Raw genomic sequence first — 72,089 nt, 5'->3', positions numbered from 1 at the left:
TTTCGCCGGTGCATAAAACCCACCATTAGCCTCCCTCAAAACAACCACCATACCTGCCTACTATGGATTTTTCAAAGCCATTCCGAGATATATTGCCATGCAACTACCACCATGACATGTTCCACCACTTCTACATTGCCATTGCATGATCATAAGATAGCTAGCATGATGTTTCCATTGATGTCTATGCCATGCTAGATCATTGTCACGGTACACTACCGAAGGCATTTCATATAGAGTCATCATTGGTCTAAGTTTTGAGTTGTAAGTGTGGTGATCATCATTGATGGAGCATTGTCCCATGTGAGGAAATAAAAGAGGCCAAATATGCCCACAAATATATATATATATATATATATATATATATATATATATATATATATATATATATAAAGAGGCCAAAGAGCCCACCAAAAAAATGAGAGAAAAAGAGAGAAGGGACAGTGCTACTATCTTACCACACTTGTGCTTATTAAGCACCATGATCTTCATGATTGAGAGTCTCTCATTTTGTCACCACCATATAGATAGTGGGAAATTTTCATTATATAACTTGGCTTGTATATTCCAATGATAGGCTTCCTCAAAATTGCCTTAGGTCTTCGTGAGCAAGCAAGTTGGATGCACACCCACTAGTTTTCTTTAAGAGCTTTCACATACTCTTAGCTCTAGTGCATCATTTGTATGGCAATCCCTACTCATTCACGTTGATATCTATTGATGAGCATCTCCATAGCTCGTTGATATGCCTAGTCAATGTGACCATCTTCTCCATGTTTGCCTTGCAACCTCCACCACACTCCATTCCACTTACAGTGCTAAAACCATGGCTCACGCTCATGTATTGCGTGAGAGTTGAAAAGGTTTGAGAAAGTAAAGGTGTGAAAACAATTACTTGGCCAATACCGAGGTTGTGCATGATTTAAATTCGTTATGCAAGGATGATAGAGCATAGCGAGACTATATGATTTTGTAGGGATAACTTTCTTTTGGCCTTGTTATTTTGAAAGTTCATGATTACCTTGCTAGTTTGCTTGAAGTATTATTGTCTCCACGTCAATAGCAAACTATTGTTTTGAATCTAATGGATCTAAACATTCAGAACACATAAGAGGAGTTACAGAGGACATCTATGCTAGGTAGCATGAAAGCATCAAAAATTCATTCTTTATCACTTCCCTACTCGAGGACGAGCAGGAGTTAAGCTTGGGGATGCTTGATACGTCTCAAACGTATCTATAATTTTGATGGTTTCACGTTGTTATCTTGTCAACTTTGGATGTTTTATATACCTTTTATATCTTTTATGGACTAACTTATTAATTCAGTGCGAAGTGCGAGTTCCTGTTTTTTCTGTGTTTTTGACTCTTTTCAGATCTGATTTTGGAATGGAGTCCAAACGGAATAAAATCCCCGAAATAAATTTTTCCAGAACAGAAGAAGATCGGGGGACTTGAGGGCCAAGGCAGGAGGCCCATAGGGAGCCCACAAGCCCTGACACCGCGGCCAGGGGGGCCCGCAGCAACCAGGCTTGTGGCCCCCCTGGCGCTCCCCTGCCCTAGCTCTTTCGCCTATATATTCCCTAAAATCCTAGAAAAACTCAGGGCGTCCACGAAACTACTTTCCAATGACTCATCTGGAGACCTCATCTGGAGACCATTCCCAGTGCCCTGCCGGAGGGGACTTTGGAGTTGGAGGGCTTCGACATCAACATCATTGCCTCTCCAATGACTCGTGAGTAGTCCACTTCAGACCTACGGGTCCGTAGTTAGTAGCTAGATGGCTTCTTCTCTCTCTTGGATCTTCAATACAAAGTTCTCCATGATCTTCGTGGAGATCTATCCGTTGTAATCCTCTTTGGCGGTGTGTTTGTCGAGATCCGATGAATTGTGGATTTGTGATCAGATTATCTATGAATTATATTTGAGTCTTTGCTGATTTCTTATATGCATGATTTGATATCCTTGTAAGTCTCTCCGAGTCTTGGGTTTTGTTTGGCCAACTAGATCTATGATTCTTGCAATGGGAGAAGTGCTTGGTTTTGGGTACATACCGTGCGGTGACCTTTCCAAGTGACAGAAGGGGCAGCAAGGCACGCATCATGTTGTTGCCATCAAGGGTAACAAGATGGGCTTTCATCATAGATTTGAGATTGTCCATCTACGTCATGTCATCTTGCTTAAGGCGTTACTCTGTTCTTATGAACTCAATACACTAGATGCATGCTGGATAGCGGTCGACATGTGGAGTAATAGTAGTAGATGCAGAAAGTATCGGTCTACTTGTTTTGGACGTGATGCCTATAGATATGATCATTGCCTTAGATAACGTCATGACTTTGCACGGTTCTATCAATTGCTCGAAAGTAATTCGTTCACCCACCGTCTACTTGCTTTCATGAGAGAAGCCACTAGTGAACACTACGGCCCCTGGGTCTATTCGCAACTATCGTCTCCACTTTCACTGTTACTTTTCTTTGTTTAATTTTTGCTTTCAGTTCTCACTTTGCAAACAATCTATAAGGGATTGACAACCCTTCATAGCGTTGGGTGCAAGCTCTTTGTGTTTGTGCAGGTACTTGTGACTTGACGCGATCCTCCTACTGGATTGATACCTTGGTTCTCAAACTGAAGGAAATACTTACCGCCACTGTGCTACATCACCCTTTCCTCTTCAAGGGAACACCAACGCAAGGCTCCAAGGTCGCGGGGGAATCCTTTGCATATTTGCCAAGGAAGTCCCTATAGGCGTAGCCCGTAGCAGAAGGATTCCTGGCGCCGTTGCCAGGGAAGGTCTTTTGTTGCCGTAGCAAGCTCCACTATTCAAAAAGAAGAAGCTATCACGAGTTCAAGCAAAAGTGGACAAATAACATCTGCTGAATCAAATCTCCGGTGACATACAAACCAGGAGAATAACTCGCTCTAAATATCGTTTAGGCAACTTTTGCAAGCATTATTCATTTATCTCTAGCATTGGGCCTATGAAGGTAGAAGAAGGTCTTCAAGACCCGGATTAGGTGAATGCCATGCACGAAGAGCAACACAACTCTGAGAGGAATCATGTGTGGAGACATGTTGAAAAACCCTAAGATGAGCAAAATATCATTGGTACAAAATGTGTGCTTTGGTCAAGTTGTACGCAACAAGGCACGTCTCATAGCCAGAGGATACATGCAAGTCGAAGGTATGGATTACAGTGAGACCTATGTCCCCGTTGCTTGACTTGAAGCCATTCACATTCTTCTCGCTTATTCAAATTACCATGATATTAAAGTTCTTTTGTAAATGGTGAAATTGAGGAGGAGGTTTATGTAAAACAATCTCCCTACTTTGTGAACCCTAAGAAACCTAATCATGTTTACAAACTTTGTAAACCTTTATATGGTCTTAAACAAGCCCCTAGAGCTTGGTACACATGACTAACAAAGTTTCTCATTGAAAAGGGTTTTGAGATTTGTAAATTGACGCAACCTTATTAACTAAAAGAGTTAATGGAGAACTATTTGTGTGCCAAATATATGTGGATGATATTATCTTTGGTTCTACTAACCCACATTTTAGTGAGAAATTTGGAAGGTTCATGTGAGAGAAGTATGAGATGTCTATGATGTGCGAGCTGGAATTCTTCCTTGGATTGCAAATCAAACAATCAAGAGAAGGTACGTTTGTCTCTCAAACCAAGTACACCAACGACTTAATCAGGAAGTTGAACATGCAAGAATGCAAAGGTATGAGATCCCCCATGCCTACTAGTGGACATGTTGACGTCACTAAGGAGGACAAACCAGTTGATCAAAGGGTTTATCGATCAATGATTGGTTCATTGCTATATCTTTGTTCCTCCCATCATCATATCATGTTGAGTGTTTGCATGTGTGCCTGATATCAAGTGACACCTAAAGAGTGTTATCTATTGGCTGTGAAAAGAACCGTGAGATACCTGACACATACACCAAACTTTGGCATATGGTATCACAAGGGATCTTGTTTTAATCTTGTTGGCTATTTCGACTCGAACTATGCGGGAGACAAGGTTGATAGAAAATCCACCTCGAGTACATGTAAATTTCTTTGGAGATCTCTTGTGTGCTGGTCATCCAAGAAACAAAATTCCGTATCTCTACCCACTGTCGAAGCGGAATAAATTGCCGCCGGATCATGTTGTGCGCAATTAATATGGATGGCTCAAACTCTTCAGGATTATGGTATTCATGTTAAAAATGGTCCATTATTGTGTGACAATGCAAGTGCTATTAAAACGGCCTATAATCTTGTGCAACATTCTCAAACAAAACGTATTCAGGTGTGGCATCATTTCATTCGTGATCATCTTGCTAAAGGCGATATAGATCTTAAGCGTGTTCGCACCAACAAACAGTTAGCTGATATCTTTACCAAACCACTTGATGAGCAAATGTTTTGTCATTTGAGGAGTGAGTTGAACATCATTGATGCTTCAAACCTGAGCTAGACTCACTGAGATGCATGCAAGGTCATGAGCTTGATTGTCTATTCCTTGATGCCATTTATATGATACTATCTTATATCTTGGAAAACTATGCTCCCTTGTATCGCATCTACCCTTTTGTAGGTATTTGGAAGGACAACACTCCACAACATTGCCATCAACTCACATCAAAAGCAATCCCCTTCTTCGGAGATGGAGAAAGAAGATAACAAAATCCTATCCTTCATGTAGTCTAGTGTCAATAATCCCCTTCTTCAGAGATGGAGGAACAAGACAACAAAATCATATCCTTGACAATTATATGATGATGAAATTCACTCATGTCATTTGGATATATTATGTTCTTCCTTGCATGACTAACCATTGTAGGTCAAAAGTGAACAAAAACAACAAGGATAGATCCCAACTCAAGTTGATCTTCATCAACTTTGAGCATCCGCAATAAGTTCACCTACATGCCATGTCATCAACATCATTCGAAGGTATGTACTCGTATCCTTGATAAAGCTTTGCACCAAGTCATACGGTAAAGAAACTCAAGTGTATAAAGACATTAAAAAGCTTAATCGAAACATGGTAACCCCCCATTTTTGCGCTTAACAATGAGTATGACTTATGATTAACCATTCTTGCTTGACTCCTCAAGTCGATATACTCTAATATAGGTGACCTAGTCATCGCCCTACATCTAGATGGAGATTCATGTATGGTTCACATTTCTCTTTGCATACTTTCTTGGAACCATTCAACTCTCATCTATATGTATGTATATTTTTTCAAAAACAAAACAAAACAAAAAAATCAAAAAAGAAAAAAATGTTTGTCTTATGTCCTTTTAGTTTGTGGACAATTTCTGTCTATTTGAAGGAGTTGATTTTCAATGCAACCTAGTTTCATCGATCTGGGAAACTCGGTCCAACCGATCTCTCCATGAGGCATGCTATAATTATTGGTTCTACCGAACCATATTGCCTCGATAGCTCCGACAATGATCACTACCTATGATTTTATGATGTTTCTAGACTTTTTCCTAAGGGGGAGAAAGCTTGTCAATGATTCCATGTTTTATTACCTCCTAAGATATTATTGCACATTTCCATTTTTGCCAAAGGAGGATATAATATTGTTTCCCATAACTTTCGAGGGGAAAAACTTCTCTATGGGGAGAAAACCTCAGTTATCCCATACAATATAAGAGGGAGAAACATCTGGGATCCCAAACATAGGGGGAGATAGTTCAATGAACTCTTATCTATTCTTAAGGAGGGGAAAAGTCAAATTCAAGGAACCCTTATCAAGAGAGAAGAATCAAGGATCCCTTTATCTCAATGAGCCCTTACCCTCTGACCTTTTTGGAAATTAATGCCAAAGGCGGAGAAATATCAAAGCTTCCAATAAGCTTACATAGAGTGGGAGAAATATCAAAGAGGGACATATATGTTCCTAAAGGAAGGTCTACTTAAGGGGAGATCTGCCAAAGGGAGATATATCAAACTTTACATACCAAGGGGGAGAGATACCATTAAGACAGAGTAAGATAACAGTAAAACAACATCAACATACTATCACTATTTTTGAATTGAACTTATCTTACCCTACCTACTCCCAATATCTACGCCTTATGATTCTAGGGGAGAGGAAATTCTTACATATTCATCCTTAGGGGAGAAAGTTCTAAAATTCTCTTGGATACATATTTATCATCAAATCAGATTTCTCATATGTTCTCCATATTTTGGTACTTTTGAAGCTCTTTGCATATTTACAATAGAGTACTCTTGTGTTATCTAACATTTGTTTTCCCAAGTGTACTCCTGCTCCTAAGATGCTCAAGTACTCCTGCTCCTAAGATGCTCAAGAACCTCAAGGTAAGTATATGCATCATATCCTTCTTCAAGATGATCTCTTGTCTCTTGCACATATTTCTTGCAAGAGTGAGTCTTGAACATGGAAGTTCTTCATACAGATATGTTTGATGTATATAGCCAAGATTTATATGACTTGTCTTGTCCTTTCTACCATGTGTGTGCCCATGTAGTCCAAAGAAACTATCCTTTAAAAGGGATTGCACACATTTAGGGGGAGTTTGTACTAGTCATGTATCACTCAAAACTTCCATATTCTAATGCCTATCTTTATTTGAAGCTTTGATTGTATGTTGTCATCAATTACCAAAAAGGGGGAGATTGAAAGCACATATGCTCCCTCGGTGGTTTTGATAATTGATGACAACATACATTGTCTCTTTGACTAACACTTTTACCTAGTATATTTCGGGTATAGTCCACATAGAGCATTGGCTAAAGGATTGTGAGAAGAAGCCCCTTGATGCAAGGAATGGATAGGATTGGCTCAAGCTTCAAGCAAGAAGACTCTACATTTTACATTTGTGAGAAATCACTTAGAGTTCATAGGAAAGCCAATACTATTAAAAGGGGGTGAGGTATTATTCTGAACCGGTTGCTCAAGTGCTTAGAGGTAGCCACCAAAAATACTCATCCATTCTCTCACAAAATATCTCTATCCAAAGAAACACCAGCAAATCGGTCCCACCAACTATTTCCATTCGGCCCTACCGATTTTACACTTGACATATCCTATGCCAAAACCTACCATATCGGTACTACCGACTTTCACATTGGTGCCACTGAGATTCAGTGACCAACTTTGTGTTGAGAAGATTTCAAGAATCGGAATTTCCAAGTTTGAAATCGGTCTCACCAAGATTTGGAACTGGTCTAGGTCATCGTATTTGAAAGGATCGATATGGTTGACTAGAGGGGTGAATAGGAAACTAATAAATTTTAAACGTCTATTTAAACAAATTAAGTTTAGAAACAAATAGGTTGTATAGATATGCAACTAAGAGATTAACCTATATGATGCCAACAATAACAACATTAAAGAATAAGTAAATACAAGTAAAATAAGAAATAACTAGAAGTGGAACCGATGAAGATGAGGATGTGTTTCCGAAGTTCCTTCCCTTTTGATGGGAAGTACGTCTCCGTTGGAGCGGTGTGGAGGCACAATGCTTCCCAAGATGCCACTAAAGCCACCTTATTCTCCTCATGCCCTCACATGATGTGTGGTGTCGTGATTCCACTAAGTGGTGCCCTTGAAGGCGACGAATAAACCTTTATGAACAAGGTTTGGGCAATCTCCACAACTTAATTGGAGGCTCCCAACAAGACCACAAAGCTTTACCATAATGGAATATGGCTTCGAGGTGACCACAATCCTCTAGGGTTCTCAAACACCCATGAGTAAGAAGATCTACGAGGGATTAGTGGGGGGAATCAAATTTACCTTGGTCGAAGTGTATATCAAGGCCCTCTCAACCCAACCCTAGAATATCAAAAAAAAATGTTTGCTAGGGAGAGATCAGGCTAAATGGAGCTTGGAGCAACAATGGAGCTTGGGGATGAAAAGGTGAAGTTCTGAGGGAAGAAGAACCCCTTTATATAGTGGGGGAAAGAATCTTCCCGTTACCCACCACCTCTGCCCAAGGCAGAGCGGTACTGTGTACCGCTCCTCGGAGCGGTACTACCGATGATAAGAGGTAGTACCACTCCAGAGTCAGCGGTACTACCGCTCTAGCAGAGGGAGGCCAAACAGAGAGGGGTCAGGGCTGATAGTACTGCCAGGAGCGATAGTAACAAGCGGTAGTACCGCTCAGCACTACCACAAAGTCCAAGTAAGAAAGGTGTCAAACTTATGGGCAGCGGTACTGGCCAGCAGTACCGGCAGGACCACTACCTCCATGGAGCGGTACTCCCGCTGGCCTGGGCTATACTACTGATGATAAGAGGTAGTACCGCTCCAGGGAGCGGTACTATCACTTGGGATTTCTGGGAAGAGATTTTGGCAGTGAAGAAAGCTCCACTGAAGCGGAAAAGAGGGTGAGAGGAAAGTGTATGTGATGATTCGACCCAGACTTTTCCGAAGCGGATCCCCTCTTAATAATATGACTTTTCCTACGACTCAAGGCCACCGACAACGAAACGTAAGAGAGAAAACGTCTTCATGTCAATACACCGATGGGCATGAATCGTATTTGTGCGAACAGAGGAAGTACCTAAAAGGCATATTGCACACGATTAGTCTGCAAATGTATTATCATTAATCATGAAAACCAATGGGGTAGAAATATTCCCTTACAATCTCCTCCTTTTTGGTGGAATAATGACAACACGTGATTTGCATATAGGATAAAAACGAGATAGAATGCAACCCCACTCTCTACAAAATATAGACATGCTCTCCCTAAGTTTTGCACTATTTAAGTATGATTTTGGAATACAAAGTGCACACAATAGGATCAACACTCCTCCTATATTTTATAGAGAGAGAATACTTGCACAAAGGGAACAACTAAGAGTAATATAACTGCAAGAAGTGAAGTGAGCATTATCATTAGGGCACAATATAAGCATCTCTGGAAATTTAAGACATATGATAAAACTACGGTAGCATATGTCTCACACGATATGACATAGTCTGGAGTCTCACACACATAAAACGCAAAGCAACATAAGTTTCACACAACATGATGTAGTCTTTAACTAAAGCTAATGATAAATGTGTTTACAGGAGAAAAGATGGGCCACGAAAGAACACTCGTGACTCGCAAAGCGAAACATTCTCCCCTTTTGTAGCAAGACGCCAAAAATGATAGAGAAAACAGTGAGGATCCGGGAGGGGTGGTAATGTTTACACATCAATATTCGCTAGACTCAGAGCTGTGGTGAACGGTGCCAGGAGGAGCAGGAGAGCCAGGCAACTCAGCATCAAAATCCCATGGGCAGTGGCGAGCAATCCAGGTGTCCTCATCAGTGAGTCTGTCCTTAGAACCACTCTCACTAATTAAGCCAACGTGACTTCGAAGAGCCTTGTGACGAGTGATAGCCGCCTTCTCAGCCGCGGGAGCCCTATACTAACCCTTAACCTCTAGACAAAATAGCTTCTTCATCTTGTCCTTGAGATTCTTAGCCCAAGAAGGTTCTCAAGTGGAGGACACAACAGGTGAGGGAGTGTCCTCGTTAGCCACAAAATCCTCATCAACCTCTTCATCAGCAGAATCCTCATCCATGTCTTCACACACATCTTGTTCAGGGGCAATGTCAGTAGCCCACTTTTCCTTCTGCCTAAGGTGCACAACCTTGTGGGGTACCAGTTCCCAAGCTTCAAAAAACTCTCCACGAAAGGTGTTTACCCAAGTCTTCTCAATCAGAAGCATAAGAAATGGGCCATATATGGGGAACTTACGCTCAGACACCATAGAACGGAGGTCAGACCACATAACATGAGAAATTCCAGAGGCTTCACCTGAACCTTGAATTTATGAAACTCACAGAAAAGAAGCATGTCTACCAGTTAAGAGTGGACCTGATCCAGATTACCCACATGGGGGAACAAGGTGTGGCGGAAGATGTGGTGCATTATATCTAAAAAAGGTTCCAGAACTCAAGTGGACTTTTCGGTAGTAAAGGAGATCTTCTCAGTGTTGTACTTGTACATGGCTTGCTTGTGAGTAGCAACAATATCACGGTGGTGACGGTAACCCACAGGGGTCTCGAGTTAGTGATCCTCAATGCTAAGCATCTGCATAAAAGGCTTCTAGCGAGCAGAAAGTAACCTGCCATTGGTCATCCATGATAGAGTCATGTCCTCATCATTTCCCAGGTGAGCTGTGGCAAATAAGACAACAATAATCTTGCCATCAAAGTCTTTGTTGAACTCCATAATGTCGAGAATGCCCAGCTTCTCACAAAGGGAGAGAGTAGTCTCGAAGTACCTTTCATTGCACTGCAAGTATTCAACATCAATAGATTTGACATGAGGAACAAACAGGTTCTCCCTTGGCTTCAGAATATCATTATAGATGGACAGTTGCTTCCAGTTCCAGAAAGGACGGTTGCACATCGATGGCTCGTGAGGTTCCACATAGGGATCGATCTTGCAGGACATCTAAACGTACTTATCCTTCAGAGAGGCCATGCTTTGGGACTTCGAGAGCTTGACAGCAAGGCACTTACGCTTGGATTTGGAAGACACTGACTGACCTTCCCGGCGGGAACATGCTCCTCTGGTTGACTTGAGCTATCGACCTTAGATGAACGACACCTCTTTGTGCTGCCACATCTGGGATTCATTCTACGCTCCTGAGGAGCAGAGCTTCGACTTCCCAAGATCCAAAAATACAACCACAAGAAAGCACGAGAGAAAAACAATGAGTACGAGATAGCAAGACATCTAGATGGGAGAGAAAGAGGTGATGAACAAGGAGGAATATCGTGCAAAGGCCAGCACAGAGTGGTAGTATTGCCGGCAAGGGCGGTACTACCTCTTATGAGATGTAGTACCGCTCGGACGAGCAGTAGTACGGCTCAGGGCAGGGACCGTGGGGTGAAGACCACCACCGGTCAGATCTGGTACTACTGGGGATGCCTTGACCATGAAATTCCTAAAAGAACATCATGTCTAAACTCTAGCCATCATCCACTCCCTTCACGTGCTGCAAATCGGAACCAAAAATACCTAGATACATCTCATATTATCCAACACCTAGATCTGAAAAAGAGACCTGTCAGCGTTCTAGGATTGGGGGTACCCGGACCTGCATGCCTATGGCCCAGGGCGGGCCCGCCTCACCGCATCAAACCAATGAGCCCGGCACAACTTAAGGAAAGGCCCTTGATAACCCACAAGTATATGGGACCGCAACAGTTTTCGAGGGTAGAGTATTCAACCCAAATTTATTGACTCGACTCAAGGGGAAGCCAAAGAATATTCTCAAGTATTAGCAGTTGAGTTGTCAATTTAACCACACCTGAAAGATTTAGTATCTGCTACAAAGTATCAGTAGCAGAGTAGTGTGATAGCAATAGTAGAAACAGAGTAACAATAGCAGCAGCAGAGTAATAGTAGCAGAAGTGACAGCAGTAGCAACAGAGTAACATAGCAAGGACCAGTAGGAAAAACTCGTAGGCATTGGATCGGTGATGGATGATTATGTCGGATGCTATTCATCATGCAACAGTTATAACACGGAGAGATATGTAACTAGCTCCAGTTCGTCAATGTAATGTAGGCATGTATTCCGTATGTAGTCATACGTGCTTAGGGAAAAGAACTTGCATGGCATCTATTGTCCATCCCTCCCGTGGCAGCGGGGTCCTAAAGGAAACTACGGGATATTAAGGTTCTCCTTTTAGTAAAGAACCGGACCAACGCATTAACACTTGGTGGATACATTAACTCCTCATACTATGGTCATCTCTGGGAGTGGATCCGGCTATTTTCACTTCGGGGTTGCCGGGTGATAACACATAGTAGGTGACTACAACTTGCAAGATAGGATCAAGAACACACATATATTGGTGACAACGTAATAGGTCCAGATCTGAAATCATGGCACTCGGGCCCTAGTGACAAGCATTAAGCATGGAAAAGTAGTAGCAACATCAATCTCAGAACATAGTGGATGCTAGAGACTAATCCTCGTCAAAACTAACTCGATTACATGATAGATCTCATCCAACCCATCACGGTCCAGCAAGCCTACGATGAGATTACTCACGAACGGTGAAGAGCATCATGGAATTGGCGATAAAGGAAGGTTGATGATGATGATGGCGACGATCTCCCCTCTCCGGAGCCCAAAACGGACTCCAGATCTGCCCTCCAGATGAAGAACAGGAGGTGGCGGCGCCTCCGTATCATAAAACGCGATGAACTCTTCTCCTTGATTTTTTTCCAGGAAAGACAGACTAAATAGAGCTGAGATTGGAGGCGGTGGAGCGTTGTGGGCCCCACAAGCCTGCCAGGCGCGGCCGGGGGGGCCATGCCTGGTGGGCTTGTGGGCTCCACGCTCCACTTCCTCCGCTGATTCTTGCGCCAGTATGTTTTTATATATTCCAGAAAAATTATCCGTAAATTTTCAGGTCATTCCGAGAAGTTTTATTTCTGCGCAAAAACAACACCATGGCAATTCTGCTGAAAACAGCGTTAGTCCGGGTTAGTTCCATTCAAATCATGCAAATTAGAGTCCAAAACAATGGCAAAAGAGTTCGGAAAAGTAGATACGACGGAGACGTATCAACTCCCCCAAGCTTAAAGCCTTACTTGTCCTCAAGCAATTCAGTTGACAAACTGAAAGAGACAAAAGAGGATACCATCGTATCATACTACATCATAGTCATCTCAAAATTCATGTTGGCATCCAAGACAAACCATTATAAGTTCCTAGCTAATTAAGCATGGCATGAGAAACTATGATCTCTAAGTTGTCATTGCAAACATGTTTCTCTCACAACAAAGCTGAATCAGGAACGATGAGCTAGTCATATTTACAAAAACAAAATAGATCGAGTTCATACCAGCTTTTCTATGCTCAGTCACTTCATGATATATCGTCATTATTGCCTTTCACTTGCACGACCGAATGATGTGAACAGTAATAAGAGTGCTCGTGCATTGGACTAAGCTGGAATCTGCAAGCAAACACAAAGGAGAAGACAAAGCAATATGGCTCTTTAACAGCTAAACATGTATGCATGCGAGAACCACTAAACATTGTAACCATTGTCTTCTACCTTGACCCAAAGAAAAAGAAAACTATTTACACGGGAAAGCTCCCAACAAGCAAAAGAAGAAAAGAAAATCTTTTTGGGTTTTCTCAAACTAGACAGACACACAAAAAGAAAAGGAGAAAAAGAAAATAAACTAGCATGGACGATACAGTGGCAAAGTGTGAACACCGACGAACAAAGTGAAAGCATAAGCAAGAATGTACAGTCGGTGAGAAACACGTACTCCCCCAAGCTTAGGCTTTTGGCCTAAGTTGGTCTACTCCCATGGATGGTCCGGGCGATACCCAAAATCATAATGGGGGTTGTACGGGAGCGCTGCAGCCACTGCCTGAATAGCTGCCTCACGGAGACGAGCAGCCTTTGCCTCCCTCTCATACTCCTCTGCCTCTCCTCTGGTGATGTAATATCTCTGTTTTACCTGAAAGTCAAAGAAGGCAGGAGCAGGAAGGGTACTATGGAAAACACGTTGCCGGTTAAATATTCAAGGTATAGGAGGGATTCATCATCCCTCTCAAGGAACTGATTGTGTGTCAAAGTGGTGCGATCAAGGAAAGCTGTATGGAGCGGGGGATCTCCTTCTCGGATGGGTACTCCAAGAAAATTTGCTATGCGAGTGGCATAGATCCCACCAAAGAAATCCCCTTCATTAGCATTATTATTCAGACTACTTGCTATTATAGCTCCCATGTTAAAACTTCTATCACCCGTTACTGCGCTCTTAAGAATACTAAGGTCGGGTGCGCAGAGGTGACAATGCGCAATCTTGCCATTAATGTATCTGCCTATGAAGAGTGCAAAATAATGCAAGGCAGGAAAATGAATGCTCCCCATGGTAGCCTGTGTAATATCTCTAGTTTCTTCGACAGTTATACGAGAGACAAAATCTATAACCGAAGATTTAGGAGGATCATTGAGACTACCCCAAATAGGTATCTTGCAAATTCTATTGAGATCCTATAAATCCATGGTATACAATTTATCATAGAGGTCAAACAGTACAAATGTATCACGGCCAACTGAAAATTTGAATCTACGAACAAAAGAGGCAGTGAGAGCAACATACTGTTCACATTTATTGGAGATGAATTCTTCGAGTCCGACGTTGTGAACAAGTGTATCAAACTCGTCTTTGGAACCTGCCTCAATCATGAATTCATCAGAAGGCCATTCACATGGTTGTACATGTGCGTTCCTCGGTTGGTAAGGATCGGGCCCCCGAATCGCAAGATGGGGTCCTCTCTTGCTTGAGGAACCACCATGATAGTTTCTCCTGAACATCTTCCTTTTCTGAAATTTTCAGTGACCCAAAGGAAAAGTGAACAAGGCTCAACAAAACTCATAGCAACTACTCCCACAAGTGCCTAGAGGCCATATTACGCATCAAAACTACTTGGGACCAGCTAAAATTAGCATGCAAAGCTCTAGAACAAGGTCACAAAGATAGCAAAAATACGCAAAGTATAAGGCAGTAGAGCAAAAACTAATTGGACCAATGGAGGAGTCACTTACCAAGGAGTAATTTCCCCAAAACAGTTTGGAGAATGGTTCTTTGAGCAAGGGGATCGGAAATCCTAGCAAGAAGAGCAAGAACACGGGTTTGAGCTGCGAAACGATTTTTTCTAGAGGTAGGAGAAGCAGATGGGAGCTAGAATGAGTGGAGGGGGTGCACGTGGGCCCCACAAGCCAGGTAGGTGTGGCCAGGGGGGTGCCCGCGCCTCCAGGGCTTGTGGCCCACTGGTGGAGCCCCCTGACTAGCTCTCTGTCTCAGTATTTTTCAAAAATTCCAAAAAAATCATACTTGATTTTTAGGATGTTCGGAGAACTTTTATTTTTGGAGTACTTTTCTACGGGACGCTAGAAGCAGAAAACAGGGAAAACTTAACTAAATCTATCATTTTTCTTCTAAGCAACCGAAGGTGAAAGCTTGGAACACAGGTTTGTGACTCCTCGATTCATCCATCTCATGGTCATCGAAAGAAATCCGTCAATGAGGTTGATCAAGCCTCCTTGACAAACTTTTCGAATCGCAAAAGAAGACGGAGAATTTTCGAATAGTCACTAGGTTACCTCAATGGGGATGTGTATCTCCCCAACAAGCAAATCATACTTCATCTTAATAGGTGTTATAGGGCATTCAAAGCTCCCAATAAGAATCAATGAAGTATTTTCGATAGCATTGATGCAATGTACTCGATATTGTTTATTTGGAAAATGCAGCGTATGCAATATACTCCAGTTATCAAATTCATCCAGGCATAAGCTAGCAGGCTTATCAAAAGGAATATCACTCTCATTGAATATATGAAGAGAATTTACTTCTACTACCTGTATCGGGTTATCAAGAACATGGATCTCTTCGATATGTGGTAGATTTTTGACATCTTCAGATTTAATGCCTTTCTCTTTCATAGATTTCTTAGCTTCTTGCATATCTTCAGGACTGAGGAATAGAATACCTCTTTTCTTCAGAGTTGGCTTAGGAGGTGGTTCGGGAATAGTCCAAGCATTCTCATTGCGCAAGATATTATTCAATAGAATCTCAGCTTGTTCTACAGTTCGTTCCCTAAAAACACAACCAGTACAACTATCTAGCTGGTCTCTAGAAGCATCGGTAAGTCCATTATAGAAGATATCAAGTATTTCATTCTTCTCAAGAGGGTGATCAGGCAAAGCATTCAGCAGCTAGACGAGCCTTCCCCAATCTTGTGGGAGACTCTCTTCTTCAACTTGTGCAAAGTTGTATATTTCCTGCAAGGCAGCTTGCTTCTTATGGGTAGGGAAATATTTTTCAGAGAAGTAGTAGACCATATCCTGGGGGCTACGCACAGAACCAGAAGCAAGAGAAGTGAACCAGGTCTTAGCATCATCGTTTAGCGAGAAAGGAAACAACTTGAGGATATAGTAGTGGCAGATCTTTTCCTCACTAGTGAATAGGGTGGCTATATCGTGCAGTTTGGTAAGATGGGCTACAACCGTTTCAGACTCATAACCGTGAAAAGGATCAGATTCGACCAGAGTGATTAACTCAGGGTCGACAGAGAATTCATAATCCTTATCGGTCACAAAGATAGGCGAAGTAGCAAACTTCGGGTCGTATTTCATCCTAGCGTTCAGAGATTTTCTTTCCACTTGCACAGTAAATACTCAACATCATAACTATCGTTACATGCAAGAAAATCCTCATCTATCTCTCCCTCCATAACATAACACTCATGCATATCAGGCAATTCATGTCTAGGAGAGCTAGTTCTAGCAGGCAAAATAGCAGGTTCTACTTCAATAGTATCAGCAGTTTCAGAAGTATCATCACATCTAGAAGCAAGTCTAGCAATTTGTGCATAAAGGAATGCACCTAGTGGCAAAGCAGTATCAAGCATAGCATCATCAGGCAAAGAAGTATCAAGCATAGCATCATCATAAGCATCATGGGCAGCAGAAGTAGCATCATCAAGCACAGGCGACATATCAAGATTTCTAGAAGGAGGTGGTGTCACAAACTTACTCATAACTGAAGGTGAATCAAGTGCAGAGCTAGATGGCAGTTCCTTACATATCCTCGTAGTGGAGGGCAAGACTTTAGTTCTTGGATCTATCGGATTCCTCATAGTGACCGGCAGACGTGAATCCCAAGTGACTCGTATAATATTGCTGTGCTTCCCCGGCAACGGCGCCAGAAAAAGGCACGTTGACGGGAGAATATTCTTGACTTGGCTTTCCCGGCAACGGTCCCAGAAAAAGGTCTTGATAACCCACAAGTATAGGGGATCGCAACAGTTTTCGAGGGTAGAGTATTCAACCCAAATTTATTGATTCAACTCAAGGGGAAGCCAAAGAATATTCTCAAGTATTAGCAGTTGAGTTGTCAATTCAACCACACCTGAAAGATTTAGTATCTGCAGCAAAGTATCAGTAGAAGAGTAGTGTGATAGCAACAGTAGCAAAAGAGTAACAGTAGCAATAGCAGAGTAACAGTAGAAGAAGTGACAGCAGTAGCAACAGAGTAACATAGCAAGGACCAGTAGGAAAAACTCGCACGCATTGGACCGGTGATGGATGATTATGCCGGATGGTATTCATCATGCAACAGTTATAACACAGAGAGATATGTAACTAGCTCCAGTTCGTCAATGTAATGTAGGCATGTATTCCGTATGTAGTCATACGTGCTTAGGGAAAAGAACTTGCATGACATCTATTGTCCATCCCTCCCGTGGCAGCGGGGTCCTAATGGAAACTACGGGATATTAAGGTTCTCCTTCTAATAAAGAACCGGACCAACGCATTAACACTTGGTGAATACATGAACTCCTCATACTATGGTCATCTCCGGGAGTGGTTCCGACTATTGTGTATCCGGGGTTGCCGGGTGATAACACATAGTAGGTGACTACAACTTGCAAGATAGGATCAAAAACACACATATATTGGCGACAATGATACGTTTCAAACGTATCTATAATTTTTGATGGTTTCACGCTGTTATCTAGTCAACTTTGGATGTTTTGTTTACCTTTTATATCTTTTTTGGGACTAACTTATTAACTCAGTGCCAAGTGCCAGTTCCTTTTTTTCTGTGTTTTTGACTCTTTTGAGATCTGATTTTGGAACGGAGTCCAAACGGAATAAAATCCGTGAAGTATTTTTTTCCAGAACGGAAGAAGATCGGGAGGCTTGAGGGCCAAGCAAGTGGGTCCGCAGGGGGCCCACAAGCCCTGTTGCAACCAAGCTTGTGGCCCCCCTGGCACTCCCCTGTCCTAGGTCTTTGGCCTATAAATTCCCTAAAAATCCAGAAAAAATCTGGGCATCCACGAGAACACTTTTCCGCCGCCGCAAGCTTCCCTTTCCGCGAGATCTGATCTGGAGACCCTTCCCGGTGCCCTGCCGGAGGGGGCTTTGGAGCTGGAGGGCTTCTACATCAACATCATCGCCCCTCCAATGACTCGTGAGTAGTTCACTTCAGACCTACGGGTCCATAGTTAGATGGCTTCTTCTCTCTCTTGGATCTTCAATACAAATTTCTCCATGATCTTCATGGAGATCTATCCGATGTAATCCTCATTGGCGGTGTGTGTGTCGAGATCCGATGAATTGTGGATTTGTTATCAAATTATCTATGATATATATTTGAGTCTTTGCTAATTTCTTATATGCATGATTTGATATCCTTGTAAGTCTCTTCGAGTCTTGGGTTTTATTTGGCCAACTAGATCTATGATTCTTGCAATGGGAGAAGTGCTTGGTTTTGGGTTCATACCGTGTGGTGACCTTTCCGAGTGACAGAAGGGGCAGCAAGGCACGCATCGTGTTGTTGCCATCAAGGGTAATAAGATGGGCTTTTATCATAGATATGAGATTGTCCATCTACATCATGTCATCTTGCATAAGGCGTTACTCTGTTATTTTGGACATAATACACTAGATGCATGCTGGATAGCGGTCAACGTGTGGAGTAATAGTAGTAGATGTAGAAAGTATCGGTCTACTTGTTTTGGACATGATGCCTATAGATATAATCATTTCCATAGATAATGTCACGACTTTGCGCGGTTCTATCAATTGCTCGACAGTAATTCGTTCACCCACCGTCTACTTGCTTTCATGAGAGAAGCCACTAGTGAACACTGCGGCCCCTGGGTCTATTCACACCTATAGTTTCCACTTTCGCTTTTACTTTGCTTTGTTACTTTGTTGCTTTCAGTTCTCACTTGGCAAACAATCCATAAGGGATTGACAACCCCTTCATAGCGTTGGGTGCAAGCTCTTTGTGTTTGTGCAAGTACTTGTGATAATCCTTCACTCGATCGATACCTTGGTTCTCAAACCTGAGGGAAATACTTATCGCCTGCTGTGCTACATCACCCTTTCCGCTTCGAGCGAACACCAACGCAAGGCTCCAAGGCCACTGGGGAATCCTTTGCATATTTGCTAAGGAAGTCCCTAAAGGCGTAGCCGTAGCAGAAGGATTCCTGGTGCCGTTGCTGAGGAGTAACAAGACAAGAATAGTCTCCCATCAGCACGCTTGTTTCTGGTGCCGTTGGAAGGTCTTTTGTTGCAGTAGCAGACAACATAATAGGTTCAGATATGAAATCATGGCACTCGGGCCCTAGTGACAAGCATTAAGCATGGCAAAGTAGTAGCAACATCAATCTCAGAACATAGTGGATACTAGGGATCAATCCCCATCAAAACTAACTCGGTTACATGATAGATCTCATCCAACCCATCACGGTCCAGCAAGCCTACGATGAGATTACTCACGAACGGTGAAGTGCATCATGGAATTGGCGATGAAGGAAGGTTCATGATGACGATGGCGACGATCTCCCCTCTCCGGAGCCCAAAATGGACTCTAGATCTGCCCTCCAAATGAAGAACATGAGGTGGCGGTGCCTCCGTATCCTAAAACGCGATGAACTCTTCTCCTTGATTTTTTTCCAGGAAAGACAGACTAAATAGAGCTGAGATTGGAGGCGGTGGAGCGTTGTGGGCCCCACAAGCCTGCCAGGCGCGGCCGGGGGGGCCATGCCTGGTGGGCTTGTGGGCTCCATGCTCCACTTCCTCCGCTGATTCTTGCGCCAGTATTTTTTATATATTCCACAAAAAGTCTCTGTAAATTTTCAGGTCATTCCGAGAACTTCTATTTCTGCGCAAAAACAACACCATGGCAATTCTGCTGAAAACAACGTTAGTCCGGGTTAGTTCCATTCAAATCATGCAAATTAGAGTCCAAAACAAGGGCCAAAGAGTTCGGAAAAGTAGATACGACGGAGACGTATCAGCCCTCGTGAGGGTCCAAGCCTAACGAGGAGGAGCAGCGTCAAGACCTGCAGGGGGCATCCTTAGGACCCCTCTGGAGCGGCGGATATTCTGAGGCAAGGCCGGGCCTCAGGAGTCAAGGGTGACGCAAGGAAAGGACATGCGAGCAGCAGATGGCAGGACAGGACAGTTTCACCTTTGGTGCAAAGGAGGCGGGAGCATACAGGTTTCCCAAAGGCATCTTCCAAAGGTTTCCCTTCTGGTGCACAAAGCCGAACTCTCCCACCAGTAGGGCGAACGTCATCCACGGGCCCGTCCTAGTGGCACGAACAGTTACTTTGCAGGCGAAGACCATCTTTGGACAGGGGAGCATGTTCCCCTGTTCCCCTTCAAAATTGGCCGTTGTGGGATCCCTTCCCGCCAAAGCTATGAGGGAAGAGGACACGAGGCCTCCGCTATAAATTGATAGGGTAGGATACTTCAAAGGGGGATAGTTCATTCGTACGGTAGACCACCACACGTAGTCGCTCAACCTCCGGAGGCGCAAGAACACTGTACTAATTCATCCACCACCTCCGTGAGAGGCAATCCACCAAAAGTAGGAGTAGGGTTTTACGCTTCGCAGCGGCCCGAACCTGGGTAAACTGTTGTGTTCTGTGTTCCCCATGCCATCGAGTGAGGCCTTCATCGTTTCCATCGAATAGTGGTTAGGCGAGGCGAGGCAGTGAGAGACCTTCGTACACGCCCCAGTGTTCGAATCCTTAGGGTTTTGCGGAGCTTGAAATTCGACAACACCAAATTAGGACACTATTGGTATCCATGGCAAGAGGAGGGGTGGAGAATGATTGCACCGGTTGAAATCGCGAACGAGTGGCCGAAAATGGAGATCGGCGGTGGCCACCGAAGCCATGGGGTCGCGTGGAGAGAGACACCTATGAGGAGGAGTGGGGATGAATGGGTATGGGGAGAGAAAACTACTCCTGACCGACCCCATAACCCGCTCATCAAGGAATCTACGCGGTAGTACAACTCTCTGGCGGTAGTACCGCTGCAACGAGCGGTACTACCTCTTATCATCGGTACTACAACCATGGCAGCGGTAGTACCGCCTCAGATGACAAAAAAATGCGCGAAAATAAGAAAAACTTCTAACCACCAAGAGGTAAAAGACATAAAGACACGTCATGGGGATGAGACCACTCCAAGTTGTGGAAAAAACATAAGTAGAGAGGGGACGACTTGGAGTGACACAAATAAAAATAGGATATTGTCATGAGACAAGTGCCATAAGGAGGAAGGAAGTGGCCGAAGCCACCTATGTTTGAGTGAGTAGGTATGGCACTGAGAAGATTTTAACCTTGGGCCCAAGACCATAACTCGTCGTTAAAGCACAAGTGTCATCAATGATGACTAATGTGAACAACCGATCATTTTATGCATAATAGGGGGAGGGAGAGTTCATTGAGTTAAAAACACTCCCCCTAAATCCATGCCTATATCTAAACAAGATAATATGATGAGAGTGGGGTGTGCCTGGTTTCAATTCATATTGCTCAAATCAATGAAATTTAGCTCATGCCCTAACTAGCTAAATCTTGCTTCATTCAATGGCTTCGTTAAAATATCTGCAAGTAATCATTAGTGTTGAGGTAAATGAGATTAATCTCCCCAAGCTTGATATGACCCCGGATGAAGTGGTGACGAATACTAATGTGCTTCGTCTTGTAGTGTTGTACCGGGTTGTTGGAGATTGAGATAGCACTTATATTATCATGGTAAAGAGGCAATTTGTCATATGTGACACCGTAATCCTTTAAATTTTGCCTCATCCAAAGCAATCGAGCAGAGCAACTTCTAGCAGCGATGTACTCTGCCTCGGTGGATGAGAGAGAAACACAATTTTGTTTCTTGGAAGACCAACTTACCAGAGAGCGACCAAGAAAGTGGCAACCTCCGGACATTGACTTCCTCTCCACACGACCTCCTGCCCAATCCGAATCCTAGGAGACTATAAGATCAAATGATGCACCCTTGTGGTACCATAAGCCAAAGTTTGGGGTATGAGCCAAATATCAAAAGATTCACTTGACAACCACATAGTAACATTACTTAGGTGCGTATTGAAATCATGCACAAATTCCCACACTCAACACAATATCATGTCTAGATGCACAAAGGTAAAGAAAGGATCCAATCATAGAGCTATATACCTTTTGATCCACAACTTTACCATTAGGATCGAGATCAAGATGGTAGTTGAGAGGCATGGAGTGTTTGCCTTGTCTGGTTTTAGATCATCCATCTTGAACTTGTTGAGCATGTCTTGAGTATATTTGGTTTGATTGGTGAAGTTTCCTTGACTTCATTGCTTGACTCTGAATCCAATGAAAAACTTTAACTCTCCCATCATAGACATCTCAAACTCTTGAGTCATTATTGCGGCAATTTCTTCATTAAAAGCTTTGTTCGGAGAATGAAAGATAATATCAGCAACATATAGTTGGCATATGAACAAACTCCCCTTGACCTTCTTAGTAAAAAGAGTGGGGTCAATTTTCTCAACTTAAAACCCACGGTCATGTAACATCTCAATAAGGTGCTCATACCACGCATGTGGGACTTGTTTAAGGCCATAGAGTGCCTTACCGAGAACATAAAAATCATTAGGGATCTTGGGATCCTCGAACCAGGGGGTTACTTGACATAAACCAACTCCTTAAGGGGACCATTATGAAATGCACTCTTCACGTCCATTTGGTATAATCTGAAGTTCTGATGAGAAGCAAATGCAAGCAACATGCATTAGATTCAAGGCAAGCAACATGAGCAAAGGTTTCACCGTAGTCGATACCCTCGATTTAGGAGTAGCCTTGTGCTACCAGTATTTCCTTGTTACGAGTGACAACACCATTTGCATCTTGTTTATTCTTAAAGATCCCCTTTGTTCCAATGACATTGTGGTTCTCCTTCGGTATTGGCACCAATCGCCACATTTTGTTGCACTTGAAGTTATTGAGTTCTTCATGCATGGATGCCACCCAGTCCATGTCTTCGAGAGCCTCTTGTACCTTTAGGGGCTCAGTGCAAGAAACAAAAGAATGATGGGCAGTAAAGTTTGTTAATTGACGATGAGTGGTTACCCCTCTATTTAAGATGTCGTAGACATTGTCCAACACATGAGAATTCTTGATGAGCTTGGCAGCATCCTTAGCGTCATATATTTCTCAAATCTCCTCAGGTATAAGCTGAGGAGGAACCGTTTTGTGACCTTTACTACCTTTGCGAGCTTGCCCTTGATCTTGAGCTTGATCCTGATCTTCAGCTTGGTCTTGTCTTGAGTTTGCTCTTAATCATAAACTTGGTCTTGATCTTTATTTTTCTCTTGATCTTGAGAATCCTTAGAGGGGTCAGAATGATCAAGGACATCACTTGGTGCAGCACCATCATGTGGTTTATCTTCTCCTTGATCATCATCACATGGTTGAGGGACTTCAGATTGTTCTACGAAAGCGTGTGGGTCTTGCGTTGGTGATGGTTCCACTTGCACGGAACATTGTCCTTCTCCTTCTGCCACAAGGGGTTCCTCAATGGGAAGGAAGTGTCCCACACCCATTCTTCTTATGGCTTGGGGAGGAATTTCATTACTTGCATCACAAACACCACTTTGCTCCACTTGGATCAAACACCAAAGCTATCCCACATCAACTTTAGTCATTAGGCATGTCATGGTCTTAGTGGGTCACTCCAAAAAGTTAACCACATAGAGACTGTTCTCGACATGCCCAACAAAAGCTACTTTAGGAATCTTGCTCCACAAAAGGGCCACAGAGTTGATGCCAAAAAAGGTACTAAAACCCATAAGCGCAAGTTGATCTACAAAAAGTAAATTGTATGCGAGGGTCTCAACAAGCATAACCTTTTCAATGGTAAGTTCTAGAGAAATTACCACCTTGCCAAGACCCAATACCTTTGAAATTGCATCATCACCAAAGGAGACTTGGGTGGAAATGTATGTGTCGGGATGAATGTCCACCACCAAGTCCTTGCTTCCGGTTATAAGATTTGTTGCTCCACTAGCAAGCAACCATGACACCCCACCGGAAGCAAACTCGTGCATAAGATCAATGCTTGGATTTAGGTACCCATTCTTTAATGGGTCCTTTTAGGTTAGTAACAAGGGTCTTAGGAACCTAAATAGGCTATTCAATATACTCATTAGCAGAACCAACAAACTTAGGAAAAACATTTCGATCACTGGCGCGACATAAAGCATAAGAGGGGTTAAAGTCACTGGCTGTGTTGGGAAGAAGGGTTTTGCCGTTATTGGCATTACCACCCTTAGCTTGGTCCTTCTTCACATGAGTACCATACCCAGTTAACAAAGGTTTCCATAAGCTAGGGAGGTTGCTTGGTTTTCCTCTTCTTATTCTTCTTGGACTTCGGTGCAAACCCAACTCCTTCCTTTGCAACAACTTCCTTTTGATTTCTCAAATGGTCATTAAGATTGTTTTCACCTTGGATGAATGTCACAAGGCATGGACACTTTTCAAGGCCTTGTGACCCTTGTCAAGTGTTGCAAGCTCTTCCTTGAGTCTAACATGGTTAAGCCCTGGTGCAACCTTTTTGGATTGGAACATACGAGTAAGAACAGGAGCATGATCAAGATCTTTCTTTAATTTAGCAAGGTCATTATTGTGTGACTCCTCAAGAGTTAAACGAAGTTGTTGCTCTTCTTCAAGTGTAATAAAAAGATACTCTATCATCAGCATAGTCACGACTATGTCCTTGTAACGTAGAGATAGTTTCTTCTTGAGATTCAGTGAGGTCATTAGACTTTCCTAGTTGTTCCAAGAGAGCAACAAAATGTTTCTTGGATTTATCCTTGATCATTCTCATGAATTTATCAAACGAGTTTTCCTCATCCTCTACCTCTTCCTTTTCATCACCACTAACGGGGGTAGTGGAAATGGTAGCATTGAGGTTGGAAGTTTTAATGTTGGATGTTATCTTGTTGGATGCCTTGGCCATAATGCACTTGGCAATGCAGTTCTCATTGGGGGCGTTGAAGAGGGACACCTTGCTTGGAGAAGAGGATGTAATTACCACACTGGGCATTCCCATCACTTCACCACTTGCATCATCATCCTCATCATCATTGGAGAGGTACTCCTCTTGAGCCACCAACACCTTTTGGGGCTTGTTCTTGAAGAAGTTGTTCTTGTTGGGGAAGGGCTTGGCCTTGTCTTTCCTAATATGTTTGCCACCATTGTCTTCCCTCTTCTCATAAGGACAATCAGCCACAAAGTGACTCACATTGCCATAGTTGTAGCAAGTCCTCATACGTTGCTTTCCTTCGGGCCCATTTGAGTTGTTCTTGGAGAAATTGGGCTTTTCAATTTCTTTTGTTGCCCCAAAACTGTGTTGATGCAAGAGCCATATGCTCGTGATAAGCATGCTTGGTGTCTTCGGGGCACAATTCCTCTTCTTCTTCATCATTTCCCTCCAATACAGACTTGTCCTTCGAAGCAGGGTTTGGAGAGTCTTTTATTGACTGTTGAACATGAGCTAGAGCATTGTCAGCGGTCTTGTTCGATATGTTCATGGTAATAAACTCATCAAATACATCACTTGAGGATATGGAGTGAAAGTCTGGCCTATGACGAATGATGGAGGACATGGATTTGTTGAAGGGCATAATAGCCTTGATAAACTTACACTTGATCCAATTGTCACCAACATCCTTGCTTCCATGTTCTTGAAGAGCAACAACAAGAGTTGTCACCCTTCAGTATAGCTCACGATGATCTTCATACTCAATCACAACAAATTCATCGGCCTCATCAAGTATCAGTTCATAGTTCGACCGTTGAATACTAGAACTTCCCTTGTACATGGAAATGATGTGCTCCCAACAATCTTTGGCACGAGTGAAGGGATGCAGATGAGCAAGATCTTCAATAGGAACGACCGCTTGAAGGATGAATAAGGTTGAATGGTTGAGCAGATTGTCAACCTCTTCTCTTGGAGTGAGGTTTATTGGACCATGTGCGTAGAAGCCTTGCTTGATGATTCTCCATAGTTGTGTTGAGTTGTGGTTCAAATGAGCTTTTATACAAAAAAACCAGTTAGCAAAATCATTCTTAACAAGCTTAGTTGGAGGACCGAGGTTAGTAATATGCGGTGGGTGAACCGGTCCCCCATAGACCATGGGAGGAGGGGCCGAGAAAAAGGTATTTGCTCCATTCGTTCCTTGAGGCAATTTATCTCTATCACTAATTGCATTTTCCTTTTAAGAATTGGTCCCCATATTCGAAGTGGTGGGATTAACCACATGCAACGGGTCAATAGACAATTTTAAACTATCAAGGAAATCTTTAAGCATGTTCTTGACCTTGATAGCCTCTCAGGATCTAAATGTGGACATGGTCTCATTAGTCCTCTCGGGAGACCTAGTTCGCAACAACTGCCTCAGGCAACTCCCCCGGACTAACCTCGTCGTCAACCATATTCTTTGGGTGGTGAAACCCTTAATAAATAGACGAGGTTCTGATACCAATTGAAAGGATTGATATGGTTGATTAGAGGAGGGGTGAATAGGCAACTAACAAATTTTAAACTTTTGTTTAAACAAATTAAGTTTAGCAACACATAGGTTGTTTAGATATGCAACTAAGAGATCAACCTATATGATGCTAACAACAACAACAGTAAGTAAGAAGTAAATACCATTAAAGGTAAGAAATAAGCACAAGTGGAACTGATGAAGATGAGGATGTGTTTATGAAGTTCCTTCCCTTTGAGGGGAAGTACGGCTTCGTTGGAGCGATGTGGAGGCACAATGCTCCCCAAGATGCCAATAAGCTACCGTATTATCCTCACGCCCTCACACGATGCGAGGTGCCGTGATTCCACTAAGTGGTGACCTTCAAGGCGGCGACCGGATCTTTACAAACAAGGTTGGGGCAATCTCCACAACTTAATTGGCGGCTCCCAACAAGACCACGAAGCTTCAGCACAATGGACCTCAACCATCTAGTGTGCTCAAACACCTAAGAGTAACAAGATCCGCAAGAGATTAGTCGGGGGAATCAAATTTCTCTTGGTGGAAGTGTAGATCAAGGCCCTCTCAACCAAACCCTAGAATATCAACAACTTTGTTGTCTAGGGAGAGAGATCGGGGGGAAATGGAGCTTGGAGAAACAATGGAGCTTGGGGACAAAAAGGTGAAGTTCTCACGAAAGAACCCCTTTATATAGTGGGGGAAAGAATCTGCCCATTACCCACCACCTCTGCACGAGCCAGAGCGTTACTACCGCTCCTAGGAGCGGTAGTACCGATGATAAGATGTAGTATCCCTCTAGAGTGAGTGGTACTATCGCTTAGGCAGAGGGAGGCCGAACAGAGAGGGGGCATGGCTGATAGTACCGCCACGAGCGGTAGTAACAAGCGGTAGTACTGCCCTACGGGCGGTACTACCGCTCAGCACTACCGCAAAGTCCGACCAAAAAAGGTGTCGAACTTATGGGCAGCGGTACTGGCCAGCGGTATCAGCAGAACCACTGCCACCCTAGAGTGGTACTATCGTCGGCCCGGGATGTACTACCGATGATAAGAGCTAGTGCCGCTTGGGATTTTCCGAGTAGAGATTTCGGTACAATAGGATGGTCCATTGAAGCGGAAAAGAGGGTGAGAGGAAATTGTATGTGATGATTCCACCCACATTTTTCCGAAGCGGATCCCCTCTTAATAGTATGTCTTTTCCTATGACTCAAGTTCACCGACAACAAAACATAAGAGAGAAAACCATCTTCATATAAATACATCGAGGGACATGAATCGTCTTTGTGCAAACAAAGGAAGTACATGACATGCTTATTGCACATGATTAGTCAGCAAATATATTCTCATCGATCACCAAAACTACTAGGGTAGAAATATGCCCTTATAGTATCGGTACCACCGGCTTTCCTATATCGGTCTCACCGAGAATTCAAAAGTTGCCACATTTAGTCCAAGTCGGTACCACCGAGATTCATTTCGGCGTCACAGATTTTGGCAATAATTTTGTAACGGTTGGATTTTGGGAAATGATTATATATACCCCTCCTCCTACCTGTCATTTGTAGAGGAAGCACTCAGAACACACTTACACTTTCTAGATCCCTTTTTTGAGAGAGAGCCGCCTACTCATGTGTTGAGATCAAGATATTCCATTCGAACCATTTGACACTTGATTTCTAGCCACCCTAAGTTGCTTTTCACAAGATCAATCTCTCCTACCCATGCCAAATCTGTGAGAGAGTGATTGAGTATTGAGGAGTCTATCTTTAGAAGGTCAAGACCAAGGAGTTCATCATTCTACCGCATCTATTACCTTTTGGAGGGTGGTGCCTCCTAGATTGGTTAGGTATCACTTGGGAGCCTCCTACTTCGTGTTGTGGAGTTGAACCAAGAAGTTTGTAAGGGCAAGGAGATCGCCTACTTTGTGAACATCTACCAGGAGTGAGGCTAGTCATGTGTGGATGGAAGGCATGGTGGAATAGACAAGGCCGCTTCTTCGTGGACCCCTTGTGGGTGGAGCCCTCCGTGGACTCTCGCAGTCGTTACCCATTGTGGGTTAACATCTCCACTAACATGGATGTACGATAGAGCCACCTATCGGAACCATGCCAAAAATAGTCGTGTCAACTTCTTTGCGTTTGATCTTCCTAAACTCTACTCCTTACTACAAGTGAAATGGCTTTATTTTCCGCTGCCATATTCGTTGACTAACATGTGTAGGGTTCACTAGACTTGTTAGAAATGCTAAAATCTACCAACCACTAAAATTGGGAAAAGGCTACAGTTTTAATTTATGCAATTATTCTATTCACCCCTCCTCTAGACACCTCTTCTATCGATCCCACACTCATTGGCTGGACTAATGGTGCGCAAGAAGCAGAGGAGGAAGGGCATGACCGGGGTGGCGCGGGACGGAGAAGCTCATTCCTGTTAGGAGGAAGTGCCTGAGCAACCTCCATACGAGCAGCCACCAAGTCATCCACTAAGACATCGAAGGCTGACTTTAGGGCCATGAGGTACCGCATGAGCATCTCAATGGCATCATCATTCTCTCCTCTAGTGCAGGCAAAAGCATAGTGACTAGTGTATGGAATGTGGCACAAGAGGTAGTGGTGAGGACAAGTCTTCATCACCGGAAGGTTGTCCTGGAGGTATGCAATTGCCTCCCTGGCAGCCATCTGCATAGGCTGCCTTCCCGTAGGCATAGCTCTCCCAACGAAGCGAAGACAGTGGGTCTCGATGCGTACACCATTGAACTACATCGAGTCATGATGCATAGTCAAAGTGTCACTGATCTTGTGGCGATAGAACTTGTACTCAGTACGAGCCATCGGTCCAATCGTGATCATGACGATGATGGAGAGGAGTCACGAAAACCCTGCCGACTCGCTGTGACAGATAACGCGAGCCATCTACATAGTAGAAATGTTTTCCAGATAGTCATAACATAAATATATGTTGACTAATAGAAAAGTTTCTACAATATACAGAACACTCAAATTAACTTAAACAAATCTACCGGTTAGCGATCACACCTTGTGGCTTCCTATAGTTAGCCTCGGCCTGATACCAAGGTTATCGGGACTGGTTTCCAAATAATATACTTATCAGAAACCATCCATTAATGTCATCCAACATAGAAAATAATTCACACTATTAGACAACTTGATATAGAAAACCAGTAGTACTTAATATTATACACGGGAGAGCGGAGGCCGCTCAATAGTTTATTACAGACACGCCAATACTTGGCTTCATGGCGGTTATCTCACAATGGTCATCGGTAGCACTACTACTCGCGTAAATAGGTAGGTGTGTCACATCAGAGTGAAGTGACACAACTTAAATACTGCTACATGCCAAGCGTCAGAGTGAGGCTTGACAATTTATTCATGGTGGCAGAAGCATTGAAATAATACAACGACGGACTCCAAGATCACAAGACTGACTAGGACTTCTCTAGGCTCGAACTCGCTATCATAGTCTTTGTTAATGAGATCTCCTTCATCCATATCTGGCCACATCAACAAGACGGTGAGTACTTTGATAGTACTCGCAAGACATTTTGCACACAAAATAAGATGAATGTAACAATTTCACATGCAGGGTTAATTATCAAAGTTATGATGGTAAATGTTTTAAGAGTAAGTTAAGTCAGGGCAAATAAGTCCGGTGCTAATCCTCTCGAAATATCCAAGGAAGTAAAAAAGCACCGACCGGGTGTCTAAAGTGATTCCTCGAAAGGTTAGTAGGTAAAAATAAACTGCCACTATCGAACGTCTAAGCGACACCGCATAGAGGTCTTAATAATAAATTAACAAGCTACAGTCGGGCGTCTAAGCGACACCACGGAAAGGGCATAATAAAGTAAATAATAGGTACACTGAGGAATCTCAGCGACACCATGGAAAGGGGATGATAAAGTAAGTGGATATCCAGGTGGTACAACCAACCTTTGGGATATTCAACACAACCAAGTCCCATCAAGTTAGTTTCGACGTCATAGTGAGATGTCAATAATAAGCAATCTCATAAGTAAACACTTGTTCTCCTGAGACCGATAGTAAGACGACACTTTACCTATCAAGTAGTCATCCTTGACCGTGTACACAGCTACTCGTATAGTTTTGACTCTTTAGAGGGTGTACTCTTAATCCATTGCCAACGGTTTCAATAGTCACTAGTACTAATCATGTGTATGATATTTTATAAGTAAACATAGAAAACCAGCACACACCCATTTTTAACCAGCGAGGTCCAGAATCACCAAGACTACACTTCCATGGGAAAAACTATAATACGGGGAGGCCAACATCCTCGAATAGCATGGGATCAAATTTATACTGTGCACTACAAGAGGGTGCCCCCCCATTCGGTACGATACCGGAAACATCCATGCTCCATAACCTGATGACTCGGATTATTCAAGGTCCATGAAACCTTCATTCGACCCATCTACATGGTGTGTACCTGATAATAAGATTACGGCCTACTACACCATATTCCCTCTCGGAAAGACCTATGTGTCGGCGTTGCTAGGTCGACACCTATGGGAATCCACGTGATTCCCTTGTGATCGTAGGGCGGGGAAGGACGACGTTAAGAGCGGAGCTAACGATCAACACCCGGCATGCCTTTTTACCCTGGTTCGGGCCGCTTACGCGTAAAACCCTACGTCATGCTCGTGTGATCGTATTAAGCGTTTCGTTGTTTGTTATAGTGATTGATAATAAACGTCTTCTGGCCAATGGCCAAAGAGTCTAACCCCTTGTGAATGGGCTAAGGGCCTCCTTTTATAGGCAAAGGGTCACCTGCAGTGCTCGGTGGTAGGTTCACAAGAAGTTACAGTGAACCTAGAGCGGTACTTATCCATCTATCACTGTGAGGTGTATTAAATGCACGTCTTGTCTTTGTCTGCATCGTGCTGGTGAAGACATGTGTCTAGGTGTTTCGACACCTGGACGCCGCGCTGGAACTTGGGGGGTGGCGGCACTATCGCAAAGGCGGTTGCCCTCCAGTGTCTAGCCCTTCATCCTGGCAAGGGAGCTTGCCGGGGCCTTGGGTCTTCGTCTCGGCACGGAAGCTTGCCGGGGGATTTGGTTGTCGTCCCGACAAAGGAGGCTTGCGAGGCCTCGTGCCTGGCGGGTTAATCACGCCTTCTAAACGGGCGTGTCCTTGGTTATCCTCCCAGCAAGGTAGGCTTGCCGAGGCCTTGGTAATCTTGGGGGCGCATCTTGTCTGGACTCTGCCACGCCCTGCCGTTAGGGGCCCTTTGCACCCATGCACAAGTCTGGGGCACTAGGAACCCCAGTGTTTAGTGCACCGACAGGAGCCCCCGGGCCCGAGCCACACACGCGCGCGAAGCTTTGTTTGGCCAGGCCTAAAGAGGTGCACGGGCCTTCGTGGCTGGATCTGCTGGCGGTTTCCTTTCTCCATGTCGCGCATCAGATGCGCGAGTGGGAGGACGTGCGCGGAGTGTCCTTTCCACCTCATGAAACGCCTCTGCCACATGCGTGGCATGCGAAGTCATGGATGGAGAGGTGGCAGACGAGGCCTTGAAAGGCGCAGTAGTGGCTGGGCCCGCCCCTGCATTCATTGGCGCATCAGGGCGGTTCTCTGTTCGCCCGTGAGCTCGAGCGATTGCGCGCGAGGGGTAGTGGCATCTGGAGCAAGGGAGGCTAGCCCCCGCGCCCCGTGCTATAAATTTGCAGGGTTTGCGAGGGGTTTTGCTCACCCAACTCCTTCTGAATTCACCAACTCCTCGATCTTGGCCTTCAGAATCTCCTCTTGTTTGTAGGTGGCGCTAGCCCCTAACCATGGTTAGGGGACGAGGTCAGCCACCGTCGGCCGCCAGGGCGGCGAGGGGATCCCGTTCGGATCATGCCATAACTTCGGGGGATGCCGTGGCGGAAGACGGCCCGAACGCCCGTGGTGGAGGAAGGGCGAGGGGCCTAGGTCGACGCGGAGGTCGAGCTTGGGGGAGGCGGAGCGCTACTCCAATGCCTCTGCCTTCCCCGGGGCTTGCTCCTGTGGCGGCCCTCCATGTTGTTTTAGGGGCCCCCATGTGTGTTTCTCGACTGCTGCGAAGGTCGCTCGAGCGGCATTGGGAGCTCCGCTTTGAGAGACGATGACGAGTGGGACGGCGACGGTAGTGGTGCTCCTCGCAGGTCGGGAGCCCGGGGGGGTCAAGTCAGAGTACGATCCCCCGAGCCCTGACTGACTACTGGCCCTGCAGCTGGCTGCTGCGGCAACAAAAGTCCTTCCCTGGTGCGTAGGAATTCTTCTTGTTACTTCTCTGGTTGCGTCGGTTTTTCCCTTGAAGAGGAAAGGGTCATGCAGCACAGGAGCAGTAAGTATTTCCCTTAGTTTGAGAACCCACGTATCGATCCAGAAGGAGGGCCTCGTCAAGTCCAAAGTACCTGCGCAAACACAAAGAAGCTTGCACCCAACGCTTCAAAGGGGTTGTCAATCCCTTCAAGATTGTTTGCAAAGTGATATGTGAAGGCGGAAAGTGCAACGAAGTAAAAAGTGTAAGGCTGAAAATATGGTGTGGAGTAGACCCTGGGGCCATAGTTTTCACTAGAGGCTTCTCTCAAAATAGCGAGTATTAAGGTGGGTGAACAAATTACTGTCGAGCAATTGATAGAACCGCGCAAAGTCATGACGATATCTAAGGCAATGATCATACATATAGGCATCACGACCGAGACAAGTAGACCGATACTTTCTGCATCTACTACTATTACTCCACACATCAACCGCTATCCAGCATGCATCTAGTGTATTGAGTTGATGACGAACATAGTAATGCTTTAAGCAAGATGACATGATGTAGAGGGATAATCTCAAACCAATGATGAAAACCCCATCTTTTTACCCTTGATGGCAACAACACGATACGTGCCTCACTACCCCTTCTGTCACTTGGTGAGATCACCGCACGGTATGAACCCAAAACCAAGGACTTCTCCCATTGCAAGAATCATAGATCTAGTTGGCCAGACAAAACCCACAACTCGAAGAGAATTACAAGGATATGAAATCATGCATAAGAGAGATCAGAAGAAACTCAAATAAGATTCATAGATAATCTGATCATAAATCCACAATTCATCGGATCTCGACAAACACACCGCAAAAGAAGATTACACCGGATAGATCTCCATGAAGATAATGGAGAACTTTGTATTGAAGATCCAAGAGAGAGAAGAAGCCATCTAGTTACTAGCTATGGACCCGTAGGTCTATGGTGAACTACTCACGCATCATCGGAGAGGTCATGGTGTTGATGAAGAAGCCCTCCGTGTCCGAATCCCCCCTCCGGCAGGGCACCAGGACGTGCCCTAGATGGGATCTTGCGGAGACAGAAGCTTGCGGCGGCGGAAAAGTACTTCCGATGATCTCTTGATTTTTTCTGGAATTTTTGGGATTATATAGGCGAAAGACCTAGGTCAGGGGACCTCCAGGGAGCCCACAAGCCTGGATGGCGCGGCCCCCCTGGCCATGGGGTGGGGGATTGTGGGGCCCCTGGGGCTCACCTGCCTTGGCTCCCAAGTTCCCCGATCTTCTTCCGTTCCAAAAAAAATCTTTTCGGGGATTTTCTTCTGTTTGGACACCGTTTCAAAATCTCCTCTGAAAGGGGTGAAAAACATGGAAGAAACAGGAACTCGCACTTGGCAATGAGTTAATAAGTTAGTCCCAAAAAAAAGGCATGCACAACATCCAAAGTTTGACAAGATAATAGCATAAAACCATCAAAAATTATAGATACGTTGGAGACGTATCAAGCATCCCCAAGCTTAACTCCTACTCGTCCTCGAGTAGGGAAGTGACAAAGAATGAATTTTTGATGTGGAATGCTACCTAGCATAGTTCCCCTTTGCAACTTCTTTCACGTGTCATGAATGTTCAGATCCGTAAGATTCAAAACAATAGTTTTCTATTGACATGAAAAAAGTAATACTTCAAGCAAACTAGCAAAGTAATCATGAACTTTCAAAATAACAAGGCCAAAGAAAGTTATCCCTACAAAATCATATAGTCTGGCTATGCTCCATCATCCTCACACAACTAATGTAAATCATGCACAACCCTGGAATTGGCCAAGTAATTGTTTTCGCACTCTTACTTTCTCAAACTTTTTATAACTATCACGCAATACATGAGCACGAGCCATGGATATAGCACTATAGGTGGAATAGAGTGTGGTGGTGGTTGTGAGACAAAAAAGGAGGAGATGGTCACACTGACTCGGCGTATCAATAGGTTGTGGAGATGCCCATTAATAGATATCAATGTGAACGAGTAGGGATTGCCATACAAGAGATGCACTAGAGCTATAAGTATGTGAAAGCTCAAAAGGAAAATTAGTGGGTGTGCATCCAACTTGCTTGCTCACGAAGACCTAGGGCAATTTCAGGAAGCCCATCATTGGAATATACAAGCCAAGTTATAAAACGAAGATTCCCACTAGCATATGGTAGTGACAAAGCAAGAACCTCTCAATCATGAAGAACATGGTGCTAACATGAAGCACAAGTGTGGAAAAAGATAGTAGCATTGTCCCTTCTCTCTTATTCTTTTTTTTTCATTTGGGATCTTAGGCCTCTTTTTTTATTCTTTTTGGGCTCTTTGGCCTCTTTTTTTTTATTTCCTTACATGGGACAATGCTCTAATAATGATGATCATCACACTTTTATTTACTCACAGCTCAAAGATCACAACGATGATGACTCCATAGGAAATGCCTCCGGCAGTGTACCAGGATGTGCAAGGATCTAGCATGGTGTATGACGTTGAAAACATCTCGCTAGCTATCTTACGCTCATGCAATGGAAATATGAGAGTGACGGCACAAATCATGAGACGGAACGGTGGGAGTTGCATGGCAATATATCTCGGAATGGCTATGAAAATGCCATAGTAGGTAGGTATGGTGGCTGTTTTGTGGAAGGAATTTGGTGGGTTTGTGCACTGGCGAGAATTGCGCGGCACTAGAGAGGCTAGCAATGGTGGAAGGTGAAAGTGCATCTATACCATGGACTCACATTAGTCATGAAGAACTCATATACTTGTTGCGAAAGTTTTTATTAGTAATCAAAACAAAGTGCTAAATGCATACCCCGAGGGGAAGGGTTGGTAGGTGTAAACCATCTCGCAATCCCGACCTCAACACAAAGGATGACAATAATTAGATCAATGATGCTCCGACTTCCTAACATAGCGGTTCACCATACGTGCATGCTACGGAAATCACTAACTCCAACACAAGTGTCTCTAGATTCACAACACCCTACTAACATAACTCTTAATATTACCAAATTCATGTCTCAAAACTAATTGAGAGGAATCGAAACTTCTCTTTCTACTCAATGCACATGAAGATGGAGGTTTTTTCATCCTCTTTGGGTACCTAGCACATTTTGGGACTACTTTCATAGCATAAGCCAACTACCAAATCACGCATCGCCGTGCTCTAAAGATATAAGTGAAGCACAAGAGAAAAAATATCTATCTCAAAAGATATAAATGAAGCACTATGAGAAAAAATATCTAGCTCAAAACATATAAGTGAAGCACTATGAGCAAAAGTATCTAGCTCAAAAGATATAAGTGAAGCACTATGAGCAAAAGTATCTAGCTCAAAAGATATAAGTGAAGCACTATGAGCATTCTAGAAAAATCACGATGAGTGCATGTCTATCTCTCTCAAAAAGGCGTGCAGCAAGGATGATTGTGACACAACAAAAAGAAAAGACTCCTATGATACAAGACGCTCCAAGCAAAACACATATCATGTGGTGAATAAAAATATAGCTCCAAGTAATGTTACTGATGGATTGAAGACGAAAGAGGGGATGCCTTCCCGGGGCATCCCCAAGCTTAGGATTTTTGGTGTCCTTGAATTTGGCTTGGGATGCTTTGGGCATCCCCAAGCTTGAGCTCTTTCCACTCCTTATCTTCTTGTCCATGAGAACATCACCCAAAACTTGAAAACTTCACAACACAAAACTTAAACATAAACTTGTGATAATGTTAGTACAAGAAAACAAACTACCACTTCTTTGGTACTGTAGCAAACTTTAATTCCATGTATATTGATGATGGGCTACTATATTCTCACTTTTCCTTGGGTAGTACCCCCCAATACTAACCATAGTTTCATCAAAACAAGCAACCAACTCAACAAAACAGAATCTGTCAAAAACAGACCAGTCTGTAGCAATCTGTATACTTATTATACTTATGTTACCTCAAAAAATCTGAACATTTACGAAGGCCTAGTAAAAAGGCATATCCATCAGCAGCAAAAATAATAAACTCAAAAACTCTTTTTGAATAAAAATGAAAAATCATCTCGTGAGCGAAAAGTTTCTGTCTTTTTCCAGCAGGATCAAACAACCATTACCAGGACTAATCATAAAGGCTTTGCTTGGCTCAAACACAAAAGAAACACAAAAAACAAAATCACAACAGAATTGTGATGGTGTGGACACAACAAAACAGAAATAAAAAGATAAGTTCATTGGGTTGCCTCCCAACAAGCGCTATTGTTTAACGCCCTTAGCTAGGCATAGAAGCGATAGAATCACGTATCGTCCTCTTTGGTGCTCAAACCATAAGTGGCCCTCATCATGGATTCATAAGGCAGTCTTATTTTCTTTCTAGGAAAGTGTTCCATGCCCTTCCTTAAAGGAAATTGAAATCTAATATTCCCTTCCTTCATATCGATGATAGCACCGATAGTCCTTAGGAAAGGTCTACCAAGAATAATAGGGCATGTAGGATTGCAATCAATGTCAAGCACAATGAAATCCACGGGTACATAGTTCCTATTTGCAATAATAAGAACATCATTGATCCTTCCAATGGGTTTCTTGATAGTAGAATCAGCAAGATGCAAATTAAGAGAACACTCTTCAATCTCATTAAAACCCAGAACATCACATAAAGACTTTGGAATCGCAGAAACACTAGCACCCAGATCACACAAAGCATTGCACTCATAGTTTTTTATTTTGATTTTGATGGTAGGTTCCCACTCATCATGAAGCTTTCTAGGGATAGAGACTTCCAATTCAAGTTTCTCTTCAAGAGCTTTTATCATAGCTTCGACGATATGATCGGTAAAGGCTTTGTTTTGGCTATAAGCATGGGGAGAGTTTAACATGGATTGCATCAAATAAATGCATTCAATCAAGGAGCAACTGTCATAATTGAATTCCTTGAAATCCACGGCAGTAATTTCATTACTACTCAAAGTTTTAACTTCTTCCACTCCACTTTTAATGCTTTGAGCATCAAGATAGATGGACTCCGAATCATTGGGGAACTTTTCAACCAAAGTGGATTCATATCCAGCCCCATAATCATTAGGTTTGACACAAGAAAACAAATATTCAATGGGAGTCACACCAAGCACTTTTAAGCCATTCCTGTCTAGCACGAATTTGGGCGGTTCTTTCTTGGCTCTAAATCATGGAAACACGCATAGCTTTCAAAGTTTCATCCATGTTGATTTTGGGAGGAGCATATCTAACTTTCAAAGCCTCAACATCACAAGAAATCCAATCCACACGTTTAGCCAAATCGTCAATTTTGAGTAGTTTTTCCTCTATGGACGAAAATCTTTTGAGAGTTGATGAACTCTTTGATATTACTCTCTAGATTAGAGGGTAATCTATTGTAATTTCCATGAGTATTGTTGTAGGAGTTGCCAAAGTTATTAGAGGAGTTACTAGGAAAAGGCCTAGGAACATAGTTTCCTCTAAAGGCATTGTTGTTGCCAAAGTTATTCCTACCAACAAAATTAACGTCCAAGCTAGCGTTGCTACTCTCAAATAAAGAAGACAAAGGCATATCATTACGATCCAAAGGAGCACTTCTACTAGAAACCAAATTCATTAACTCGTCCATCTTAGCACTCAGCGAGTTAATTTCTTCTATAGCGTGTACCTTCTTACTAGTAGGTGACCTTTCAGTGTGCCACTGAGAGTAGTTTGTCATGATGTTGTCTAAGAGCTTTGTCGCTTCCCCTAACGTGATTTCCATGAACCTTCCACCTGAGGCGGAGTCCAAGATATTTCTAGAAGCGAAATTCAAGCCAGCGTAAAAGATTTGAATAATCATCCAAAGGCTCAAGCCATGAGCGGGACAATTTCTAATCATTAATTTCATTCTCTCCCAAGCTTGTGCAACATGTTCATGATCAAGTTGCTTAAAATTCATTATATCATTACGGAGAGAGATGATCTTAGCCGGCGGAAAATACTTGGATATATAAGCATCTTTGCACTTATCCCAAGAATCGATACTACTTTTGGGCAAAGAAGAAACCCAAGTTTTTGCGCGATCTCGCAACAAGAAAGGAAAAAGCTTCAATTTAATCACGTCATTATCCACATCTTTTTTCTTTTGCATATCACAAAGCTCAATGAATGTATTGAGATGGGATGCGGCATCTTCACTAGGAAGGCCAGCGAATTGCTCTTTCATAACAAGATTCAGCAAAGCGGCATTGATTTCGTATGACTCCGCACTAGTGGCGGGAGCAATCAGAGTACTAATAAAATCATTATTTTTAGTATTCGAGAAGTCACAAAGTTTGGTGTTTTCGTTCATGGTGACTTCAGCAAGCAAGAAAGCACACAAGCAAACAAAAAGCGAGCGAGAAAAAGGGGCGAACGAAAAGGCGAACGAAAAAGGCAAATTGGTGAAGTGGGGGAGAGGAAAACGAGAGGCAACTCGCAAACAAACTAAATGCAAGAGATGAGTTTGCGACACCTACTTGGATGAGTTCTTGACTTGATCTTCCTCCCAGGGAACGGTGCCAGAAATTCTTCTGTTGTGGCAACAAAAGTCCTTCCCCGGCGCGTAGGAATTCTTCTTGTTACTTCTCTGGTTTGCGTCGGTTTTTCCCTTGAAGAGGAAAGTGTGATGCGGCATAGGAGCAGTAAGTATTTCCCACAGTTTGAGAACCAAGGTATCGATCCAGAAGGAGGGCCTCGTCAAGTCCAAAGTACCTGCGCAAACACAAACAAGCTTGCACCCAACGCTTCAAAGGGGTTGTCAATCCCTTCAAGATTGTTTGCAAAGTGAGATCTGAAGGCGGAAAGTGCAGCGAAGTAAAAAGTGTAAGGCTGAAAATATGGTGTGGAGTAGACCCCGGGGGCCATAGTTTTCACTAGAGGCTTCTCTCAAAATAGCAAGTATTACGGTGGGTGAACAAATTACTGTCGAGCAATTGATAGAACCGCGCAAAGTCATGATGATATCTAAGGCAATGATCATACATATAGGCACCACGTTCGAGACAAGTAGACCGATACTTTCTGCATCTACTACTATTACTCCACACATAGACCGCTATACAGCATGCATCTAGTGTATTGAGTTCATGACGAACAGAGTAACGCTTTAAGAAAGATGACATGATGTAGAGGGATAATCTCAAACCAATGATGAAAACCCCATCTTTTTACCCTTGATGGCAACAACACGATACGTGCCTCGCTACCCCTTCTGTCACTGGGTGAGGTCACCGCACGGTATGAACCAAAAACCAAGCACTTCTCCCATTGCAAGAATCATAGATCTAGTTGGCCAGACAAAACCCACAACTCGAAGAGAATTACAAGGATATGAAATCATGCATAAGAGAGATCCGAAGAAACTCAAATAAGATTCATAGATAATCTGATCATAAATCCACAATTCATAGGATCTCGACAAACACACCGCAAAAGAAGATTACCTCGGATAGATCTCCATGAAGATAGTGGAGAACTTTGTATTGAAGATCCAAGAGAGAGAAGAAGCCATCTAGTTACTAGCTATGGACCTGTAGGTCTATGGTGAACTACTCACGCATCATCGGAGAGGTCGTGGTGTTGAAGAAGAAGCCCTCCGTGTCTGAATCCCCCCTCCGACAGGGCACCAGGACATGCCCCAGATGGGATCTTGCGGAGACAGAAGCTTGCAGCGGCAGAAAAGTACTTTCGATGATCTCTTGATTTTTTCTGGAACTTTTGGGATTATATAGGCGAAAGACCTAGGTCAGGGGACCTCCAGGGGGCCCACAAGCCTGGATGGCGCGGCCCCCCTGGCCGCGGGGTGGGGGCTTGTGGGGCCTCTAGGGCTCCCGTGCCTTGGCTCCCAAGTTCCCTGATCTTCTTCCGTTCCAAAAAAAATCTTTTCGGGGATTATCTTTCGTTTGGACTCCGTTTCAAAATCTCCTCTGAAAGGGGTCAAAAACATGGAAAAAACTGGAACTAGCACTTGGCACTGAGTTAATAAGTTAGTCCCAAAAAATAAATAAAAGGCATGCAAAACATCCAAAGTTTGACAAGATAATAGCATGAAACCATCAAAAATTATAGATACGTTGGAGTCGTATCACTCGCGCCCGCTCACGCCTCTCCCCCCTTGCCAGGGCCTGCATCGACGCCTTGTCTCCGTGGTGGTGCGACCATTGGACCCAGCCCCTTCACTCCTTCCGGCGTTGCTCTCCACTGCGCAATGCTGGTCTAGGATTTGCCAACCTGGGTTGCGTAGTGGGCCGACACGCTTTTTTGTCTTTTCAAACTTTGCCCCTCCGCGTAGGTAGATCCTTGTCAAAAGACAGAGTCTTTAGGTTAGGATACCAACGCCATGTAAGCAAACACAAATGTATCCATTCATATGAATGAAAAAGACTGTTTTTCCCTTTTTCCGATTTTGTTCTTTGTATGATTTGTTTTTGCACAATCTGGAGCTCGCCGGCAACTACCGGCAAGGCTCCTTGGCGCGTTCAGTGCAACCATGGAAATCACCAAGCACAACTTGAAACGAAATTGGGTGCTACGTAGCTGCTTGCTCTGTTGATCAGGTTCGCAAATGTTTGAAGGCGCTCTGTTGCCATTCAGGTCGTTTGAACGAGTTCGAAACAGAGGCAAGGTGCACCGAACTTTGGGAAGGTCCCAGTATGCACAAACTCCACACACAAAGACCGGAAGCTTTCGAAGGGAAAAAGCACAGGATCTATCTATTTCAGGCCTGAATCTTAAACTTAAAGACCGTGGTTCTATGGTGTTTAAGTCTTTTGCCAGGGCGCCGGAGCCCTCGGCAAGCAGGGAATCACCGCTCCCGGCGGCTTCTTCCTCCAGCAAAGTCTTCTTGCCGACGGTCCTTGACCATCGTTTGGAGGGAAAGCCGACCTGGGTGTAACTCCTTCGCTTTTCTCTTGCTAGGCTGTGCTTGGGGAGCCCCCGAGCGTGTCTTTGGGCGATGATGCGACGCTCTTAGGGGTGCAACACTCGCACTGGAGCGTGCACCGGGGCTTCGGGACCGTGTGGCGCGTCCTTAACGACTATGCATTGCTCCACGGAGGTGCGTCTACCGGAGTATGCGCCGGGGCCTCTCTGAAGTGCACATGCACGACCTCGACAGCTGCGCGCTGGCCCCCGAGCGACGCATCGGCCTGACAATGCTGCTCTTGGAGTCTCCGCCTCCCTGCCCCACGCGCGCATGTAGCAACGCACTCGCACAGGCCTTGGGAAGCCGTAGCAGAACAGGGCGCCTGCCGTGGTACCCCATTTCCGGGAGTACGCGACATAGGGCCCAAACTTCAATGGAGCCAGTGCTGAGCTCGCTCTGATTCACGCTTCTCTTTGCCACCCCCTACCTGGCATGCCAAAGATATCGGCGTTGCTAGGTCGACACCTATGGGTATCCACGTGATTCCCTTGTGATCGTAGGGCGGGGAAAGACGAGTTAAGAGCGGAGCTAACGATCAACACCCGGCAAGCCTTTTTACCCAGGTTCGAGCCGCTTACGCGTAAAACCCTACGTCCTGCTTGTCTGATCGTATTAAGCGTTTTGTTGTTTGTTATAGTGACTAATAATAACCGTCTTATCGCCAATGTCCAAAGAGTCTAACCCCTTGTGTATGAGCTAAGGTCCTCCTTTTATAGGCTGAGGGGTCACCTACAATGCTCGGTGGTAGGTTCACAAGAAGTTACAATGAACGTAGAGCGATGCTTATCCATCTACCGCTGTCAGGTGCATTAAATGCACGTCTTGTCTTTGTCTACATCGTGCTGGTGAAGACATGTGTCGAGGTGTTTCGACACCTGGACGCCACGCTGGCGCATGCGGAATGCGCTAGAACTTGGGAGGTGCGGCGGCACTGTGGCAAAGGCGGTTGCCCTCCAGTGTCTAGCCCGTCATCCCGGCAAGGGAGCTTGCTGGGGTCTTGGGTCTTCCTCCCGGCAAGGAAGCTTGCCGGGGGCATTGGTTCTCATCCCAGCAAAGGAGGTTTTCCGTGGCCGCGTGCCTGGTGGGTTCATCACACCTTCTAAACAGGCGTGGCCTTGGTTATCCTCCCGGCAAGGTAGGCTTGCCAGGGCCTTGGTAATCTTGGGGGTGCATCTTGTCTGGACTCTACCACGCCCTGCCGTCAGGGGCCCTTTGCGCCCGTGCACAAGTCTGGGGCACTAGGGACCCCCAGTCTTTAGTGCACGAACACTACGGCAACACGAAAAGTTAGGTGACGCACTGATAAGACTCGTTCTATGCCAAAACTGGAGTTGTTAATTTTCATCCACACGGTGTCATGCATCTCGCATGATCAGGCCACAACCTATCACGTCCTACGTGACTAGGATGCCCAAGGCCTCTCATTATCACATAGGTTATCATCTTTGCCATGCAAGAAATCATACCATAGGTTATGCAAGTTATCTTAAGCGGCAATTTATCCAACAGTCATATCAGCAAACATCACATCAAATGTTCAAACATGCAAGCCTCTGTCAACGAAGTTGGAGTCTAGCTCAGTGAAGTTGACTGCAACGTCTACCCCTTCGATATCTGAGTCACACACATCGGATTTCTAACGTAAATACCAAGCATCCATAAATAATGTCTAAAAATATTTGTGAATAAATATAAAAAAACTAGAAGGAGAAGAATTTTTTTGGAAAAAGAATCAACTGAAAAGTCCGTGTAGTTTAAAAGTTATGAAAGAAACAAGTTTAGGGGCCAATCTATAATAAAGAGAAAGTTACCCACGGGGCTGACTGAAAAAGCAGAAAGCACCCTCATGAAAATACGCAAGCTAGAGGATAAGCCGCATTCTCGCGAAATACGCTTCTGAAAACAATTCAGATATGAACAGGATCGTGGCAGTGGGCCACCACTATGAAGTTTCAAAAATCCTCGCCGGCGACAGGGGACTCGCGGTGTTGCCAGCGGCATTCTACTGCGAACCATAGGGGCAAGAGGGGACACGCGCACTCACTCGGCTATTCTGCGACTCTCGGAGGTGGAAGAAGTCATCGGTGAACACCACGTTAACTGCACCTTCAAGTCCGGCGGGCGTCGTGTCACACCCCAAAAATTTAATCACATTTTTATAAATTAAAACATTGCCTAGAATAAATATTTTGAGAAGTAAATTGCTTCATGGCTCTTTTCAAAGCCTATTTCCAAAAACTCTTCTTTTCTAGTGTCATTTTAAAGATCATTTAGTGCTTGAGTCCTTACTTGAAATCATTTTAATTCTTTATTCAATCAAGTGGGGATATTCTTTTCAATTTGACCATGTTGGTTTAAATTTTTAATTTCTGGGTTTTCATTGATTTCAGAACCACTCCTTTTTCTCCAATTATATGGTTCTTCCCCAAGTAGAAGTTTTTGAAAACTATGTTGGGACCTGAGTGCTCGTATCAAAACATTTCTTTTCTTCTCACAAATTCATTGGGGACCCTTCTACAAATATATTTTGCCGAAGTTTCTCTTATTCAAAATGGCTTGTAATTTCTTTAAGGGCCTCTTTTTGTACTGCAGCCTTTTGATAACTTCCTCTAAAAATTGTACAAAAATTTGTAGGTGACAGATCATGTCCCTGGATCAATTTTATGCAAAAACATAACCAAGTGTTGTGGAGAATTTGAGCATAACATCTTCTTTTCTATTCTGGTCCACTTGGTGTTTGAACTACAACCCGTGTATTTACTCTTTCAAAAATTCTATAAAAATTTAGAGATGTCAAGGGATGCATGTAGATCACTTTTATGCAAAAACCCAACTTTGTGCTTTGGAAATTTTGAGCAAAACCTCCTCTTTTTCATTCCGGTCCAGTTTGGTAATTTGTACTGCAACCCCAATTTTAGTTGCTCCAGTGACCTTGAGCTTTTTACTGTGAGTAGTTCACCCTACCAAAACCTTAATTTCATGAGTTGAGCCCCATTTGAAGATTTTAAATGCATGTTATAATAGTCCCAACTTGTTGTCCAGAATGGATTTTCTCAAAACTTTGCTATAACTAGTTTAACTTTTTGCCAAACTAACTTTACCACCATAACTAACACCTAAGGACACCTTGATCTCGAAATTGTTGTTAGCAGCAAAGCCCATTTGATGCCACTGGCAAACAATCGAGCTCCTTGTGTGCATAGGCAGATTTGAGTTTGCTTTTGATTTGCACTGAGGAGTTGTGCCAGGGACCAAACCAGCTTGTCTCTTAGCTCCCTTTTACACAATAGCCTGGTCCTGGTTAGTCTCGTTGGCATCAGACTGGTCTAGCCCGCGCTGGCATTTCGTCTAGCACCCTGGGTGCGTGTCTAGAGCGCGCCCAGAGCATGCAAATTGCATGGCAGCACCTAAGCCGCCGCGTCCCACCAACCGCGCGCCCCTTGCCTCCTGGACAACCACAGAGCTGCATCAAACCCCCGACCATTGGTCACCCCTGTCTTGTGCCATGTAGTGCCGCAGTAGCGTAATAGCCGTGGCGGCTAGCCGGCATCCTCTCTACCTCTATAGTGGCCGGTGCCTCCAGAGCCCCTCTAGAGCACCAGCTGCCCATGGTCCCTCCCCCTGCATCGCTCTCCTGCTACTGAGCCTTGTTGCGCCCTCCAGCCGCCCCTGTTGCGCCTGAGCATCGCCAGAAGGTTGTCACCGGTGTTCATATCCTCTGTTGCTCCGGTACCGACCTAAACCGACTATAAATAGCCGCCCCAAAGCTGCTATGTGCTCCATCACCTTCTCACAACCCGTAGTGAGCCTCCCAGGAAGCCAATTTGACCCCCACGTCCATCTCTTCCGTCTGTGGCCACCACAACCGCGGAAGAGCTCTAGGTGAAATCTGCCACAACTAGTACCTCCCCGCGCCAAGCTTCTCCTCGTTTAGCCCCCTGGCGTCCAGCGGGACCTTTTCCCCATAGCCACAAGTGCCAAGGACCTTGGGATGTAAAGCCCTCTCGGAGGCCAACGCCACCGTCCGCCAGGGCCTGCGTCTCCAGCGAATCCCTCCACCCCCGCAATCATGGAGACTACCAGAAGGATCGCCAAGACCCCCTGGATCCATTCCCATGCCTCAGCGCACGAGAGTTGTAACCATTCGCCGGCAAGGAGCACCGGAGCACCGCCCTGGTTCTGCCGCGGGAGGTAGAGGACAAAACCGATAGCTGGCCCCCATGTGTCAGTCAGCCAACCAAGCCCCCAAGTGGCGCTGCCTCTCCTGGTACGGTTTCCCTTTGGTAAAGCGTATTCGGACTGGAGCGTTCCTGTTAGTACGTTTTCTTCTACCGAAAGCGTAAAATGCACATAGGCGTTTTCTTTTCTGTATGTTTTAAAAATTGATTTGACCAGGATCTTTGAGTGGCCATAACTTTTTAAATAAAATTCCAAATGAATTAATTATTTTTCCTACTTCTCAAAGATTTCCTCTACTTTATTACAGATTTATTTCAAAAAAATTCAAAGAACTTTTATGTGTTGTTTTGAAATTGTGTGTTAATTTAAATATTTTCATAATAGGAATTTGGAGCGAGGAGACTTACTTCAAGATTTTGGGGTGCACACCACCGTCCTCAAACTCCAAAGGCAAGCATCTTGAACTCTGATTGGCATGAAGTTATGTGATGTTTGCTGTGGTGCATTGATTGTGTTATTTTGGATTATGTTGATAAGAATCTCACATACAATCATACCGTGCATGAGTGCATGTGATGTATATTTTTGTTGCTTAATATGTGTGAGGCAAATGGTGAGTGGGTACTACCTCATGCCTCGTATGCCTTGTTGGTATGGACAACCTCAGAGGAATGTGTGTCGTGGTGAATATGAAACCATGGGAGTGACATCTCATGGGACGAGAAAGTGAGTCAAGGCATGTCAGGGTGTGATGGTGGTAACTCTGAGGTATGTCATTCAGCAAATCATGTGGTACTAACCCTTGCAGGAAAACTTAAATCTACTAAGTCGACCGTAGATCGAGTATTGTCAGTGTGTCACCTTACTTTTCATGCTGCCACACGTCTTTCCAAAAGGGAATACGGTCTAGTAGGTCGTAAACCTATTACCAGGTACACACCAAGTAGAGAGGTCGGGATGAAGATATCCATGACCGTGGACTAAATCCAGTCATTCGTTCAGGGGGCATGGGTGTTTCCGGTCTGGGACAGAGAGGGAATGGACCTTCCCTTGTAACACACGGTATAAATTTCATCCCATGCTAGTCGAGGTTGGAGCCTCCCCGTCTTATGGTTTTACCATGGCAGCATAGTCCTGGTGAGTCAGATCTTTGCGGTGGAAAAATGGGTGTGTACTGGTTCTGAGTGTTTACTGCTGAGATACCATACGTGTGATTAGTCCGAGTGACTATTGAAACCCGTGGGTTGTGGGTAAAGAGTACACCTCTGCAGAGTCAAGACTATTCAAGTAGTCGTGTCCATGGTCAAGGATGACTGGTGGACTAGTCAAGTGTTGGTCTTAGTGTCGATCTTTAGAGGTATTAAATTGGAAACAGGGTGAAACAAATGAATTAGGATGATAGTTACTATTTTATTATGAATTCTGATTTGGACTAATCATATGTGATACATGGAACTATTAGAGTATCCTTGGGACGATTCTACCTCCTAGATACTCAGTGTTGATATTATATAAGCCCTTTATGTGGTGTCGCTAAGACACCCGACTGTGGCACACATGTTTTTACTTATTCACCATATAAGCCCTTTTTGTGGTGTCGCTCCAGACGCCCAATTGTGGCATGTTTGTTAACGTTTCATTGACAAGTCCCTTTATGTGGTGTCGCTAAGATGCCCAACTGTGGATTGTGTTACTTTTCCTTCTGAGGTGTCGCCTGAGATGCCCCACAGACAAGCTTACAATTGATTATTTACCTTCCTTGTTTGTTTATACAACATTGGTGGGAGCAGTTTACTGCATGAATGCATCCGTGAATTAATTCTAATGGCATGATAGAGTCATTAAGTGGATTATGTATGCATTAACTTATCCGTTTTCTTGATGTTTGCTAGTACATTGAAAATACTCACTGGTTTGTCCCTAGCTATTGTCCTGGCCAGATTTCATCGGAGAGGAGCACGATGTCGTCAACCCCAGAGATCTAGGAGTCAAGGATAGTACCCTTGTGAGATAGGAATTTCTCCAGGTGAGCTGTTCCTGTGGAAATGGAGTCCATGGGCAGGTTCCTCGAGTTGCTTCCGTCGTCAGCCTCAGATTGTGTCCAACCTAATGGACCTTTGTGGTCTTGTAACCCAAACTTTGTATTTTTTCTTGGGATTTCTGTATCAAGTGAGTGTATGATGTCAACTGTTCTTCCCCTTTGCAACGGCACTAGAAGAATGCTAGCACTCTCCGGCAATCGAAACTAGAAGAATGTTGTTGACGGCCCACCAGCGCGTGGGATTGTAGCAGTTTTCGAGGGTAGAGTATTCGACCCAAATTTGTTGGTATGCCTATAGGAGGTGAGAGGATACTCTCAAGTATTAGCAACTGAATATGTCAGATTCAACCACACCTGAAAGATTAGTATCTGCAAGCAAAGTATCAGTAGCAAAGTAGTATGATAACAACGGTGTCAAAAACGATCTGTTGACGGCAGACTATTCCTAACGATTGTATCAATGGCGCCAAGTTGCCTCGTTGACGGAAGTTGTCAGTTCCCGTCAACGACCAGCGATCACGATTGTAGCAGGTAGCAGCAGTGTAACGAGCAATAGCAGCGGCAAGGAACAACAGTAGTGACAGCAATAGCAAGTAGTAAAAGTAGTAACAGTAGTAGAGCAAGACAAGTAACAGCAACAACAATAGTAGGAAAAACTCGTAGGCAATGGGTCGGTGATTTGTTTGGATGATATTCATCATGCAACAGTTATAACACGGAGAGATATGTGCCTAGCTCCCGTTCGTCAATGTGATGTAGGCATGCATTCCGTGTGTCGTCATACGTGCTTAGGGAAAAGAACTTGCATGACATCTATTGTCCATCCCTCCCGTGGCAGCGGGGTCCAAAAGGAAACTACGGGATATTAAGGTTCTCCTTTTAGTAAAGAACCGGACCAACGCATTAGCACTTGGTGAACACATGAACTCCTCAAACTATGGTCATCACCGGGAGTGGTTCCGGTTATTGTCACTCCGGGGTTGCCGGATCATAACACATAGTAGGTAACTACAACTTGCAAGATCGGATCTAAAACACACATATATTGGTAACAACATAATAATTTCAGATCTGAAATCATGGCACTCGGGCCCTACTGACAAGCATTAAGCATGGAAAAGTAGTAGCAACATCAATCTCAGAACATAGTGGATACTAGGGTTCAATCCCCATCAAAACTAACTCGATTACATGATAGATCTCATCCTACTCATCACCGCCCAGCGAGCCTACGAATAGATTACTCACGAACGACGAAGAGCTTCATGGAATTGGAGAGGGAAGAAGGTTGATGATGACGATGGCGGCTATTTCCCCTCTCCGGAGCCAAAGACGGACTCCAGATCTGCCCTCGAGATGAAGAACATGTTGTGGCAGCGCCTCCGTATCACAAACGTGACGAAAACTTATCTTTTTATTTTTTCTGGGACGAAAGGGAACTTATAGACCTGAGGTTGGGGGCGGCAGAGCCGTGTGGGCCCCACAAGCCTGCCCACCGCCACTAGGGGGATGGTGGCAGAGCCAGGGCTTGTGGCCCACTGGACCACCCCCTCTAGTGGAACTTCGCGCAAATATTTTTCTTATTTTCCAAAAATGATCTCCGTAAATTTTCAGGACGTTTGGAGAACTTTGATTTCTCACAAAAACAACACCAAGGCAATTCTGCTGAAAACAGCGTCAGTCGAGGTTAGTTCCATTCAAATCATGCAAATTAGAGTCCAAAACAAGGGGAAAAGAGTTTGGAAAAGTAGATACGATGGAGATGTATCAGTGTCCACCAGCTAACAAAATCCTGGGGCTGGTGAACATAAGGGCTTGTTTTATGGATATTGTTTTCCGAAAAACCGGTCGCCACATGTCGCTTTCGGGTGCAATTCGATGTCGTCAGAGGGATCTGCAATCGCCGAACTGATGCAGAGCTTAGATGAGCAGATGCTCAAGGAGCGCACTGGCCAATTTTAGGCTGCAGGGGCACGCTCACCTAAGCAAATTTTGCCAAAGCCCGAAGCTGATCGGGGCGGCCGGAGGTAGGGAAGATGACTCTCCCGAGGTCCTTCGAGGGGTTTTGGTGCGGCTCTGGTGAGATGGGGTGGAGGTGCTGGCTTCGGAAGGTCTCGGGGCCTCTATTTATTGGCGGGCTAGGGGGTGTCTTGACGGGATTAACTCCGGCGCCAATTACGGTGATCCATAGGCGTCCACGGGTGCTTACGGTGGTTGGGATAGCTATAGTGGCCTTCGGGATTACGTTTTACCTCTGACCTTGAGCTATTACGCGATGAGGCCGTCGCTCGACGGAACGACACCTCTCGGGCGCGGCAACTACATAAAGCGCGCTCTACGCTGTCCAGGGCACGGCCATGATGCGGCATCGTCGCAGGGTGGGGGCGGACATGCGGGGCTTCCCGGTGGTTTGGGCGGTGTCGTGCGGTGTGGCTTTGCAGGGAGGGGCTCTTGCGGCAGAAGCTGGTATCGCTGGCGTTACTGCCAAGGCCGACGGTGATAGGCCACCTCATCCCGGACAACCACCACCGGCAAAGAGAACGTGTGGGGTCGTGGAAGGAGGATCCCGAGTGCACAAACTGCCAGAGCAAGCACTGGTGATATTGACGTTGCATCTCGTCCTAGTAGTGAATGCCACCTGCTTGATGAAATTTTCAGATACGAGGAAAATCAGTTTGGGTTAGAATTTTTTTGAAGGGACCTATCTTTGGCTCTAGGAACTGCCTGCAAATTTTCAGAATTTTTGAACATGGTTGAGTTGGGTTTTTTTTACAAAAACAACGATTCTGGTCCAAACTTCTGTCAAACAAAATTTGAAATAATTGAACTGCAAGGCAGAAAGTTTATGATGTTATAGGTTGAGGGTACCTAACGCTACACTGTATAGAGAACTTGGGGGTAGAAGCGAAAGCTAACAATAGGTTCCTTTGAAAAAATTTGAGGTCGAAAACTGATTACAAAAAATACCTTGCGTCATTTTAAAATAGGAAAACTTGTGGAATCACCCCAATACTTTGAGAATTTGATTTTAAAAGATGCCCTAGGGGTGGAGGGGAATCATAAGCAACAAATCAATAGAGGAGGGAGAGGGAAGAATTTTAGTGTAGATCTAACACTAGTAGGATAAACCTTAAAGGTAGGATATTATTAGTAGCGCTGGAAAATAACAAGCATTGCTTCTAATTAGCAGTAGTGCTGGCTTTTCGCATCACTACAAGGGAAGCCTTAGAAGTAGCACTGGAAATATAAAGGGGGCTACTGCTATGTGGGACCCAACGAGACCACCAACGCTAGTTGTAGTAGTAGCGCGGCCCTAAAAATAGCGCTACTGCTAAGAATTTAGTAGTAGCGCATTCTGCGAGAACATCCCTACTGCTATTCGTGACTGGTGCCACCTTTTCACCCACACCCCCTCTCTCCCCCTTCCTCCCCCTTTGCCCTCTCCTCTCCTTTCCCCTCTCCCCTCTCTAAGTAACTTCTCCACCATTGTTGCCCTTCTTCTCTCTTCCTTCTACCTCTCTTCTCTCCCCATTAATGCCCCCGACACCATAATTAATTCTCCTCCATAAATAGCCTCTTCTAGCTTTATATTCCACATTTATTTAGCTCTCCCTCCTTCCATACATATAGATCTAGCTAGATCATTTCTCTCCCTGTGCATTTGTTAGCTAGAGTCATCTCTCCTCCCAACAATTCGATCTAGCTAGGAGTTTAGCCATCCACATTCGACCCCTATAGGCCATGAAGGCCTAATGATCAACCGTGCACAATGTCTCTCGGGATATAGGTGAGTAAAATGTTGTGCATTTTTGTTGGGAAACGTAGCATAAATTCAAAATTTTCCTACGCCATATTCAGATCTTCCTATGGAGAGACCAGCGATGAGAGGGGAGAGTGCATCTTCATAACTTTGAAGATTGCTAAGCGGAAGCGTTATTAGAACGTGGTTTATGGAGTCGTACTCGTGGCGATTCAAATCGCGGTGTGAATCCGATCTAGTGCCGAACCACGGCACCTCCGTGTTCAACACACGTGCAGCCCGGTGACGTCTCCTGCACCTTGATCCAGCAAGGAGGAGGGAGAGGTTGGGGAAGATCTCCGGCAGCACGATGGCGTAGTGTTGATGGAGAGACGAGGTCTCCCGGCAGGGCTTCGCCAAGCACCGTGGGAGAGGAGGAAGAAGAAGAGCAGGGCTGCGCCGAGAGAGAGAGATTGAAAACCGTATCTCCAAAGGCCAAAACCCCCACTATATATAGGGGGAAGGGAGGGGTGGCGCCCCCTTTAGGGTTTCCCCCTTGAGGGGGGCGGCAGCCCTAGATGGGAGAGGGGGGCGGCGGCCAGGGAGGAGAGGGGGTGGCACACCCCTAGGTGGGCCTTAGGCCCACCAGCGCCTAGGGTTTCCCCTCCCTCCCTCTCTGGTGCACCTGGGCTGACTGTGGGGGCCGCACCAGCCCGCCTAGGGGCTGGTTCCCTCCCGCACTTGGCCCATGTAGCCTTCCGGGGCTTGTGGCCCCTCCCGGTGGGCCTCCAGAACCCTTCCGGTGGTCCCGGCACTTCGCGGGTGGAGCCCGAAACATTTCCGGCGTCCAAACCCATCCATCCTATATATCAGTCTTTACCTCCGGACCATTCTGGAGCTCCTCGTGACGTCCAGGATCTTATCCGGAACTCCGAACAACATTCGGTAACCTCGTATAACAATTCCCTATAACCCTAGCATCATCGAACCTTAAGTGTGTAGACCCTATGGGTTCGGGAATCATGCAGACATGACCGAGACACTCTCCGGCCAATAACCATCAGCGGATCTGGATACCCATGGTGGCTCCCACATGTTCCACGATGATCTCATCGGATGAACCACGATGTCAAGGATTCAATCAATCCCGTATGCAATTCCATTTGTCTGTCGATATAGACCTTGCCCAATATTCGATCATCGGTATAACTATACCTTGTTCAATCTCGTTACCGGTAAGTCTCTTTACTCGTTCCGTAGCACATCATCCCGTGACTAACTCCTTAGTCACACTGAGCTCATTATGATGATGTTCTACCGAGTGGGCCCATAGATACCTCTCTGTCACACGGAGTGACAAATCGTGATCTCGATTCGTACCAACCCAATAGACACTTTCCGAGTTACCCGTAGTGCACCTTTATAGCCACCCAGTTACGTTGTGACGTTTGATACAGCCAAAGCAGTCCTACGGTATCCGGGAGTTGCACAATCTCACGGTCGAAGGGAAATACACTTGACATTAGAAAAGCTTTAGCATACGAACAATACGATCTAGTGCTATGCTTAGGAATGGGTCTTGTCCATCACATCATTCTCCCAATGATGTGATCCCAGTATCAATGACATCCAATGTCCATGATCAGGAAACCATGATCATCTATTGATTAACGAGCTAGCCAATCTAGAGGCTTGCTAGGGACACATTGTGATCTATTTATTCACAAATGTATTACTCTTTCCTGTTAATACAATTATAGCATGAACAATAGACGATTATCATGAACAAGGAAATATGATAATAACCATTTTATTATTGCCTCTAGGGCATATTTCCAACAATTTCAAGAATGGGAATATGTGTTTTTGAGATATGAAGGGATTGTGTGAGTGACATACCCCGTGAGTTGCTTATGTTTTGCCGAATTGTCGATTTATTTCCGTTTCGGTCAATTTCGAGCAAACTCGATATGTCCTATTTTTATGCAAGGTCATGCCAAATTTTTATATGACTTTGATACATGCATGCATTTTGTTTATAACCCTTTTGCTTGTTATACCGTGCAAACATGAAGGTGAGTGGAAGGAAGGTGGAGTAATACTTGCAATCCGCGGTGATGGACATGTATGCAAATAATCAGACTAGGATTAGATGTCCGTGGACAAGATGCAAACAAGGAGTAATTTCGGACCCCTTTGATTGTGGCAGTTTGGAGGCGCACGTGCGGATGAATGGTTTCATGGATGTCTATACTCGGTGGAAAAGTGAAGATGATGATAAGGATGTCCACATGGCAGGGAATAACGACATGGTGGTAGAAGAAGAGATGAGTCATTGACACGAAGATGACAGCGCCATTGAAGAGACCGGACATGGCGGCGGGGAAGAGTCCGAACATGGCGGTGGAAAATATTCTGGACACGGCGAAGAAGAGTCCGGACATGGCAGAGAAGAGGTGACAAACATGCCGCAGTCTTCGACGCTACTAAGTTCAGTCATGCGGGACCCTCATGTTCGAGACCTCCTTCGCAAGAGTATGACTAGCAACAAAGTTGCTACTAGAGAGAAGGCAAAGCTGGCGAAACTTGAAGTAGAGTCGAAGACTCCACTGTATGACGGTTACGATCCCAAGGTGACCCACTTGAGTTCCACGCTCAAACTTCTAAAGACGAAGGCCAAAAACAAATGGACAAACAAAAGCCTCGATGAGCATTTGAAGTATCTACATAATAAAGTTTTTCCCACGAGGAACCTGTGTTCTACTAGTGTTGAGGTGGCCAAGAAAATCGTTTGGCCTCTTGACCTACCGCACATTAGATACCACGCATGCATCAACGATTGAATCATTTATCGGTGGGGGGGCACGCAGAAAAAACCATGTGTCAAGTGTGAAATGCTTCTCGGTACAAAAAGGCAGGAAAGAAAGATCCTTAGAAAGTTGTATCGTACTTTCCAATCACTCCACGTGTGCAATGGTATTTCGTATATCATAAGGAAGCAAAGCTCATGCGCTGGTACATGGAGAGGAAGAAGCCCAATGATAGAGATGATCCAAAGCTGAGACACCTCGTAGATATTAGCAAGATGAGAGAATTCAACACCAAATATCATTTTTTTCAGAGAAGATGCAACAAAACATCATGCTTGGTGCGAGTACCGATGGCATGAATCTGTTTTTAAACCACTGCACTAACAACAACACATGGCCCGTCTTTGTATAGATGTACAAGCTCCCCCCATGGAAGTGCATGAAGACAAAGTACATACACATGAGCATGCTGATTCAAGGCCCAAAACAACCTGGAAATAGTATTAACCTATATATGGGGCTTGTGAAAGAGGAGCTAGACACGTTATGGAAATCATCGGTAAAGACATGGGACGCCAGCAGAGGAGATTATTTCTATATGAGAGTTGTGCTGATGACGGCGGTGCACGACTATCTCGGTTATGGGAACACCTAAGGCCAGGTGTGCCATAGATACTACAGATGCACGAGGTGCATGGATAATACAACGTCTCAACAGCCTACGTCAACGAAAGATGGCGGGTCTCGGAAAATCGTGTGCATGGGGCATCGTAGATGGGTCAAGAAGGATGACCCATGGAGAAAACATGGAGATCTATTCAATGGTTTGGCTGAGCATCGAGGACCTCCATGTAAGAGGAGCGGCGCCGAAATCAATAAGCTGTTGAGTAACTGGGAACAATGCCCCGCACCAGGAAACATGGAAAAGGCGTCGAAGCAGCTACTTAAGGTATGGCAAACAAGGTCTGTTTTCTGGGACTTGGAGTACTGGCCCAATCACGACATGCCTCATTGCCTTGATCCAATGCATATCACAAAGAATGTCCTCAAGAGCTTTCTTCACACACTGATGAACATGCCAGAGAATACCAAGGATGGGCCGAAGGCAAGGAAAGACTTGGAAGATTTGGAGATCAGGAGAGATCTCCACATGCCCCGTAAAAAGTCGACGGAGGAGACGGAGACGAAGACGGTGGCGAGGCCAAGGGGCAGAAAAGTCAACAAGGAGGATAATTATTGCCCTCCATCTTGATTCACCTTAAGTGCAAAGGAGATTGATCAATTTATCATGTGCCTTAGGGGAATCAAAGTTAGTTTCGGTTACTGTGGGAAGATAAGCAGTTTTCTAGACACCAAGAAGAAAAGGTTCAACGGGTTGAAGTCTCATGACTGTCACGTGATGATGACGCAGATACTCCCAGTTGCCATTAGTGGGACAATGGACAAGCACGACCATGACACGCTTACTGTTCTTTGCAACTTCTTCGACGTTATCTCTCCAAAGTCCATCAGTGTGAAGCAGCTCCGAAGGCTACAGGAAGAGATCCTTATCATACTATGTGAGCTTGACATGTACTTCCCGCTTGCGTTCTTGGACATCATGGTGCATCTGTGTGTCGACATCGTGGACGACATTATCGACCTCGGCCCGACATTCCTTCACAACATCATGTCGTTCGAGAGGATGAATGGGGTCATCAAAGGATTCATTCGTAACATGTCCAGGGGTCGAAGAGATCTGGGAGCTTAACTACGCTGGAATGCACGATGTGATGATGTTCCATGTCAGATGGGCTAAGGCCATCGTAAGAGAAAACAAGTATTTCACTACCATGTCAATACCCGACGTGAAGAGCGCTACCCTGAATGTTAACATCATTGCGAAAACTGAGCCATGGGTACATGCTAAGCACTCAACACAATGCTTCTTCATAGACGACCCGACCAATACCAACCGTGTTATTGTGAGGAGGGGCAAAAGGAGCATCCTCCGAATGGATGGAGTCACCAACGAGGAAGACTACAACGAATACGGCAACCCGATGAGGGAAGATGAAAATGATGATGAAGCATACGCCAAAAGAAGAATCAAGACTACATTACCTAAGAAAGATCGTACTCCATGGTGCGGGAAAAGAATAATCAAGATAACGAACAAGAAAGGGAATAAGCTCAATGTGGAACATCTTTGACACAGTTGAGAAACCATCATTTATATATATGTATGTATTTTGTGTACGCACTTAAGTAACCGTTAGCGGTCAAATTTTGTATACATCGTATCCCCTTCAATTACCACAACATGGTTCCGGTGATATTCACGCAGTGTGGGTGGGAGACGTTCTCGTAGACTACTCCATGCGAGGCCGTCGGGATAAACACAAATGGGAGAAAGAAATACAAAATAAAAAGTAAAGTAAACAGAAAAGGAGAGGAAAATAATAAAAAGAAAAGAAAAATAATAAAGGAAAAAAGAAAAAAACAGTTAGGAGTAGCACTGGATGAGTACGAGCGCTATAGCTAAGTTAGCAGTAGCGCTGGATCAGTACCAGCGCTATAGCTAAGTTGGCAGTAGCTCTAGGACTAACCGAGCGCAACTACTATTTTGAGTTAACCCCGCACAGGCTCAAAATTTTCCTAACTCCCCCTCCCCCTCACTCCCCCTCCACCTCACTCCCCCTCTCCCCCTCTCCCCCACTCACGTGTCACTGCTGCCGCCCTGCCCGCCCTCGACCTGGACTCCAGTCGTCGCCTGAGTCCGCCCGCGAGCTCACAGCCACTGCCGAAGGCCGCCCTCGACCTCACTATTGCCGCCGCCCTCTCCCCTACCCGCACTCGACCTTGCCGCTACTGCCCGAGCCCACCCTGGACCGCCGCCGCCCGAGCCTGAGCCTACCCTCACCATAGCTGACCGTAAGCCTCTCTCCTTCCCTTCTCTCTCTCTCTCCCCTCTCTGCTAGCTAGGTGTGCATCCATAGCAACAACATGGACCTCCAACCGGAATGATTTGGTACTGTGACTTTCTTGCTACTTTTGGTAGAGTTCACGAACGGCTTAGAGATGGACCAGGTGATATCTCAGCCCTGTGTAAGCAAGACCCTGATGCTGGCTAAGTAATAGAAACTCTCGTTTACCTCGCAAAAAACATCATCATCCATTCCCGTGCTCACACATCACCGGTGCAGAGACGCTCTACGCGAAGGATCCGACCATCGCACATGATACATACAGAAGCAAACATGTGCGAAAAATCCGACCATCGCACATGAAACATACAGAAGAGAACATGTGCAATGGGGAGAGTTATCACAAACAATCAACATTAATTCAGTTGGGTGTTGTAGCTCCTAGACATCCGAACCTATATAAAGCATGACTAGCCAGGACACAAGGCCGAGGGTTCGCGTCCTTTGTAATCTTATCGTTCTGCAAGAAAAAAATCTAGCATTAGGATACCAAAACTTGGATAAAGATTGAGGCAACCCATATGAGGAAGAATTTTCATGTCATTATTGCTTGACAAGTAAAGTATTCCCCTACTTGGCTTATCTATAAAAGAGTTATCAAAATCCCCTGATGTCTTCCATTGATATGTTGGTTTGATTATTCGGAGCCTCTAAATGTATAACGCCACGGACATACCCACCAACGGTCGTTACTCCTGGCAGGATCTAGACTGGCCCCACATATCAATACTAGTCTTTTCTGCGCACTTTGTCCTCACTCATGCGCAGCCGGGATCAACTTCCTGGGTCGGTCAGCCATCCTAGAACTACTCCAAGCCGAGCATGCTTAACCTCGGAGTAATTTTCGAATTGGCTCATAGAAAAGAAGGAATTCCTTACTGATATGAGTAGTCTATCATCCCTAATAACCCAGGCTATCACATACACCATCACTCAGAGGAACCGACGTCCTCGTCGGGCCATAGGAGCATTCCCTCTTGGCACAAACGTCTGTGCATTCAGTCCAGTACATGTGCCATGTTGTGTGCCACGACGAGTCACAAATGTCATGAACAACATGACCGCACACCTGTCCGCAAACATCCTGTAACCGCGAGGGTTGGCTCTGATACCAAATTGTAACGCCCTGGGCACACCCGCTGGCGGTCGTTACTCATGGCGGGATCTCGACTGGCCCCACATATCAGTACGAGTCTTTTCTGCACACTTTGTCCTCACTCACGTGCACCCGGGATCAACTTACCGGTCAGTGACCCATCCTAGAACTACTCCAAGAAACTAGAGCCAATGACGCCAGACGAAACCCAATGCATGCTATGGAAATCCACTAGGATACATCCTGAGGGAAACTACCAACATCAACGATGAAAATTTAAGGAAGATAGCACATATGAAGCACATGCTCCTAACGAAGTTGCACAATAGGTTCTTGTTCCCCGGGCATACTGAAAGCAAACTTCCATGGAAAACGAACCCATGATAAAGATAAATAGCAAGGCAATGGTGATGTTCACCAACGCCTTGTCCGCCTAGAAAGTAAGGGTGAGAAAAGCGATTGCGAAGAATGGACCATGGTGCAAGATTCATGCTGACAATCCGACACTAATCGAAGAGGACTTCGAAAAATTCTAGGAGACTTGCGCTACAGAAGAAGTCAAGAAACAATCATAGAAAATGAAGGCGCTCCAGGCTAGGAACACGCCTCCCCACCGCCTCGGAAGCCGTGGTTACGAGGGGAAGAGGCACGTATGGGCCATGGAGGACGCCGAACGTGAAAGTCATTGAATCCTAGACCCCTTGGTTGAGTTCACCGACCCGCAGGAGCATGACTGGATTAGGGACCAGTAGAAGTGGGACGCTATCAATAAGATCTTTTACATGGACCCCAACATGAGGGAGTTCATGAGACTATAGGTAATTGATAAATTACCACCTTATATTAGCTTCCAATCAATTTGACAACAAGTTTTGTCACCTTTATAAACCATCCATGTTCCTTTTGAAGAAAGAGCAGCACCAAAAGGTAGTCGAAAGCGACGAGTCATCTCAGTCATCGATGAGGCCCAAGTGGGACAACCCGTTTAACCAGGCCCTGAACATACTGAAAAATGTCTCGACGGACAAACCTCCATCGTATGGACATGTGCACGACATCGGAGATGGCGCCTCGTGGAAGAAGTGCTACCACACGAAGCTAGAGGAAAAAAGGCAGAGACGGGTGATTACTCAACTAATCATGGACGAGAAGGTTGCGCTTGCGGTCGATAAGAGAAAATATGAGACCAAAGAAGAGTTGGTCAAGGTAGTCGAAGAAAGGTTCAATGCAGCTCTGGCATCTTCCTTTAGCATCTAGATTCCAACAGTTTGGGATTGGACGAAGAACAGTCCAGATGAAGGGCTAGAGGACTTTCCCCTTCCCAACTTTGTCGGGAGAAATACGGTGAACATAGCACCACCAGCACCTACTCACGCAACCACACATGCTCTCGTACCTGGTCTCGTTCCTGTTCATAGCAGCCCGTCCTTCGTCTCTAGCGTGATCGTTAGGGCTTCGTATTTGGCTGAGCTCGACACCATCGCGGTAATTATGCATCATACACTCTAAACAAACATATATATAGTCTTTTGTTTCAGTTGCCTTTTAGATATCTGACGTCATAGACATGTCTTTGCAGGTCGACGAAACCCCGTGCACCGTACTATACGACATCAACGGCGAGAAGGTGGACGTGGGAAAGGCAACAATCGTGAAGCCGAAGGACCGCATGCTCCACAACCGACAGATGCGCCATTGCATCTTCAAAGTTTGTGTGGCCAGAGTCAAAGCGTGATTCGAGGATTTGCCTCCTCTGGTACTAGTCGATTACGACGAGACCCCTAAATGGTTTGGCGCATGCAGGAGCTGGTTCTTGCCTTGGCCAAAGACTCTTCTTCTTGTCAAGGTAGCACACCAACGACAACTCCTCAACAAGATATGAACACCACCCACCTACCCAATTACCTGCACTCGTCGTGGCGGGTGATAGCGGGCGACACGGCAAGGGAGAGCCTCCATTAGGGCCACATGACGTTGCCCCGTCGAAGAAGCAAATGATAATGATTTCATGGAGGAGGAGGATGATGACCCTAGTGTAATAGCTCGAGACTGACGGTCCAAAAGATTCTACTTTTATTTTGTTGCCGCCTTGTGATTATTTGTTTGTCGCATTCATCATCGCATCATTCGCATCATCCGCATTGCATCAGCACTCCGTTTCCGCCAATTTTCAAAACTTGGGTCCCTTATTAGTTGTCGGGTCTCTCCATTTTGTCGTTAACCGTTTCGAGACCAACCACACACGCATGCACCCGCATCATCGTTAAAATATTGTTTTTAAAAGTGTATATAAAACATTCTCGTATTGGGTTGAAACTTGGCGCACGGTCTAGTTTTAATGCAGGTAAGCCGCGTGCCAAATTTCATCACAATCGGAGTTCGTTTGATATCCGAACCGTTAGACCGATAGCGGCAATGTAGCCGGTCAATCGTTGGACATTTTCGATATTCAGAACTCTGCACAGTGCACTGACCCTACGCGTAGTCTAGTCCGAAAACCTCCCGGAACCCAAACCCGACGGTCGTGACCGTTGGATCCGGATCAACCCCGTTTTATCGCAAACCGTCATCGGTTTTTCAATAGGACCCCCTAACCTAATTTTACCGCGGCCGTTAAATTTAGATCGGAGGGCCAATTAGACCCCCTTTAGAAAATAGTGGCTATTTATAGTCGAGACCAGCCCAATCCTAACCCTAGCCACTACCTCGATCCACTCCTCCTCCCGACAGCGCCGCCGCCCCACCTAGTTTTACCCATCTGCCTTCCCCCCATATCCAACCTCCTCCCGATCCGCTCCTTGTTCCCCCTCCTCGGTCCATGATCCCAGCACCATAGCAGATCGATGGGAGGCCTCGATCCTGTCGCCCGATCCATCCTGCTGCATCACGCAGGGGACTGAGCCGGCTTCGACCAGCAGCGCCGTCTCCGGCCATGTCCCCAAGCCGCATCCACCACTCTTGCCCCGTCCAAGAGATCCCCTGATGACTCACAAGTATAGGGAATCTATCATAGTCCTTTCGATAAGTAAGAGTGTCGAACCCAACGAGGAGCAGAAGGATCTGACAAGTGGTTTTCAGCAAGGTAATATCTGCAGGCACTGAAATTATCGGTAACAAGTGGTTGTGTGGTGAGATGATTCGGAGCAAGCAACAACTAACAAAAGTAGCAACGGTGCAGCAAAGTTCCCTAATCCCTTTTGTAGCAAGCGTCAAGCCTGGAGAAAGTCTTATAGGAGGAAAAATGCTCCTGAGGACACACGGGAATTTCTGTCATGCTAGTTTTCATCATGTTCATATGATTCGCGTTCGCTACTTTGATAGTTTGATATGTGGGTGGACCGGCGCTTGGATACTGCCCTTACTTGGACAAGCATCCCACTTATGATTAACCCCTCTCGCAAGCATCCACAACTATGAAAGAAGAATTAAGACAAAGTCTAACCATAGCATTAAACTAGTGGATCCAAATCAGCCCCTTACGAAGCAACGCATAAACTAGGGTTTAAGCTTCTGTCACTCTAGCAACCCATCATCTACTTACTACTTCCCAATGCCTTCCTCTAGGACCAAATAATGGTGAAGTTTTATGTAGTCGGCGTTCGCACAACACGACTAGAGGAAAAACAACATACAACACATCAAAATATCGAACGAATACCAAATTCACATGACTACTTATAGCATGACTTATCCCATGTCCTCAGGAACAAAAGTAACTACTCAGAAAGCATAATCATATTCATGACCAGAGAGGTAATGAGTAGCATCAAGGATCTAAATATAAACTCTTCCACCAAATAATCCAACTAGCATCAACTACAAAGAGTAATTAACACTACTAGCAACCTTACAAGTACCAATCGGAGTCGCGACATGGAGATTGGTTAGAAGAGATGAACTAGGATTTGGAGATGGGATGCTGCTGAAGAAGATGTTGATGGTGACGAGTCCCCTCCAATGAGAGGAGTGTTGGTGATGACGATGGCGACGATTTCCCCCTCCGGGAGGGAAGTTTCCCCGACAGGATCGTCCTGCCGGAGCTCTAGATTGGTTCTGCTCAGGTTCCGCCTCGTGGCAGCGGCGAATCCTCCGAAAAGTCTCCCCCTGATTTTTTCGGAACGAAACCCTTCATATAGCAGAAGAGGGGAGCCAGTGGACCAACAGGGAGCCCACAAGCCCCCTAGGCACGGCAAGGGGGGGGGGTGGCCGCGCCTACCAGGCTTGTGGCCCCCTAGTTGCGCTCCTCTGGCACTTCTTCGGTCCAATATTTTTTATATATATTCCCAAAAAAATCCACGTTTATTTTCACGGCTTTTGGAGTTGCGCAAAATATGCATCTCAAGCTTGCTCCTTTTTCAGGCCAGAATTCCAGCTGCCGGCATTCTCCCTCTTCATGTAAACCTTGCAAAATAAGAGAGAAAATGCATAAGTATTGTACCGTGAAGTGAAATAACAGCCCAAAAAGCAATAAATATCAACATGAAAGCATGATGCAAAATGGACGTATCAACTCCCGCAAGCTTAGACCTCGCTTGTCCTCAAGCGAAAGCCGAGCTCAATAAATATGACCACATGTTTAGAGAGAGAGGTGTCGACAAAACAAGATACAAACATACATGCATCATGATCATGATCAAAACAACAATACCAACATATAATCTCTCATGCTAAAGTGACAATTCCTTCACAAAGTAAAGTATGGATCAAGAACCTTACCGAGAATTAGCAACCGATAGCCTTTAGTCATTGAAGCAATTGCAATTTATCACAACATCAGAAAGAGTCAAATAAGAGATTGTAAAGCAAATCCACATACTCAATCATCTTTTCGTTCTCTACAATTGCTACAACTCACGTGGTACTCATGAGATCAAAGTTTCAGCTAAACACAGAGAAAGATAGGGGCTTATAGTTTTGCCTCCCAACTGCTTACCTCAAGGGTAATGTCAACAATAATAATTCATGAATGCTTACCTCCAAGTTGACATATGAATATAGATCTTTCCCTATCATATGATGTTAGCCAAGATAAAGGCGAAACAAGGAATTGGTGAAGATCACCATGACTCTTTCAAGGGCAAAAAGTAAAGGTACAAGATAGGCCCTTCGCAGAGGGAATCATAGGTTGTCATGCGTTTTTGAGGTTTCGATGCGTGTCCTCTTAGTGCGGAGGAACGTCACTTTATATTGCCTCCTTTGATAATGAACTTTATTATGCAGTCTGTCGCTTTTATGTCTTCCTCATCACAGGTTAGTACAAAGCTTATTTTTCACACACTAATAGATCATACATATTAGGGAGCAATTTTTATTGCTTGCACCGATGACGACTTACTTGAGGGGTCTTATTCAATACATAGGTAGGTATGGTGGACTCTCATGGCAAAACTGAGTTGAAGGTTTATGGATGCACAAGTAGTATCTCTACTTGGTGCGGGAGTTTTGGCTAATATGAGGTGGAAGCAATTGTCACATGCTAAGGGATCTCTAATCATATAACATTGTTCGGAACCAAGCAAACACAATTCATTATGTTTTCATCCTTGTCCAACATCTACTTCTAGGCAAGAAATAGTTTAGTGAGTGTTGACAATCATAGATGGTGTCAAAGATGATACATTTATATGTGAACCTCTCCTTGTTTATCACTTCCTATTAATTGCAACAATGAGTAAGGTCTACGTTTGTCTACCCTCAACAAGTTTCAATCAACATTCTATTTATATATGAAGCTATCACTTCCCAAAAGATCATTACATATCTTTCATGCTTTTGTTCTTTTCTCACTCTTTTGATCATGGCATGAGGCAAAGTCCTCAACTAAGACACTCTTTATTATATGGCTCACGAGCTCGAATACATAGGGGGGTGACACAAAGCAAAACTCCAAACTAAAATACTAAGACTTTTAATCTACTAGAGAGAAAGAAAACTAAAAAGGAACAAACTAAAACAAAGGTAAAGGCACAAGCCAAGGGGATTGCCCATACCCATGCTTAGTTGTCTTCCTTTGGAGGTGACGGTGGTGGAGTTGTTGCGACATGGGTTTGATCCTCCGTCTTCCAAGGCATAGGTGCTCCATCATGGAAAGATGAATGAGTCTCCGGAATCCTAAAATCTGCAGCCAACCGTATTGATTTAAATCTATATTCATACTCACAGTTTTGGTTCTACAGATCATTGATCTGGGCCTGGAGGTGATCAATCCTGTCATAGAGCCTGGAGAGGTGCTTCCCAATGTCATTGGGATCGATCCTGTGCTTGCTGGTGAACTCCGTGATCATCATGTGGTTGCAGTTGAGTCCACGCTCCACTATCCCTTGGCACTTGAAGACTTGTTGCTCCATTGCTTCGAGCCTCGCCTCCACGCTCCCGGTCTTCTTAGGCCCATCAACATCACGGATGTACAACATCCCCTCATGCATCTCGATAGATTGAGGGTGTTGCAGCACTTCCGTGAGGTAGGCATTGATGACCTTCTCGAAGATCTTGTCCTTCGGAGCTTTTAGGGACGTCATAGCAATCCAGATCTGCAACAGAAACAAGCTCGAAATGAAAACAGAGGAAATCTGCGTGATACGAGGGTCAGACCTTTCGGGAGAATATATAATGATTTTTCCAGACCAGAAGGAGTACTCCGCACGAAAACGGAGTCCGGGAGGCACACAAGGTGGCCACAAGCCGCCCACGCGCCTCTAGGGGGTGGGCCCGCGCCTGGCAGGCATGTCGCCTCCTCGTGCGCTTTCCGGACTACTTCCAATTTTTCTATTTTTTCAAAAATTCCAAAACGGAGAAAAATTCCTACTTGAAAAGTTTTGAAGTCTGTTTTCTGACCGAATCACATACTCCTTTGTTTTCGGAGTCTGAAACAGGCTGATAAATATCCCTTAGGTATTATTCCGGAGTTATGGTATTGATGATATTGCTTTCAACATTTATGGGAGTACCTGCGATATAATGCTTGATTCTCTGCCCATTTACAACTCCCGGACAATTACCTTCCGTGTTATTGATCTTGATAGCACCGGAATGATATACTTCCTCAACAATAGAGGGACTTTACCATTTAGAGAGAAGCTTGCCTACAAAAAAATCTTAAACGAGAATTATATAACAAGACATAATCACCTACATTGAACTCACGCTTTTGTATCCTCTTATCATGCCACCTCTTAACCTTCTTTTGAACAACTTGGCTTTTTCATATGCCTGAGCTCTCCATTCATCAAGCGAGCTAATGTCAAATAACCTCTTCTCACCAACAAGTTTGAAATCAAAGTTGAGTTCTTTGATTGCCCAGTAAGCTTTATGCTCTAGCTCAAGAGGTAAATGACATGCTTTACCGTACACCATTTTGTACGGAGACATGCCCATGGGATTCTTACACGTAGTTCTATAAGCCCAAAGTGCATCATCGAGCTTCTTAGACCAATTCTTTCTAGACCTGTTGACAGTCTTTTGCAGAATTACTTTAATTTCTCTATTGCTTAGCTCTACTTGACCACTGGACTGAGGGTGCTAGGGGGACACAATTCTATGGTTGACATCATACTTAGCAAGCGTTTTACACAAAGCACCATGAATGAAATGTGAACCACCGTCGGTCATGAGATATCTAGGGACTCCAAATCTAGGGAAAATAACTTCTTTAAGCATCCTGATAGAAGTGTTGTGATCAGCATCTGTTAAGACGGGATCTTAACAGAGTCTTCTTGAATTCTTCCCAACTTGCTGCTCCACTAAATCCTTGTATGGCATGGTGCATTTTACACCAGATAGCAGCACTTTGGGTAAAGTACTGGAGAGCATGTTCCACTTCATACTTCCTTGAGATCAAGTTACTCCCGAAGTGGTTCTCCATGTTCTGAATCCATATTTCAGCTTCCAGTTGGGTCATTGGTCCAGAGACTACAAGTCCAGCTTCGTACTCCATCTGGTAGGGTTGAGGTTTTGGGGGTGAGACGGGTAAGAGAGGGAGGGAGATACACAGATTACAAACAATATTTTTGAGAATAGGTTTTATTTGTGGCCGTTGGAAAACACACACCAATGACGGCTCACAAATCAACGTATCTACCGTGGGTATATAAAAGGGGTTTGAGCTTCTAATGGTCATATAATTATTCAAACACTTCAGGGTCTTTGAATTCTTCGGGTCTTGACAGTCTACTGTTGGTGTAGCTTCAATTCTTCAAAAGCGTGGTGAAATCCTCTTTACTTTGAAGTTGAACTTCGTTGATTCTTCATGAGGTCGAAGGTGCTGTTATCAAGGCCTTCTTAAGTATTTCGAAGGCTTCCTCACAATCATCGTCAAAAACAGAAGGAATATCCTTTTGCAAGAGATTGGTAAGAGGCCTAGAAATCTTAGAGAAGTCTTTAATGAACCTCCTATAGAAACCAGCATGACCAAGGAAACTTCTTATACCTTTGATATCTGTGGGGTATGGCATTTTCTCGATTGCATCAACCTTAGCCTTATCGACTTCAATACCTCTTTCAGAAATTTTATGTCCTAAGACGATGCCTTCATTAACCATAAAGTGGCAGTTCTCCCAATTCAAGACAAGATTGGTATCTTTACATCTCTACAAGACCCGATCAAGGTTGCTGAGGCAATCATCAAAAGAAGACCCGTAAACGGAGAATTCATCCATGAAAAACTCGACAATCTTTTCACAAAAGTCAGAGAATATAGCCATCATACATCTTTGAAAGGTGGCAGGTGCATTACATAAGCCAAAAGGCATACGTCTATAAGCAAAGGTACCGAAAGGGCAAGTGAAAGTGGTTTTCTCCTGATCAGATTGTGCAACTGGTATTTGGGAGAAACCAGAATATCCGTCTAGAAAGCAGAAGTGTGTGTGTTTAGACAGTCTTTCTAGCAGTTGGTCGATAAAAGGCAAAGGGTAATGATGTTTCCTAGTGGCCTTATTCAATTTCCTAAAGTCGATCACCATCCTATAGCCAGTAATAATCCTCTATGGGATCAATTCATCCTTATCATTAGGGACAATGGTAATGCCTCCCTTCTTAGGGAAGCAATGCACTGGACTCACCCAATCACTATGAGCAACATGATAGATAATACCCGCTTCCAGGAGCTTTAGTATTTGTTTTCTTACTACCTCTTTCATCTTAGGATTTAATCTCCGTTGAATATCAGCAACTAGTTTGGAATCAGGATCAGTCTTAATCTTGTGCTGGCATAGACTGGGACTAATGCCCTTGAGATCATCAAGAGTATATCCAATAGCAGCATGGTGCTTCCTCAGAGTTTTTAGTAACTTCTTTTCTTCATTCTCTGAGAGGCTAGAACTAATTATGACAGGATATATATCTTTTTCATCAAGATAAGCATACTTAAGAGTATCAGTGTAGCGACCCGACTCAAAACGAGTCAAGCCTCTGTGTATCTGTGCCATCCCTGGATCAGTATGCTCGCACACACAGTACATCAATGTATATATCAAAGTGCAATCACATGTAAAATAGCGTAAAACTGATATATACCTTAAATATCTCAGCGGAAGCGGTCAAGGGAGTGGAGTCCCAATAAACACCAACGGCAAGTTGAGTGTAGACCGTAACCCTGAATCGTACTCTTACTCGTCGAAGAAAAGTATCTGCAACATAAGACGTTGAAGCCGTGTAGGGCAGCATATTGAATATGCCGGCAAGTCAGATAAGAGAGGGGTGAAAAGTAATAATCAACTATCTCTACATGCATATCTGGTCGGTGGAGCTAAGTTTTGCATAAAGCCAGTTTTATCCTACAACAAGAGGGGTTGAAAGCAAAATGTTACTACAAGGTTTGTTGTTAACGAGATGGTTCCGCCAACCAGTTCTCGTACCCGAGTTGTCAATAATTACCCTCATCAAATATACTTAATGGTGTTGAGAAATCCAGATAACTTCAGTTCCTTTGGCTCAAGTTGTCCATGACCGTGGACACGGCTAATCGATTAGGTTTGAGTACTCTGCAGAGTTTTGCACACGTTCCCCACAAGATTTGATCGCCTCCGTGTATGTCCTCGCACTTCAGGGTGTTTGAAGACCGGATGATCAAAACATGGTCTTTCAACGGGTCCCTCTGAATCCCTGTCGGTGCCCATCCATTCCTACCATTCTTCTACATCTGCTAGCACCGCCTGTCCAGAGTCGCCGCGTTGTCCAACCAAGCCAGAGCCCATAATGACTTGTGGCTGTGCAGGTAAGCCTTGGGTCTTGAAAATATCCGTCCGTCTCTTTGAGCCTGGGTGAAGCTTTCCGCAGGATTACATGGCCTCTCCAGCATCCCGGGCATCCACTGGGTTTTCCAGGGAGCCGATCAACCGTCCTTCACCCAGTGTTGCATTGCGTCCGAGGTCTTGAAAATCTTGTCTTAGTCCGGTCTTGATTATTATATCAACCTCGCATCACTCGTGGTATACACTCAACCGATAACCCGTCTACTCAAGCATAGCATTAAGAAATTTTCGTCCCGGGGCCAAGTATCGGGGTGTTGTGTTCCTACCACATGATGCTACAACTTGCACTAAGTTCCCAAGTACCTAAGGAGGATGCAAATTTGGGCATAGGATGGTAGAACTACAATGCATAAAACATAGGTGATAGTATGATCAAAGTGACTTGCCTGTGATGTTGACGAAGAAGAATTCCTCGAGAAAATATCTTGATAGACTACTCGTCACTCTCCGATGATATCTATATAACAAACATATCATTCACATAAGCACTCATACTAACAATCATTCTAGCAATCAAAACAAAAGAGAGAGCGAATAGGAAATCCGAGAGAAACTTCAAATAAGACTAGGGAGTCTTCTACTACGTCAAATACTAAATAGTTTTGTCTAACAGAAAATATTAACAAAGAACTAATATAAAAATCTAACTAAGACAAAGTAAAGTGTTTTTCACAAAACCTTTGAAAGTATTCCCAAACGGGATTTGAAACAACGGTGAAAACAATCGCACGTTACTACGGAGCTAGAATTGATTTCATGAAAACAAATAATCATAAAATAAAGACTTGTTGCAAAACTACTATTAAATAACATAAACAAACAATAATAATCTTTCTGAAATAATAAAGAAATTATTTTTAAAACAAAAACAGAAAAGGAATTAGCCGAAAACCTAAAAGCGGTGAAACAGAAATTGTTTCACATGAAATAATGAGTTAAAATACTCAAACAATTCTGAAATTTTTACCACTGATACTTAAGATCACTAGTGATCCGTACCAAAAGGAATCAAATTAAAAGCTATTTTTAAACTCCTGGAATAGGCAAAACAAGGTTTAAACTAAATCTGAGCTAACTTATATTTGAAAAATTCAAACATAGACATATTATATGTTTTTAAAAACTACTCCCTCCATTCATAAATATAAGTCTGTGTAGAGATTTTACTAATGGACCACATACGGATGCATATAGACATAATTTAGAGTGTACATTCAATCATTTTGCTTCGTATGTAGACACCTAGTGAAATCGCTTAAAAGTCTTATATTTAGGAACGGAGGGAGTACAGGAAATTTGTGAGCTACTGGAAAAATAATCAATGTCATTGGACTTTGGGATAAAAAGTTGTGGCCAAAACAAGATTGAAAGTTTCTGTTTTTGCTATTTTTGACAGAAAACTGCAGCTAGCTAGTACTAACAAAGGGGTAGACGTGTCCTGCTACGGTTGGCTGCGGGGAACGTTTGTTTCATGGTTTGGAGCAAACGTCCTATGGCTAGCAAAAGCTACTGGCTAATTCTTAAGTGAACTAAAAACCGTGGGTTTTCTGAATTAGACCGAAGGGTTACCTAGTGCTCTAATCTAGGCCTTATATCAAGATCTAACGGCTAAAAACACAGAAAGAGAATAACAGAGAGGAAGAAGGAGGGAGTACCGTGCTGGGGTGGCTGGGTAGTGCTCCGGCGAGGCACGTCGCCGGCGAAGGGGGAAGGGGGGCTTCGGGGCGGTGAGGAAAATGGGGAGGCGGCGGCGGGGTCCTTCTCCTCCGCGGGGAGGCGTCGGGCGGCTCGGGGAGAGAGGGCTCGGGGTGCTGGTATTGCTCCTGGAGGCGTAGACGAAGGTGCAGTAGTTTGCAGCTCGTGGAGGGGGGAGCTTAAGGAAGGGAGAGGGAGTACTCGGGGAGGGAATCGCTGGTTTCTTGGGAAAGCTCGGTCGGTGCAGAGAAAAGGAAGGGACGAGGGAGGAAGAGAAGGAAGGAGACGTGGAGGGCTTCGGGCAGGGCCCACTGGCAGAGAAAGGGGAGGTGAGGGAAAGGGAGGAGGAGGAGATCAGGGAAGGAATCGCTGGTTCCCTGGTCGGTCTTGGTGTAGAGAAAAAAAATAAGGAAAGAGAGGAGAGAGGTAGGGGAAGGGTGGGGGTGACGTGGAGAGAGAGGGAGGCGGTGGGCTATGCCCAGGGGCGGCGGTTGGTTAGAAAAAAAATAAAGAAAAAGCTTTCCTCTTTTTTTTTAAACCTAGCCAAAACAGAAAAATATAAAAGCTAAAAGGAAAAAATAAATCAATATATTTATATATGATATTATATATAAAAAAAAACAGAAAAAGAATCTCTACCCGAATAACATTTTATTAAAGTCAAAATAAAAACTTTTAAAAAATATTTTTTTTCTTCAGAAATTCCTAATTTGCTTTATTTCTTTTTGCAATTATTTTTGCAAAAGAATTTTGGGTTTTCTTTGCTCAATTATCTCAGAGATTTGCCCGCACTTTTGGAATGTCATTTTCCTCCGCTCTCTCTCTTGCGTGCAAGAGAGTTTTCTCCGGACATTTCTCGCGCGATGGAAAACGAATGGAAATGCAAGGAAATTCAAATGCAAACACCTCCGTTCAAATTATTTATAGTTGAAGAAGTCATTTCATCTTCTCTCGTTGCTTTTAAAAGCTTGAATTTGAATTCATCGGAGAAGGGGAAAGTCATTTTATTCCCTCTTGTTCAAAAGTTTCGAAAAGTTTCAAATTTCACACAAGTTTCAGTCACTCAGGCAACCAACAAACAATCAATCTAATAATTATATTAACATTCCAAAATTTATAATTTTGGGATGTTACAATCAGGCAACTGTTTAAGCTCGAACACAGGATCACCTTTTGGTGGGGGTGGATCCCCAAGCAGTTCAACTGGCAAATTATTCTGAAGGATAGGATATTGTTCTAAGACAGCCCTATCTATCTCATCCCTTTCATCCATATGCATATCATTTTCATGCTCAAGCAAGTATTGCTCTAAGGGATCAGTAGGAGGCACGGCAATAGAAGTTAAGGCGATAGTTTCATCCTTACTAGGCAACTCTTTTTCATGAGTTGTGTACCAAACTTGGAGAAATTGAACTCATGTGACACACCTTCAAAGCCAACAGTGACAGTTTGCTTCTCACAGTCAATATGACCATTGACAATATTGAGGAAGGGTCTGCCAAATATGATGGGACAAAAGCTATCTTGAGTGGTAGCAAGAACGAGGAAATCAGCAGGATACTTCGTTTTACCACACAAGACTTCAACATCCCTAACAATTCCCACATGGCAGATACTATCTCTATTGGCAAGCTGCATAGTGACATCAATAGGTTCTATCTCAACAGGTGCAATCTCGTCTTTAATTTCATCATATAAGGATTG

The sequence above is a fragment of the Hordeum vulgare genome, chromosome 5H, assembly GCF_904849725.1.
Source record: "Hordeum vulgare subsp. vulgare chromosome 5H, MorexV3_pseudomolecules_assembly, whole genome shotgun sequence".
NCBI lineage: Eukaryota > Viridiplantae > Streptophyta > Magnoliopsida > Poales > Poaceae > Hordeum > Hordeum vulgare.
The sequence above is the reverse complement of the archived record's forward strand: the minus strand, read 5'-3'. Positions refer to the sequence as shown.